The sequence below is a fragment of the Laccaria bicolor genome, genomic scaffold (genome assembly GCF_000143565.1).
Source record: "Laccaria bicolor S238N-H82 LACBIscaffold_46 genomic scaffold, whole genome shotgun sequence".
In the NCBI taxonomy this organism is placed as follows: Eukaryota; Fungi; Basidiomycota; class Agaricomycetes; order Agaricales; family Hydnangiaceae; genus Laccaria; species Laccaria bicolor.
This window is the reverse complement of record NW_001889917.1, coordinates 73,712-133,667: the sequence shown is the minus strand read 5'-3', so window position 1 is coordinate 133,667 and position 59,956 is coordinate 73,712. Positions and strand designations below refer to the sequence as shown.

The window sequence follows — 59,956 nt, the reverse complement described above, 5'->3', positions numbered from 1 at the left end:
CAGGGAGTGTTGGTCAGGTCATGTTTCTTGAGGTGGGATCGGGGCCTGGAAGGGGTGGTCGGGTCATATTCCGTTGCTTGTTGGGCATTGCATCTGTTGCTCCCTGCGCCGCAGGGTGAGGTGGCTGGCTCATGTTTCGCTGCAGTGGGCAGATCAATTGGCGCGCCAGTTTGCTGGTTCATAGTTGGCGCCAGTGCAGGTGGAGGAAGTGGTCGAGCCAAGTTGCACTGTTTGAGAGGCACAAACGTTGGCGCCTCCCCTGGTGCGGGGATAAGAACTGCAGCCGTCTTTGCAGCAACCCCAGCTGGCTGTTCAGATGGATGAATCATGTTCCGAACTCTGGGCATTGCTTGCGCCTCGGGGGGCGTGGCTTCCTGGCCAGTTGCCGATGTCCCAGTCAGGGCCTGCACTTGCATGGGAACAGGTGGTCGGGACATGTTGCGTTGTTTGGAAAGGATAGGAATGGTTTTTGCCTCAGGTGTCATACCTGCTTGAAGACCTGTTGGACCAGAAGCAGCTGTAGGGATGTTGGGTGCAGCTGATGGCGCAGCAGGTGGCGGAGGTCGACTCATGTTGCACGGCCTGGACTGCTGTGATGCCTGGTCTTCTTTTTGTGGGGGTCGTGGTGGATCATCAAAGATGACTGGATATTTAGACCCTACTTCTCCAGCATAACAATGTTATGAGTGAAAACTTGAAATAAGGAATAACTTTACCTTTGAATGTGCCATTGTTGTTCGCCATGTGTGCGAATTAGACTACAAGGGTGTGGGCGAGTTGTGAACAAGATTGAATATTGATAAAAGACGAGATCGATTGATGAACATGGTCACATGACGTGACATTTGTTGTACCTTTCCAAACATGTCACGACTTCAACTTCCAACTTCAACTGCCTCCAACTTCAACGGCCTCCTCCACTGTCATCAACCACAGCAATGTCGATTCCATTCAAATCCGCTGACCTCCTGGAAGCCATTGCGCACTTTGAGGACAAGCTCTGCTCTATGGTCCGGGAACGTGCGGGACAGCTCATTCCAACTAGAGATGTGGATGAGTGGTTGAACATCGTTGTGAGTAAAGTTTGCTTTTACCTTACAGTCAAAGCTGATATGTTGAAGGACGAGATCAATACTCTCCTCGCAGCTGAAGCCGCTGTTACACCCACGTTCGACCCCTTGCTTCCACTCGCCCAACAGTGCGACACAATGATCCAAGAAGCTACCCTCCATTCACCCACCCATTTCGCGGCGGATCCCTTCATTGCGGTAATAAAACATTTTCTCCCACCGTCAAAGACAAGCAAACTGGACCTCACGCCAAAGACTAACCCGACTAACCCTGGCCGCCAAATTGCCATGATGATGCCAGGACCTCACGACAAGAGACTGAATGACCTGGACAGGTTGAAGACTGCAGCCGTGACTGCTTTGGGGCACCACGCTCCTCCAGATATGCTGGTTGAGCCCACTGCACCCAAAGTCACGCAAAAAAGAAAGTTGGAAAGTGCCGAGTTGGAGACCGACAAGGAGGCACCCTCGATGAAGTCAAAAAAGGGGAAAGGCAAGGGGCGAGTCAAGGCGAAAAGTGCTGAGGTTGTGGAGAGCGACGAGGGTGGGGAGGCACCAGCGACAAAGGAAAAGGGGAAAGCCGTTGCATGGGTGGAGATTGATGAGGAGGCGCCTGCGGTGAAGAAGAAAAAGGAGGCAAAGAGGGCGCAAGTTGAAGAGGACGATGATGAATACGACGATGAAGAGGACGCGCCCAAAGGCAAAAAGAAGGTGCCTGAACTCTATGACCTCATCCCGGCGAAAGAAGGCCAGCTGAAGAAGAACTTAGTGCTCCATTTCCCCACTGATCCCACCGATCCCATCGTCTGGGATTCTGCAACACTCCAGCAAGCCATTGACGATGAGGAGTTTGAGCCGCTGAAAACAACTGATCGCTATGTGAAAGAAGCTCGGTGGTTGGAGAGGGATGAGAAGGAGGCTGGGGCGTCCCGAAAGAAAGGAGGGAAAGGTGGAAAACGGGGGCCGTTTTATTGGGGCCGACATGACCAACTCGATTTCAACGGGCCAGTTTTGTTTGAGTATGCCTATGACCCAGAGAGGAATCCAATCGATGAGAATGGCATCAGGAGGTACCTTGTCGTGGATGTGTTCGCCACGCCATGCACCAAGTGCACCGCTATGAAGAAGCCTTGCTTTTTTGCTGGTGGGGAGCCGATGCCTTTGGGAAGGAGTGCCATTGATGAACAAGATCTGAACAAGGCCTGCGCTCCTTGCAAGGAGTCTTGGCATAAATGCCCAGGCCATTCACGACTGAGGCAGCAGACCATCATCGACAATCCATTTTACAAGGATGGTCTGCTCTACAAGGAGGCCAAAAAGTCTACACCCAAACCCGCCGCACCCAAGGCCACGGCGCCCAAAAATGCCATGCCCAAACTTGTGGCACCCAAAGCCGCGGCGCCTACACCAGCGCCCAAACCAGCGGCGCCCAAACAAGCAGCGCCCAAACAAGCAGCGCCCAAACGAGAAGCACCCATGGCGGTCAAGGTTGCAGGGCCGTCGAAGCCCCAGGTAAAAGATATTGTGCCAAACTCCCCATGCCCAATGCTCTCTGAAATGTCTTTGTTAGATTCCACTCCAAAGGCCAAGCCAAAGGCCCAGCTCTCGATTGTGTCGCCCTCAGACTCTGCGCCCACTGAGATTGGTAAATCTCTTCAAATGAAGTCCAGCCATCCAACTGACCAATTCAATTGCCCAGCTCGTATGGAGGACCACATCGTCACACTTGAAAAACAGTGCAGGAGACTTGCGGCCCAGGTGGAGAAGACAAGGGAGAAGCTTGATGGTGTCATCGAAGAGCAGAAGGAAGACGTGGCCGAACTGCTCCTCAAGCTGAAGAAGATGGAGCAATCAGTTACCTCAACCAAGGATTGGACGACGCAAAAGGTGATCTTCACGATGGAAAGCCTTTTCCTCCTTGGAAATGGCATCCATGCGGCGCTCCTAGAGTTGGTGACGAAAATGACTGATCTTCCGGAGGAGATGGGTGCACTGGTATTGGTGGAAAGCGACGACTCAGTGGCGAAGGTGAAGGAGTTGTTGGAGTGCACCAAACCCAAGTGGGAGGAGATGATCCAAGTCCTCGAAGCTCGACTGCCCTGTGCCCAGGATTTTCAAAGGGGTCAGTTAACGTCGCCCCCAGGTCCACGTTCGCCCAGCGCAGCAGATGTGATTCACATGGCGCCCACTGTCACTGATGCAGCTCCACGTTCACCTGGCGCAGCATATGGGACTGACATGGCGCCCACCATCGCTCCATCAACTCCAGCGCCTGTTTCAAATGCACCCTCATGGCTACACTCGCCCATCGCAGTGAAACAGCAATCAGTGGTGGCCACTGCCACTGCTGGAGTTGCACCTGCTGCCCCTTCAAGTCCCATGGTGCCCAACACCAAAGGAGTAGAACTCGCACCGGTTGAGGTTGGCCCAGGTTCTCCACTTACTGCCATTGGATCTCGCCCCGCTTCCCCGCTAAGTGGAGATGAACGAAACATGTCTACTGGGCACAAAAGGAAGGCTGATGAAGAGGTCGATGCAGACATCACCAGGAAGAAACCAGCCAGCAATCGGAAGAAGGGCCCACTGAGTGCACCTCAGCGCAGACAAACTACACATGGTAAGGCTCCCGATAGCATCAATCTGGCGACAGCAGGCCAGTCGACCAAACCGGACACCATCATCAAGGAGGACTTGTAGATAAAATTTGCATGGCCATACATCTCTTGAAATACCCTACAGTAGCTAGGGTATAATAAATTTTTTGATGCAGTTATTCTTTGGCATGCATATGCTTTGGCGCTCTTTCAGTTCAACTGACACATTTTGGGGCACTGGAAAATTGAGGTTACTTGGGGCGCAAACAAATTGAGGTTCCTACGTGTTGGCGCTCTTATATGACAGGGTTTTGGAACAGCTTGAAACCCAAACCTTGTATTCACAGGTGTAAGTAACATGTAGCTAGGTTGACTCAGGCACCGGTGCGAAAACAGGTGTGGCACCTGAATCAAAGAAAGACTCAAAAGTGTGCAATGTTGAATCACTCCTTCCACAACTCTCCATGCTGTTGTCAATGACGCCCATGAAACTCTCTTTGACTTCAGTACAAGTCCAACCTCATATCCCAGGATCTTGGTTGTCTTCATTACCTGAGCCACATTTGTGTGGAAATTCCATTATCCATTCATTGAACCTGTTGGGCCCACCCATTTGAAACGAAGACTTTGTAGGGCCCATGCATTGAATTGAAGACAGTAAGTACTGCCAGATATGTCGCCCACCTGATGGCACAACAACGGCTTTGGCGCAAAGCTCGTCACCTATATTTGGTGGGCGAGCACCAGTTGGGCCCAGCCATCACTAATGGACAATTTGTCGATGGGCATGGGTCTGCAGTGAAGTCATTTCGAATGAGTGCGCCCATTAATGGCAGGTGCAAGCGCCCATTATTGGCAGGTGCGCACCTGTTCGGCCAGCCATCACTATGGAGGATATGTTGATAGGTGGGCCAAGTCTGCTGGCCCCACATGGTATGAGGTATTGTCAGGTTCGGTTAGTCCATTAGGTAAGGGCTAGGGTCACTGTCATATGTGCCCAATTGCAAAACTCGGATAAGCCAGACTTGCCAACAGACTTAGATCTGCCAACATTAAAATATGTTCTATTCAATAAAAATTACAAGTCACTCACCTATATTCCAGTATCATCTACATTGCATTTGGTAGGAAATAGATTTGCAAAACTGGGTTTGTGAGGCATCTTGGACAAAGCAATGAAAATGATGATGTCATCTTACCATATATGGACATGTGCCTGATTAAGTAGGTAGGTAGGGAGGTCAAGCCAGTAAGGGCTTTAAAAAAAAATTTGACCCCAGGTCTATTTTTTAATCCTAGGACCCCCTTGCAAATTACCCGATCTTCTCCAACGATCACTTCATCAGTCACATCTCATCTAGATCGGTGAGACCCCCTCATACGGGTGCCTCGCTGAAGAGGTGCTTTTGCAAAATTGAAGGCATGGAAGGCCCAGAGAAGAGCAGTTTGTACCCATCGCTGTCAGAAAAGAAGCCTTTGGACGACTCTGCTCGTCTTGCGCTCAGAGGGAACTCTGGGCCAGGATTGTCTGAGGCTGATCAAAGGCTGATCCGGTAGTTTTTGTTATTGAAAAAAGCGCCGCTGGACCAAAGTCTGTGAGCAATGCAGGCTCAAATGAATTGCCCGCATGGAAGGCTGAACAACAATATGGTGTGCTTTGCAGTTTAGTTCTCAAACATCTTCAATTTCACACTCACTAGTTTATTACCGACTTTACGATGATGATAGTGAAGCTGCCTCGAAAACGTCGTTTGACGAGGGTGACCCTTCTTTGGGTCGCCTTGACATATTCACCATCCCCCCACCGCACACTGTCGCTTCCTTGAAAGGTCGTCTTGTTCATGTAGAAGGGGTATCGGGTAACGCTGTTCAGTTGCTTGAAAACGAGGATGGAGAGGTTACATTGAATGATGGCGATGCCATCGCCCTTCTCACTGACAATTTTCCGGGCTCAGAAGAGGATCAGCCGATAGTATTTACCTATACAAGGAACTCTCCTGATAAAACAACGGCACCGGAGATTCTTCCCTTCTCGAAACACCTTACATGCACATACGATTGGGGTGAGTAAAAATTGTGATTGAGAACTACCGTATTGCCTCTCATGTTGTTTAGCTGGCGCGTCTGTGGACGCCGCGTGGCACTCAATGGTGGTTGGAGAGATCTTTCAAACAGACGGAGTTCAGCGGACTGAGAAATGCAAAAATCATGGTGACTCTGTCTACCCTTGGAATTTTTATCTGTATTGACCTTTCTGCGATAGTAGGTAACTCTTGCTATGTCGGAATAAATAGTTCTGGAAAGAAGGCTTGTACATTCCCATTGTAATCCTTTGGTTTGAGGGGGCACTTTCTTACATGACATTTTCTGCAGTTGTTCTTTCGGGTGAGTTCCTGCCTTGTCTATGGATTGATTCGCTAGTTAATGTAGCCCCTAGGTTTTGTGACCTTACCCTGACACTTCCTTGCAACCCGTGTTTCTTCTTTCAATATAAATTTCAGTCTTTTGAAATTAGCCTGAGTTAGATCAATTTATTTTTCCACAGGCTGATCTTGGAAAGAAATAAAATGGCGCCTGTGAGGTTGCTGTGAGGTTAAAGAGCAACAATGTGTTGCTTATAACTCGAGAAAAACCCCACTGGCCCTGAGAGCTCCTCTACATACCATACACCGCCATGTGATTACACATTCCTCGGAGCCTGGATCGTGGCACAAGGCAAGTCTCTCGTAGACAGACTTCGATATTATGTGAAGTCGTACTTTGGTTCACGATAATATGAAGGCGTGGAATGCAGCGAATACTGTGTAGCACAACCGCCCGCTCCGAAACGCTCCTCCCTTTTTGTTTCTCTTGTCGCGCTTTCACGTTTGCTATTACTACCACGGGCCAGTACTTTACCATCCCCCACATAATCCACATGGACTCCACTGGATTCCACTGGATTCCACTGGACTTCACTACATACTGGCAATATCCACAAATCTGGACTCCACTGGACTCCCAGCACAAAACTGGACTCCACTGGACTCCACTGGACTGCAAGCACAAAACTGGACTGGACTGGACTGCAAATCACAAAACTGGACTGGACTGGACTCCACTGGACTCTCCCAACACAAAACTGGACTGGACTGGACTGGACTGGACTGCCACAGACCTAAGTTAATCCAGAATTCCTGAACTTAGACTTCAAAACAAAAAATAAAATTGAAGTATATTCATTAATTAAATTAATTAAATTTACATAGATTCTATGTTACAGAGGGGGGAGGGAGGGGAAAGGGAAAGGGAGGGGAGAGGGAAAGGGAAAGGGAAAGGGAGGGGAAAGGGAAAGGGAAAGGGAGGGGAAAGGGAAAGGGAGGGGAAAGGGAAAGGGAGGGGAAAGGGAAAGGGAGGGGAAAGGGAAAGGGAGGGGAAAGGGAAAGGGAGGGGGAAGAGAGGAATGAATAGAGGGGGGAGGGAGCAAGGAAAGGGAGGGGGGAGAGAGGAGCAAGGAAAGGGGGAGGGGGGAAAGGGGGAGAGACTGAAGGGGGGAGAGTGTGAAGGGGGGAGAGAGTGGAGGGGAGTGGGAGTGGTGAAGAGAGGAGGTAGTGATGGGGGGAGAGAGTGGAGGGGAAGGGTGATGCTGCTGGGCCCTCGTCGCCGTTCAGCGCTGGCGGGCGCTCGTGGTTTTCCGTGGGCGTATCGTTTTTCGGGTGTGATGGGGGCGGCGTTTTCGTCGGCGCTCGTTCGTCGTCGTCGTCGCGTGTCGTTGTCGTCGTGTGTCGTCGTCCCGGCGTGTCGTCGTTGTCGTTGTCGCGTGTCGTTGTCCCGGCGTGTAGTCGTCGTCGTCGTCGTGTGTCGTCCACCTCGCGTGTCGTCGTCGTTTTTGTGGGCGGGGGTCGTTTTTCATGGGCGGTGGCTGGTTTTCGTGTGACGTGGCAGCAGGCGGTGGTGGGCGGTGGCCGTTTTCCGTGGGCGCTCGTTTGTGCACGTCGTGTGGTCGGCTTCGCGTGTTGTCGTCATCGTGCTTGCGTGTCGTCGTGCTCGCGTTTCGTCGTCGTCGTCGCGTTTTGTCGTCGTCGTCGCGTTTCGTCGTGCTCGCGTGTCGTCGTTGTGCTCACGTGTCGTCGTTGTCGCCGTCCTCATGTGTTGGTGTAGTCGTCCTCATGTGCCGTGCATGGGTGGTTGCTGGCGTCGTGCCTGTCATGGTGAGAACGGAGGAACGGGGTGGTGGGGCATACGTACCCCTTGCCCATGACGTTGCCACGTCATGGGCGTTGTCCCTCGTCCTTGGTCCATCGTTCCGCGCTGGGGGTGTCGTTGTCGTTAGCGTGGGCGTCGTGTGCGTCGTTAGCATGGGCGTGGGCGTGGGTGTCGTGTGCGTCGTTAGCGTGGGCGTGGGCGTGGGCGTCGTCGGCGGCGTTGAGATGTGAATGGTGGTGGTGGTAGAAGGGAAAGGGATGGTCACGGCAATGTGACCATCCCACAAACAGGCGACGTGACGATATGGCACGCCCTCAAGTAAGTCACGTGACCTCACCCCGCAGACTGAACAAAATCATGAATCCTTATTGCAGCTATCACTGACCCACACTATATGTAAATTATAATCTTTCCATTCATTGATCAATAAAATTGTAGGTATAGCTTATCTGTTGTATAGTCCATTTTCGCTTTTTTAGGTATATTCATATATAATAATAATAATATACTGGAATGACTGGAATCCACTGGACTCCACTGGACACCACTGGACTCTGACTGGACTCATAGTCCACTGGACTGGGACTGGACTCAGGAAAGTGGCTGGCAGTCCAGTGGGAGTCCAGTGGACTGGACTGGACTGGACTGGACTGGACTCCAGTGGACTGGGCATTCTGCCAGCCAATCTGGCCTGGTAAGAGGGCCACTGGAATCCACTGGAGTCCACTGGAGTCCACTGGAGTCCATATGGATTACGTGGGGGAGGGTAAAGACCTCCCACGGGCCCACAGCCTTCCGACGAGTAGCCATGTTTACATGGCTCTCCCTATTCTTCATTTTCATTGTTGCTTCTTCTCGAAGCGGCTAAGGTGGCGCGTGTGCAAAAGCTTTCCTCCAAAAGCACAGTAAATTCTTTAGCGTTTATCTGGTGATATCCGTCGTTGCGCTAGAGCGTCACATCATACAAACTAAGGTCCCTCTACAAGGTACTGCACGAACTCAGGGTGAGTCCGCACAAACACAGCATAAGGTATTATCCGAACACGAGCCGTTCCCGAGGCATCTTTGAGCGTCCTTTGGACAACCTTCTTCCCGTCTGGTCGAACAACCACCCTGCCAGGCATATACTCCCTAAATTCCTCCACAAATTTTTGATCAAGGCTGCCTCCGGTCAGTTTCTTGCACAACACCTCCGTAAACACCTCGTAAGGCAATGTCACGGTGTCCTTCCACAGCCCCACGTGGCGGATAACCGTCCAGACAGCCGCAGGGTCCTTCCAATGATCAGCAATGCAGTGCAAGAGCGTCCTTGAGGTTCTTGCGTCCGGCCAAGCACGCAACGGTATGGGGCTCTGCCCCAGTTTATCCACGTACGATTTGAGCACGCCCCGGCAGTACGTCTTGACCCCCGCCACACTTCCTCCCTCCGAATACGCGAACTCGAATAACGTGCGGATAACCCTGTCAAGCCTCGATAACGGCAACTTGCCCTGGTCCAGCATATGCGCCAATATAGCGAACGTATACTCCCCAGAGATCCTGTCCTGCTCAACCGGAGATCTGGCCTTCGTTCCGGCAACACTCATGAGCGCAATGAAGACCTCGACATCACCTTCTCTCATCCTGGGTGCGTCCTGCTGCATGACGTCGTAAAATATCCTCGCCGCGAGTACCAAGTACCTCTTCGCCACTAACTCCCTCATAAAGCTTGTATGCTTCTTTGGGAAAAATTCCCTGACAGTTTGCATATACCGCAACACCGAGAAGATTGGCCCCTTCCTCCTCGGTGGTGGCGTCCACCCCGGCTCGTTCCGGAACTCGTGTAAGCAGTACGAGTGCTTGTGGGCGTGGTCGGCGAGTGCTGAGAAGGCGATCGAGGCTGATCTGAAATGAATGGGGTAACCATATTTCATCATCGTGTTAAGTGACACCCTGGTGCCCTCCAGGTCACCGAGGCGCAACATGGCATGGAGCTTGGCGTGAAGAGGGAGACGGAGGCGTTGGATAGGTGATTGAGGTCGGTTTGATGGTTTGGGGAGTTGTAGCAGACGGAGGTTGCTCAGGACGGAGGCGACTTCAGATCTAGCTTCATTGGGTGACTTGGTGGCTAGGACCTCGCGAATTTTGCGAGCTGCATCTCGGGAAATGGCAGCGGGGGTGGTAAGCCTAAGGCTAGCCGCTAGGCGACTGCGAGCTTCGAGCAAGGTGCTGCTGCTCGGCTTGAGGAGGTCCATATCGCGCGGTAGAGCTGCGAGCACCTACTCAGTAGTGTTTTGGTTGATCGCTGGAATGAGAAAAATCACTCACGTGTCAAAAATAGTAACAAATAAAACTCAACGCTACGAGCACTTGCCCAGCGCCTTTGAAAACCAGGGACGATGCTTACCAGCGTAAAGTCACGATTCGAGGAGATAAACAGGGTTCTGGGGGAAGCTTTAATTTATACCATAAAGAAGTTGTCAAAATTCGTTCAAGATTTGTACGGCTTGGTTACAACACGTTATCTAATTACAAAGTGTCAAAGGCAATAGACAAGAACTCCAAGTTGATGAGACGCAAAGCCTCTACGTTTAGATTCAAACCAGAGTCCCACTTCGAATCGTTGAACAGCCTCCCTTAATGATCAATCAGAGGCGTACAGCGGAAAAGAAGTCAATACATCGGTTGTTGGGCCGTGCTCGAGAGCCTTGTTCAGAGTGACAGAATGGTGACCGCGCTGATCAAACCCCTTGCAGCAGCCACGGAAAGGACAGCAGCAATCCAGTTTTTGCAGTTGAATTCGCCGTCTGGCTTGACAAAACTTGGACAAAACCGACGTTCCATGCGATAGACTCTAGTTCACGTCGCTGGTGAAGCGATAAAGTACCAATGTTCATGATTGCAAGGTCGCTAGACTGTTGCTGTTGGTCAAAGGACCAGAGCTTCCTGCAAGATTCTCTAGCAGTTCCAAGCCTCTCAACGCTGGGGTGCCTATGCCATCTTGGCCCCTAAATCTTGACATCGTCTGTCATCGGATGCTCAAGTGCCTATCTCGAGATCCGACGCCTGGCGCACAATAGACGACAAGAAACATGGGCTTATTTCTATCGTCGTCCGGGAAAGCATCGGCTAGGTCAACGGGCGGATTTGTTTGTCCTTCACAGCACGGTCGATATGAAGTTTATCGAGTGGGAGCAGGTAAAGATATGGGAAAGCAGAGAATCCAGAGGGAATTTTGTGAGGCAGGTTGTTGACAGAGCCTTTAAAAAAATTCGCGATGAAAGGTGCGGTGTTCGTCACAATAAACTTGAATGAGGGAGAGCAGGTCAAATCTGACGAGAGGTTTCTTGGCTGCCATCCGTTTCCGGGACAATTAGTTCTGGTTGAATCCTGGACATTAAGGCGGCAGACCTTCCCTTTGTTGACTAACTTCTACCGAGCGCAGGCTGCGCAGTCTGAAAAGGGGTACCTTGTTGCCCTTAGGATAGCTGCGGATCCAAACGCGACCGATGTCAGCGTGGCATTCTGTAGATAAACATCCTGAACAAACTGTATCAATGCCGTGACTCATGTCAAGGTCACTGACTTGGAGAACAGTCAGATCGAACCCCAAGACAAAGCGCTCTTGCTATTTCGACAGTCCAATAAGAAGGAAAGATTGGTCCTGGTGCGCAGAGGCAGCTAGCTCAATCGGAAACTTGGCACATGGTCAAAGAAGGGTACTGAAAACTTCGCCGAGACGGTTTGAATTGGACACCGTGAATATTGAGTGATGTCATAGAACGTTTATCGGAATCGTGGCAGTCCAAGGAACTCTTGAATACACGCCCTTGGGCATTCAGAACAAGAAAAACGCGTTCCACACAGGAAGTTGCCCCAATACAGATGAGAATAATCGTCATAAGCCCGTTTAGACTCCCATGTTTATGATTGACATTGAGGAATGAGGAGGGGATGCTTGTGCGGGACGCGCGTTCATCCGGCAAGTAGCTCCCAGGTTTTCCAACTTTTCGGGAGGAACGGGAGGGACCCGGAGCTGGAAGACACAACAGAGAAAGCGATGGATTTGGAAACGCCGCATGGGGAAAGTTTTTTGTGCAAGAATTTTCTAAGGAGCCGACCGGTATAGACCAGAAGCGAAAACGAAAATATCTTCTTGCGAAATATTGCTCCGGATTTTCGTTTCTGGCTTTTCGCTGCCGAACCGATTCCGGCCACTTTCAAATTCAAGATTTTTATAATTATGGTATTTATTTGTATTTATTTAGATTACTGGTCTGTCAACATGTCACGCAGGACACTCTCTTCTGCAACAAGCGCCCACCACGACCATCGACGATTGGTCACGAAGACCCACCACCACGTTCGAGGAACGGCGACGACCGCCCAGCAATGTCCACAGGCGCCCAGCACCACCATCGACGAACAGCGATGACGGCCCGCCACGACCTCTGACGATTGACCATCAGGACCATCGACAAGCGCCCACGGACAGCCACGAAGGCCCACCACCACCATCGACGGATGACGATGAGCGCCCATGAACGTCTACGGGGCCCACCACCAGAATCGACAAACAGCCACGAGGGCCCATCACCACCATCGACAACCACCACCAAGATCGACGGATGGCTACGACCGCCCACAACCACCATCAATAAATGGCTACGACACGAATTGCCACGAGGGCCCATCACCACGATCGATGAATGGCCACGTTGTTGAAGGGGAGAGGTGGTCCTCGCTCCTTCCTTCCCACTTCTACATAGTTTGTATATAGTACCCATGTAAATGTTTTTTTCGTAGATAAGTACATATACTGCCATTTACCCGAGTACAGAAGGACTTGTGAAAAAGAAAAAACGTTCAATGTTCAAGCCTGTGACACCGAGAAAGGCAAGGTCACATATTACAAGTTTTCGGATTACAAACAAAAAATATTGTATTGTTTGTAATTGTTGCCCTGCTATCAAAAAGCTCATTTAATTACAAAATGCAGCCGGTGCTCCGGCTAGATAACGGACTGGCATCTGACGTTATGTTATGTATGCCAGATTTTCGTTTTCGCTTCTGGTACATACTCGGAGCCGACGAGGATTTCCACTTGATGGGGATAGTTTTCTAATGTTCGGAAGTGAGTGGGAGCAGGTGGGAGCAAATGGTATGTTTTAGAACACCTGGCCAGTGATGTAGCGCAGCAGTGATGCGCCAGTCATTGACTAATAAAGCTAGTCAAGTCCAGAACCAGTTGAGAGTTCTTTGAAAAGTCGAGAGTCGTGTCGTGATTTTGTTACCATTTACTAAATAGGGCAGGATACGTTAGATAAGCAACGAACCTGTAGAGTCCGAATTTCGTTTCAGAGCCGCCACTTCAAATGCTTGTCATCTAAGCAGGCATCCAAGTAGTGCTTTAAATTTCTCGGATAAGGCGGGACGTTGACGAAACGGGCCCTGCATCGGTTGTTTTAGCATCCTGTTTCGCCCGGTTTTCACACAAATTTCTCAGGAACGTCGTCGGCAAGTTGGACGCGTACTCGTATGGACGGTTGATAAGGTATTTTCCAATTGGATTCATATAGCCATGACCACTATCATAAGGATGAGCTTGCTTCTTCACCCCACTTAACACTCACCATGTCCTGTCCCAGATGTATACAGGGCTTCATCCTACCCGGTGAGCCTACCGGTACCTTCCAACCCGACTTCCACAACGCCTACCTCGCGCCAGCGCCGAATGGGAAGCCTTCAAAGCGCGCCGTATTTCTCTTCACGGATATCTTTGGGTTGCCGCTACAGAATCCCATGATAATGGCGGACACTATTGCGAAGGAGCTGGGGTGCGATGTTTGGGTGCCCGACTACTTCAAGGGTGCGTCACTCTTTTGCCGTTTCAGTGAGAATATTGTGTTAACAATGAGTAGGCAAGCCCCCCATGCCCCTTACCACAATGATTCCTGATCGTGCTGGGGTCAAAGCATCGCTGTGGGACTGGGTCAAGTTCGTCGGGGTCTTGCTTCGAAACCTTCCTGCGCTTATCAATTCACGGCCTGCCGTGGTCGACAAGCGTCTCGCTTCTGTGGGTTCTACATGTCCGACTCGCAATCTAATTTTTACCTTTGTCTCTAGTTATTCGCGCTTTTAAAAGAGAAGAAAACATATGAAAAAATAGGTGCTGTTGGGTAAGCGGAACTCAGTTTTGCTTCTTAATTACCCCATTTGAAAGATCATCACAGGTACTGCTTCGGTGGAACGACCGCCGCACGCTTGGGCAGCACCAAATATTTAAACAGCATCGTGATCGTCCATCCGGGGCCTATAAGCGACAGCGTCCTCAAGTCTATTTCAATACCTACGGCATGGGCCTGTGCAGAAGGTTCGTCGGTTATCAGTCGTTTAAAGAAGATAGCACCCACACTTTGGTAACAGAGGATACATTCTGGCCTGAATCGGAACGCAATAAAGCAGAAGCAGTGTTCGCAGCAAGGAAGGATACTGACAAATTCGTGGATTACGAGTTCAAGGTCTACAAAGGTGCGCAATCGCTGGCGTTGGTGATTTTGGGGCTATCTTAAACCTTGACTATAGGAACGGCTCATGGCTTTGCTTCCCGGCCTAATCTGGAGCTCCCAGAAATAAAGGCTGCTCATGAGCAGGCTTTGGAGCAGGCTATTGCCTGGTTCCAGAAGACGCTGACTGTATCGGAGCCTGTTAAAGAAACTACGGAGGGTTAACAGAAGTATCTTATAACCGGAATATAGTGGATGTGGCGGCTAGGGCTTGATTTATTTTCTCTAGAAACATTCTGGGGTGATAGAGTCTTTCAGTGCGACGCAAACCCATGTGATGAGATGTTGTCTGGTTGAATATCGAAAGGGAGAACCTAAGAACGCAGAATGGCCGCGATAAACGATTCTTCGCTATACGGAGAGCGGATTTCCTGTTTGAGACGCTCGAAATCTCTAGAAATGGTCCTCAAGTTATTCCCCCTGTCCAGTGCGAAACGTCTTATTCCTTATAAACATTGACGAGCAGCATCTGAATCGTAGAAAATAGTTAGGAGATGGCTATGTCAGAGGGATTATGGTACGCACCAAGTTTTCCATAAAAAACCCGCAAATGCCTCTCGATGGCTGCATGGTTGGAAACGATAGCTTGTCTAATCTAAAATTGCAAATGACATACTGAAGACTGCGAACGAAATCACGACCGCAGAAAAAGCAGCATTCCACAACCACATTACATCTCCGTCCTCTTCCCCCTTCATATTCATCATCTCTTCCCCCCTTCTCCCAACCTCTTCCTTCTTCCCACCCTCCTCGAGCTCAAGCTCAACCTCCCTCACATTCTCCGTCGTTCCTCCTCCTGCCGCTTAACCCGCCTCTCCTCACCCAACGTCGCCAGTTCCGAAATACTCACGACCTTAAAAGGCCACGTCAACCAGTTCCCTCCGCTTCTCATACTGGGGAGGTACATGTCTTCAAGGAGTTGGTCCGTCGCTTGGGCCCATCTAACAAAATTTCGTGTTAGTGGTCGTGGTTGCGTTTACGATTGCTTTTAAATGGGAATATTAATGGAAATGATAGCCGTAACCGCGGGTGTAAAAAAAAAAAAAAATCAAAAAAATCAAGCAAAAGACACATACCCAAAATGCGGCGCCGCACAAGAGACGGGAAGAAGAAAAGGGAACAGGAGGGAAGGACGTACAGATTTTCGGGGAAAGGAATCCCATGTCCTTTTTACGATTTTGGAGCCTAGCCAGGTGGTGTGTAAGAACCGTCTGTTTTCGTTTTTTTTGTTTATTTAGCGCACCGATCAAGGGGTAAGAAAGAAGGATGAAAAACGGAAAAGAAGGGGACGTACTCGACAGGCGTGCGAAGCTCTATCGCGGGTGCTAGGATGGAGGTTAACCTGATTATTTCAGTGTGAGTATCCGAGGCGTTTTGTTCAGAAGCGGTGGTAGAAGGGGAAGATGTTCCGCTCAAAGGAGGAGGAGGGAGATAAAGGGAAAGACTCCCGTCAGGAAAGAGAGGAAATTTTTTTTGTTTGGAGGCCAGAGAGAGAAGGGGGGGAAATTCCGTCCAGCGGAGAAAAAAGGGTTTCATTCAGAGATAGGTCCCGGGGAGAAGCGAAATTCAAAAAAGAAAAAAAAAAAAAAACAGACGCACCGACTCTGCCTAACAGCCTTCGGCAAAGGCTTTGGCACCGCCAAAAACATATCCGCTTTTTCGTATATGATCGTTGTGGATATTCCTTGGTTTGCTAGGTACGCTGATATGCTAGTCCACGATTTTGTTTAAGGAAAAAAAAAACAAAAAACCCGGGAAAAAGGACGTACTCCTGAGCACTCTTACCCCCTCCCACTACAAGCACCCTTCGAGGTTTGTTGGAACGCCCGACGCGAACGCTCTGGACGATTTCGTCGAACCGCTTGAAAGACTCTGAAGAATGTATGACGGGTCCTTTGAACCCTGCACGGGAGGCGGAGAGTGGGGAGAGCGGGGGTGGGATGTTGGGTGTGCTGTTGCCCTGCGCGGTGGTTTTCGTTTACATAGTCAACACGACGGAAGGGAACGTACCCCCGTACACAAAACAACCCTCCGAACACACATCTCCTCCTTCATTCCCGTGCGTAGATCATGCGTTTTTATCACCCACCCCCCACCCTCCCCACGTCCTCGTCGAATTTGATCTACGGAACACCAGAACCGAATCTTACCCTCCAGAAAGGTACGTGCGAACGATTGGAGGTAGGTGGATACGTCTGTGCCTGTTAGTCGTCCGCCTGTTGAGTGGGCGTTGGGAGGGAGGGGGAGGGGGTGGTGCGAGAATTGGAATTGGGCGTGGATGCTGTGGGCATTGCTCGTCAGGGAGGAAGAGTGAAAGAGGAAGAGATGAACCTGTTGAGCATCATACTAGGATACACCCTCTCTTCCAACCACACACCCCCAACACCGCCATCGCGCGTGAGGACTCGGACGTTTGAGAAGCCGTCGCGGATGAGGATGTGGGCTGTTATTAAGCCTACGGGGCCTGCGCCTATTATTGCTATTGGTTCCGAGTGTACCTTTTGCTGAGGAGGGTCGGGACGCGGAGGATATGAAAAAGATGCATGTTTGAGTGGACTCTGATTTTGAGTGGGTGTCATGGGATCATACTACACGTCGTAGTAGAATAATGCTTCCGGTGTAAATTTGTGAAGCCCATTGCACTTCCGAGTGTATCGGTGCATGAACGTCATTGAGATTACGCTCACGTGGCACAGTGACAAAAGGTATGTCCACCAAAACCACTTTATTGTCCCGTGCATTGACCTTTTCTTCTTTATAAAGGCTGGCCCAGATCAACCAAACCACAACCATGTCTCCCCCACCTACACTAACACTCAACACCACCTCCGCGCACCTCCTCTCCCTCCTCTTCAGCCTAACCTACGTAGGATCCCTCTACATCTCCAAACACTCTCGTCTCTCCTTTTCTTCCTCTGCCACCACCACCACCAACAAAGGGGACCGAGCAAGAGCAAGAGAAAAAGAACACTCCGAAAGATGGCGAGACGACCCCGACGTCATACGTGCCCGTCTCTTCGCCGTATGCCTTGCCACCACGCTCTGTTGTACAATTTTTGGGGGGGTTGTGTGGTGTGGACTTGGGTTCTCATGGGGGGTGCGTTCTCCCTTTCCCCACCTCTCTTCTTCCAAGCTAACTACGAACAAAGGAACTCCCAAGCGCCCTATCCCAAACCCTCCTCCTCCTCGGGTTCTCCCTACCCATTTCTTCAGGAGAAATCTTGCCGCACCTAATAACACCAACCCTCTTCCTCGGACCCCTCTTCTCAGGCTACCTAGGCGGTCAACTCCCCTTTCAAAGGAACTGGGTGTGGGAGAACCATGTTACCAGGAGGTTTTGTACGCTTGTTGGGGTTAGGAATTATGTCGTTGTAAGTGTCGCTTTTTTTCTTTGCTTTCCTTTCGTTCCTACTTTGCTTTTATTTCCCTTCGATTCCCTTCTTTTCTTTCCTTTGTTTTCTTTCGAATCCATTCATTGCCTTCCATCCCCTTCTTTCCTGCCGTTCTTTCCTTTCCATCCCCTTCCTTCGATCCCCTTCTTTCTTTCGTTTCTTTCCGTTCCCTTCGTCCCCTTTTGCTTCTTCTTTCCGAGAAACGCAGACGCTGATATAACCAAAGGCCCCAATAACAGAAGAAATCGTATTCAGAGCATGCATCTTATCAATCTACCACCTCTCCGGCGCGTCGACGCTCAAGATGATCTTTTTGGCGCCGTTGGCTTTTGGGTTGGGTGCGTTCTCTTCTTTCTTATCTTATGCTAACTCACCCTCTACCGAGCAGCACACGTCCACCACGCATGGGACACCTACAACCGCTACGGCCGCACGCCCTCCGCAGCCAAACGCGCCCTATTCACATCCCGTTCGTCTCCCTCCTCTCAATCCCTTCCCCCTCTCCCTTTTCCCCCTCTTTCTCCCCCCTCTTTTCTTTTTTTATCCCAAACGCTAACGAAAACGCACAGTATTCCAACTAACATACACCTCCCTCTTCGGCTTCCACACCTCCTTTCTCTTCCTCCGCACCGGGTCCATCCTTCCGCCCATCAGCGCTCATATATTTTGTAATGTGATGGGGGTGCCGGATTTGGGGTGGGAGTTGGGTGTGTTTAGGAATAGGAGGGGGGGTGAGTTTCTTTCGTTTCGCTTTTTTTGTGAATGAAGGGAATGACTTGCGTTTGTAGCTATTATATCGGCTTATGTGGCTGGTGTAGTTGGGTTTGTGTATGTTCTTCCGAGGTGGACGGCGGGGAGCGCTGAGGGGAGTTTGTATTGGCGTTCTTGGTAGGAGGAGGCATTTGAAAGTGCAGACTGGTGAGAAGGTCGATCTAGGAAATTGATTCGGACGGGGAGTATTTGAGCGCATACGGACGCGTGGGTTCTGGGAGGTGTGCGTGCGGATTGCAGGACGCGGACGGCTCGGTTTTACCATTTATACCCCTCATTGATATCATATCTGCAGGCTGCAGCGATAGATAGATGCACGGGATTTATATTATAGTATACACGGGACTGCAGTGACATTCCGAGTCATTGGACCATATAGAACGAATATTAATAAGAACCTTCAATGGGATCCCAATTGAAAAAAAAAACTTAGCTGATGCAATTTTCGACCACTCGGTCCCCGAATCGAACGGGGCTTGAACGTAAATGCCATGCACAACCCGGCAGCAGCGTTCGAAAACACCCGCGAGCTGGAGATTCAAATATGTTCCGCGATAACCACTACGCTACCGAGTCTTGCAAAGATAATGCGTGTATTGTGATCAAGTACGTACCGGCGCTAACGTAGGACCCTGGAAATTCATGTTGAATCCCTGATCCAAAAATCGGTAAATTTGGCGATTTTCCTCCGGACAGAATTACCGAAAATTCCTCCGGATGCGGGATCAGACATAGATTTTTCCTAAAATTTATCCGGACATTACCTCAGGCATAGTCTACGCTGGGTTAATTTTTTTCTATGAAGCAAGGCTCCTGGCGCCCCCACGACATTAGATTTCGACGTAATACACAGTATCTAAGCTTCCTCGTCGTCCGTTCCTATGTCAATATCATTACTGGCCTTTTTCTTCCCACTCAACGCTTTAACCGCCGACTTTACATCCCCTCGATGCGAGTTAAGAATTTTGAATATTTCATGGTCTTGCTGGGGTATCGCTATCATCCCGCCATCGTTTGTTACAGTTGGTGAGTGGGTAAGGGCGCAGAGAAACTGTGACGACGAGAGGAGGCCAAATCTCGAGGTATAGAGAGCTTGCCTTTGAGATTTTGCACGAAACTGAAGCCCGTGCATGTGCTCGAATATCTGTACCGGCAAATTTGAAATTGCGGTGATAGTAGATGTATCGCTTGCCCAAGCATGTGTGGTACCCTTTCCGGCATTCGATACACTTTTCCTGTACCGATCCATTCCAGCTCGTCCAGGGGTGCTGGATTATCAAGATCAATGATGGTCATGTCTTCGTTCTTACGTTGGGTAGGACGTTGGATACAAGTAGTACACATTTTCAGTTCAATATCTTGTGTTAATTATTGAACCAAGGCACCGCATGTGCACTCAAAAAGATTCACTTTTGTCAAATTTTTATCCGGACTTAGATCAGGCCCCCCTTAGCGTAGCCAATTCTTATCCGGACATATAGCTCAAGGATTTTCTAAAATTTCTTCAATTTTCCTCCGGATAGGCCTGAGGCCTATCCGGATTTTTTTCAAAATTTCCTCCAGATACGGATCAGGGATTTGACATGAATTTCCAGGGTCCTGCTAACGTTGCCAGCTCTGGATCGGGAATGAAAATCTCAATACCGCAATTTTGAATGAATTGGGCGAAGGTTGCCTTTGACCCTCCCATATTCACAGGGGTGGGAGTTGGGAAGGTTAACTAGGGGGTGGAGCTCGTTGGGTGAGTTCTTTCGTCATCAATGTGTCGGTTTTGGATTGCGCACATTTGGCGTTGTTTTTGGATTGCAAATTTGGCATCGGTTTTGTGGCGCTTTTGGACTTTGTCCCCTTTGAAAAAAAAACCGATTCTGACCTCCCCTTGTTTTTGTAGCTATTATATAGGCGTATGTGGCTGGTGTGCTGGGGTTTGTGTATGTCGTTCCGCGATGGACAGCGGGGAGTGCCACTGCTTGGAGTGCTGAGGGGAGTTTGTACTGGAACTAGCAGGAGGGCGGGTATGAGGGTTAGTGTGGGAGGAGAGTAAGTGTGGGAGAAGGCATCAGTTGAAAGTGCGAACAGGTGAGGGCGGGAGTGTGCGATTTGTGGTTGGTCTAGGTGTGCGTAGGACGTGGACGGCTCGGTTTTACCAGATATTCCTCATTTATACCCCTCATTGATATCATATCATATCTGTAGCGATAGATAGATAGATGCACGGGATTTATTATACACCGGACTCTGACAAAAAAAAAAAAGGCTTTTCAGTCTCGAAGCACTTGCATCAAAATTTCAATACCGCAATTTTGAAACAATTGAACAAAGGTTGGAAAATTGGAGAGAATTTTACGCGACCCTCTTTTTCTCAAGATTACAATGCCGTCAATTGCTCCCATCATGGATTGCCCTGGCTGACTTGAAAGGAGAAAATGGACATACACTAGGTCAGCATTTGATGCAAGGGTCAGAAAACGGAAATACACACGGGCTGGGAGGTGAAAATGGACACAGACCAGGTCAGCATTTGATGTGAGAGTCAGGAAACAGAAATACGCACTCCCTGAGAGTCGAAGAATGGACACAGACCAGGTCAGCGTTTGATGCAAGGGTCAGGAAACGAAAATACGCACGGGCTGAGAGGCGAAAACGGACATATACCAGGTCAGTGTTTGATGCAAGAATCAGGAAACGGAAATACGCACGTCCTGAAAGGCGAAAATGGAAACAGGTCAGCGTTTTATGCAGGGTCAGGAAATGGAAATACACACGTTCTGAAAGGTAAAAATGAACACAGACCAGGTCAGTATTTGATGCAAGGGTCAGGAACGGAAATACGCACGAACTGGGAGCCAAAAATGGACAGAGGTCAGTGTTTTATGCGAGGGTCAGGAAATGGAAATACGCACGAACTGAGAGCCAAAAATGGACACAGAGGTCAGCGTTTTGTGCAAGGGTCAGAAACGGAAATACGCACAATCTGAGCGGCATAAATGGACACAAACCAGGTCAGCGTTTGATGCGAGGGTCAGGAAATGGAAATACGCACAACCTGAGAGGCGAAAATGGACACAAACCAGTTCAGTGTTTGATGCAAGGGTCAGGAAATGGAAATACGCACTGTCTGAGAGTCGAAAATGGACACAGACCAGGTCAGTGTTTGATGCGAGAGTCAGGAAACGGAAATACGCACTATCTGGGAGTCGAAAATGGACACAGACCAGGTCAGCGTTTGTGCGAGGGTCAGGAAACGGAAATACGCACAGCCTGAGAGGCGAAAATGGACACAGACCAGGTCAGCGTTTGATGCATGGGTCAGGAAATGGAAATACACACGTTCTGAGAGGCGAAAATGGACACAGACCAGGTCAGTGTTTGATGCGAGGGTCAGGAAATGGAAATACGCACGAACTGAGAGGCGAAAATGGACACAGACCAGGTCAGTGTTTGATGCGAGAGTCAGGAAATGGAAATACCCACGAACTGAGAGGCGAAAATGGACACAGACCAGGTCAGCGTTTTGTGCAAGGGTCAGGAAATGGAAATACGCACGGCCTGAGAGGCGAAAATGGACACAGACCAGGTCAGCGTTTGATGCAGGGTCAGGAAATGGAAATACGCACGAGCTGAGAGGCGAAAATGGACACAGACCAGGTCAGCGTTTGATGCGAGGGTCAGGAAATGGAAATACGCACTCCTGAGAGGCGAAAATGGACACAGACCAGTTCAGCGTTTGATGCAGGGTCAGGAAATGGAAATACGCACGCTCTGAGAGTCGAAAATGGACACAGACCAGGTCAGGGTTTGATGCAGGGTCAGGAAACGGAAATACGCACGTCTGAGAGGTCGAAAATGGACACAGACCAGGTCAGTGTTTGATGCGAGGGTCAGGAAATGGAAATACGCACGTCCTGAGAGGCGAAAATGGACACAGACCAGGTCAGGGTTTGATGCATGGGTCAGGAAACGGAAATACGCACGTACTGAGCGGCGAAAATGGACACAAACCAGGTCAGGGTTTGATGCGAGGGTCAGGAAATGGAAATACGCACGTCCTGAGAGTCGAAAATGGACACAGACCAGGTCAGTGTTTGATGCGAGGGTCAGGAAATGGAAATACGCACGTCCTGAGAGTCGAAAATGGACACAGACCAGGTCAGTGTTTGATGCATGGGTCAGGAAACGGAAATACCCATATCCTGAGGGTCGAAAATGGACACAGACCAGGTCAGGGTTTGAGGCGAGGGTCAGGAAACGGAAATACGCACATACTGAGAGGCGAAAATGGCCACAGACCAGGTCAGTGTTTGATGCACGGTCAGGTAACGGAAATACGCACAACCTGAGAGGCGAAAATGGACACAGACCAGGTCAGCGTTTGATGCAAGGGTCAGGACATGGAAGTGCGCACAATCTGAGAGGCAAAAATGGGCACAGACCAGGTCAACGTTAAAGAATCACGCACCTTCAACCCCAGCCCATCCACCGAAGTAAGTTTGTCAACGATTAGCATGATGTCTGCACGTTCGCACGCCACTCACAGCGTGATACTCCTTCAAGTGGAAGTTCACAAGGACCCCCATTTCTGTATCGTGTGAAATGCCATTCTCATCCTCTCGTGTGTTTCTGCTCCCCCACTCCCATGCACTCGTATACTTCCTATCTGCCTTTGAAATCTGGAACCTCCCGTCGCATCCTCGGCTTCAAGAATGTCAGTCCTTCAAACGCAACATGATATTAGTCAGTCTGACCACTCGATAAGCAAATCCCGGTCGAGCTCCCCACCACCATCATCCAAAATATTCCAGGTCTTACACCGTGGGCATTGATACCTCCGCGTTTGATTCTTTTTTTCCTGCACGAGAATAGCACGCATGACCAGTTGCATGCCCGATTCAACTTTCGGCCAGTCCGGTTGTCCATTGATCGGGACGATTTGATTGCCATGGTCGATGCAAAGGTCATACCTGTCCTGTTCTATGTAGCGCCGCTGAATTCGGGCTTCCATCTTATCCCCATCAAAGAAATGCGCAATAGTTTTGGTAAATAACTGTATAGAATTTTGGTAGGCGAAACGACAGTGCATGAAATCAACCTTGACACTTACCTCATAAGACTTTGCACAATCCATAGACACTTCATACCTTTTCCCTGTCGCATCAATCAGGACAATGCCTGTTATTGCGCTTCGCCGAAGTTGCAATGTCGATGCAAGTGGAAGGAACATCTCTAAATTAGCTTCAATACGCTGCGCAGCGTTTTCAACGCGCATGATACCCAGCGTCTGGGGGATGGTGTTTTATGAACGCAGTAAACTAGACATCTCATTGCTGGAATCACTCACGTTATAGCGCATCAGGTAGTGATCGATATCTCGGCAGCATTCATTGATCCGTTGCGCAACACTTGCATATCGGAACGTGTTCTTGGCCTGCAAGCTCTTCAGCGTGGCCAACGTCGCATTCAATTTCCTAGGATTCGTTTTTACTATCAGCGAGATTGATTATTAGCCGGTGCAGCTCTACCAAGTTAAATCATCCCGAAGTCTGGTAATGCCCTGGTCGGTACCTGTGACCACATAGATATGATTGCCCAACCAGCGAAGTTTTTCTTCCAGTTTCCTGATGTCTTTCCGATTCTGAGTAATTTGCTGGGTTTTTACAGTGTTTTAATTTCCGGCGGTTGAAGACGTTCAAGAGAAATCAGAACTTACATCAGCGGCTTTTAAAATCTCTAATAAGCCATCAACGGCTGCCTTCAAGGGCGATCCAGCGAGTGGAATCGCCCCAAAAATCGGTGCCGCAAGTGTGAGCGCTGTTTTGACGCCCTCTTGCACTCGAAGGCGACAAGAATCGTCACTGGAGGGATCAGCAGTCGTTATGACCGGTCTTTGAGCAGCAGCAGCATAGTGTTGAGACCCAATCGTCAACATGGGAAATGAATTTGACAGAGCAGTGGCGATTGTCCAGCTCGAGTTTTCATCGATGGGCTTCCGCTTTCGAAGAACAGCCAATACCCTGCCCAACGTAGAGTTTGGCGACGAAGTCGATTTAGCAGCCATCTGGACAGTGGGCACTATCGGTGATAAGTAATTACAGGTTAAAAAGTGCGTTGAGGCCGAAGAATGGTCGAGGAATTTGGGAGGAAGGCACGAGGCGCCCACGCTTGGATCACTCGAAATCAACGTGAGAACGGTTCGTTGAGGTGTGTAGTGAATGACACTCGAAATGTGACTGGAAATCACCATTAGTATGAGCGCTCCACTTTCCAGCCTACGATGACACCCCTCAGCAGACGGACGACCTCAGCATCGATCCAGCCAGCCTCCCCCACTCTCACGCCGGCTATATCTTATTAGGGTAACCGTAGGGACAGATATTGTGTTCGTAGTAAAACACTTGTGCTATGTTAACAACCCCGGGCAAAAGGTATGTCCACCCAAGGGGGGAGCGGGATTTGAATCTGCCATATGGGGTCGGTTGGTTAGTCCGGCTGCCAGGCTGTTAAAAATTTTCTATTTTAAGTACCAATTTTGGGTAATTTACAGGCTGGGTGAGCTCAGATTGGACTGGTGCACTTTCTGAGGTGTTTTGCATGCTGTCCTCACTTACCAAGTGGGATATTTCCTAGGATGACCCTTTCAGAAGTATTAAGTGCTATTTACACTTAGAATTTCTAAGAAACCTGGTATACAATATGATTTGACAATATTTGAGACAGCAAAATCATTATCTGGCAACATTGTGAGGCAAAAGTCCCTTCATGCACAATTGGTCTTCAAACCTACTACAAGTGACACAAAGGAAGTAAGCAATGCACTGAGAACAAGCAGGAGAGCAAGAGAGAGAGAAAAGTGCAGAAAAGCAAGGAAGGCAAACAACAACGCAAAAGTTCTTCACTGCAGGAAGCACGTACACCTGCACCATCAGTATCTACAGCCCAGCTCCTTGTGAACCCTATCAGACTCCATGCATCAACCACAACATGCACCTTGGGTTTGAGGAAGGGCTAGCAAATGAAGGTGTGCAGTGTAGATAAGATGGTGGCTAACACGACACCCAAAAAATGCCCAAAACATGTGGTCTATTTATAGATTCTACCTATATATGGAAGGTTATTCACACACCTGGTTGGTTAGTCCAGCCATAGTGGTGTTATGAAAAAAATCAACATGATATATTAAATTAAAATTGTGCTCCCCCCTTGTGTCCACCAGCCTACTTATTGCCCTGTCCACAGTGCCTCCTCTTCGTCAAGTACATAGCCAGCTGGCCATCTAAAGGTCTAAACGCCCTCTAACCGGATCCACCAAGTTACAATGTCCCCACAACTCAGTTACTCGCCCTCAGCACATCAACAGCCCACCTCCTCAGGCTCTCCCTCCTCTTCAGTTTAACCTAGATAGGCTCTCTCTACATCTCTAAACATTCCTGCCTCTCTTTCTCCTCACCACCAGTACTCATTCAAACAAAGAGGAATGGCAGAACACCAACAATCAATGAGAAAGAGAAAAGGAACAACCCGAACGATGGAGGGACGAGTCGACCCAGACGTCATCCGCGCCCGTCTCCTAGCCGTCCTCTGCGCCACGACGGTCTGTTGTTCTGTTTTCGTGGGCGTTGTCTGGGCTGGTCATGGATTTCGACGGGCCGTGCGTTTTTCCCACCTCTTCCAAGTTGTTCCCTGCCACGAAGCTAACAAACGCCTCCACAAAGACACTCCTAAACGCCCTCTCACAAACCCTCCTCCTCCTCGGCTTCCCCCTACCCTCCTTCTCCCTAAACCTAAACCTGAAGCTAGAAGAGATCCTACCGCATTGAGTAACACCAACCCTCTTCCTCGGACCCCTCTTCTCAGGCGACCTAGGCGGTCAACTCCCGTTCCAGAGGAACTGGGTGTGGGAGAACCATGTTACGAGGAGGTTTTGTACGCTTGTTGGGGTTAGGAATTATGTTGTTGTGAGTGTCGCTTTCTTTTCTTTTGATTCTTTCGTTCTTTCTTTTCTTTCGTTCCTTTCCGTCGCTTTCGTTTCGTTCCTTTTTCTTTGCTTTCGTTTCGTTTCGTTCCTTCTTTCCTTTCCTTCTTTCGATTCCCTTCCTTTCCTTCCTCCCATTCCTTTCTTTCCTTTCCCTTTCGATTCCTTCCTTTCCTCCCCTTCCGTCCCCTTCCTTTCCTTCCCTTCCCCTTCCTTCTTTGCATTTCAACAAAAGCTAACAAAAAAAGGCCCCAATAACAGAAGAAATCGTATTCAGAGCATGCATCTTATCAGTCTACCACCTCTCCGGCGCCTCAACGCTCAAAATGATCTTTTTGGCGCCGTTGGCTTTTGGGTTGGGTGCGCCTCTTCTTTCTTCTCTTTCCTTTTCTTTCGTCCTAATAGACACACACTCGCAGCACACGTCCACCACGCATGGGACACCTACAACCGCTACGGCCGCACACCCTCCGCAGCTAAACGCGCCCTGTTCACTTCCCGTTCCTCTTCCTTTTTCCCATTCTTCCCTCTTTTCCCTTCTCTTTTGTCCCCTCTCCTTTCCCTTGCCCTTCCTGTTTCCCTCCATCCTCCCCTTTTCTCCCTCCCTCCTCTCCCTTGCCTTTCTTCCCCCTCTTCTTCCATTTCATCTTCCACCCTTCGTTGACAGCGCTAACGAAAACGCACAGTATTCCAACTAACATACACCTCCGTCTTCGGCTTCCACACCTCCTACCTCTTCCTCCGCATGTCGTCCATCCTTCCACCTATTTCTGCACATGTATTTTGTAATGTGATGGGGGTGCCGGATTTGGGGTGGGAGTTGGGGAGGTTTAGGGATAGGAGGGGGGGTGAGTTTCTTTGCTTTTTGGCTTTCAAAGTTTCTGTGGTGGTGTGAATGATGAGGCTTTTTTGGCGTCGTTTTTTGGACTTTCGTCACCTTTGAAAAAAAAAACTGGTTCTGACCTCCCCTTGTGCTTGTAGCTATTATATCAGCCTACGTGGCTGGTGTAGTTGGGTTTGTGTATGTTCTTCCGAGCTGGACGGCGGGGAGTGCTGAGGGGAGTTTGTATTGGCGTTAGGAGGGCGGGTATAAGGGTTGTGTCGGAGATGCGGATGGGTGAGCTCGAGGTCGATCTGGGAAAGTGACGCGACGGGGAGTTTTCGAGCGCATACGGACGCATAGGTTCTGGGAGGTGTGCGTGTGGATTGCAGGACGCGTCGGACGGCTCAATTTATCCAATTTATACCCCTCATCAATTGAATTATATCTGCAGGCTGCAGCGATAGATAGATGCACGGGATTTATATTATAGCATACACGGGACTACAGTGACATTCCGAGCCATTGGACCATATAAAACGAATAAAACAGTTACTTTTTCAAAAAAAAACTTAGCTAACTTGAATGCAATTTATCGATATCAACCACTTGGTCCCTGATTCGAACAGGGCTTGAACGTAAATGCCATCATAGCCCAGCAGCCGTGTGTGTGAGCGAGAGCACACACATACAGGTCCAGCAATATGATGGATATCAATTTCGCTCTGCGATAACCACTACGCCGCCGAGTCTTGCGAAGATAATGCGCGTATTGTGATCAAGTACATGCCGGCGCTAAATTGAAGTGGACAGCTGCACGTTTTTTACTCTGGATCGGGCATAAAAGTTTCCATACCGCCATTTTGGAAGAATCGGATTGAATGAAGGTCGCCTTGAACCCACCCCATTTTCACTCCATTCACAGTCGCAAGGTCACGGTCGTGCATCTCCGTTTCTTTTATTCTTTCTCATCAGTCTCTCTCCTCTTTTTCCAGTCATGAATCCCCTCAATGAGCCCGACGATTATACGCCTACCGTAGAGATAGCGAGGTGTTCAAGGGCATAGGTGGCTAACGTAGAGAATTAAGTCGGCGAGGTACCGTGGCGTATACTACTAGGCGTGAGCAGTGGCATGAGGAGGCGAACATCGAAACGGCGAGAAATTGAGGATTTCGGTGTTCGCGCCAGTCAGCAGAGGTGGTGGTGTTGGTGGTGGTGAAAATTAAGAGCTCTACAGATTATTTATAGCCGTGGATCACGAAGTCTTTTTTTTTTTTTCAGTGAACAGAGCTATCCTTGATAAGAAAGCAACAGTCCTATCTTCAGCGTACAAGTTCTTTTTGTAGAAGGACAAGGGATTTCACGTTCCTAGAATCGGCAATGTGAGCGTCAGTTAATTACATTTAGTCAGTCCAAGTGTCATTTTGTCGCAGACTTCCATGTAGAATATTTCATATCGTGGCGGTGGGCGAAGAACCTGGTAACACACCACTGCCCCGCATAGCCCTTGCTGTATCTTCACAAACTAGCAAAATTGAATACAAAAACTTGAGTCTGACTACATACAACCACCTGACCAGACCCTTCATCGAAGGCAGAAGTTCGTTCCATCCAATCATCCTCACCCAACTTTGTCGTAAGGGTATTTGGAGGACTGAGGAGAGTGTCGTCTGGCCATGAATAATCCAGCATGTGGAGGAGAGATGCCCTGCCAAACTCAATCATGTATGGTCCATACATGATTGCACTATTATAGGAAAAAACAAAATTGTGTTCCATTTCTACGCCCAATTCCATTAACCTGAGAACCTTGGGCTCTTGGTCAAGATGAGCATTGCCTGGAATAATGAGACCGTGAACGGCATCCATTGTGGTGAAAACAAGCCTCAACGTGTTCGTATCTGGGCAAAGATATGTGTGAGAGAGGCTATCTGGATCAAGTGACGGTATTATGGACTTCCAGGTAGGCGAGGGATACATGGGCCATCTAGGAAAGCCATCAGGAGGTATACTTGTAGTCGCTTCAAAAGGTGAAGTATCATATAGTCTGATATCGCCCATCGTCAGAACCAATAACCTATCTCCTGGGAGTAGTTGCACTTGATCCTGATTTATGTGATTAGCACGAAAAAAAGACAATGAACATGCTCACTGGTGTCCATGGGTAATACATGATCGTCCTCGGATACGTTAAGGATGTGTGATATGATTGATTGTGGATGCCGGCCATGGCCCAGTCAACTAACGCAACATAACAAGGTACATCCCACTGTCCAATTGTTGCAACTCCAAAGGCGATGAACTTCCCAAGCAAGGAAAAAGAGCATAAAAAACCGCAATTTTCGCGATGGAAACAGGACAGGAGCGTGGTGGAATAGGGAAAGGAGCATTCCCACAGGAGAGCACATGACCATTAGATTAGTCATCAGGTAGTGTACACGAGCATGTAGAGAGGGCAATCCATCATCATTCCACCAGGCATCTGCATCGTAGGAAGCACTAGAGCCCATTCCACCTGGTGATGAGTGCGTGATTCGTACTTTTACATGCGCATATCTCTCGTCTTAAAACGTCCGTCCTCATATCACCGTCTTAAATCCACCATCCCACGTCATACGTCACACCGTCCCACGTCATACGTCACACCGTCAACGCCACCACGTCCAACGTCCAGCGTCTAACGGCTTTTCATCTCCGAAATCAACTCGGCTGCAAACGTGTTTCCAACGTTTCACCAAGCTCATCGTGTACCCCGCACCCATAAAGCAAGCTGGCACCCAACAATACCTGGATAACTCAGCCAAGAGTCAACGGCAGATTCGTGGCTAGAGACAGAGCCGCTACCATTACACCCTCATCTAATACAACCTCGGGTACATCCACGCCATCTACTGAAAGTTCGCTCACGCTTTCGGACATACTAGAGCCTGCCTCTCCGTTCGAGGATCTCTTTGGATCAATGTCAAGTCCTCAACTAGGAGCCCCACAACAAACCGCACAGCTCAGCCCCGTTAAACCACCGCAGGACCTTCCACCCATTATGTCTGCCCCAGTCACCCTACGCAGCTTCAGCGGCGAAACAGACGACGATGTCCAGCCAGGCGAGTTTCTGAAGACCTTCCGCTGCTTCACAACGTCCGCCCGCATCACGGACGACGACCTCATCATCACATCCTTCGGAGACCACCTCAAGTACGGGTCCCCTGCAGACGACTGGTTCACAGAGCTAACCAGCACGAAGCAGACGTGGAAAGAGGTAGAAACAGTGTTTTTGCAATGCTTTCCGCCCGTCGAGAAGGCTAAAAGGACGGAAACCAAGTTAGAGAGGGAGTTGTGTGAATTAAGGTTGAAGACAGAGGATTTGGGGAAGAAGGAGAAATACGCAGGCGAAGAAGTCTACACCCACGTCATATTCGCAGAAAAGGCTCTCAGCCTTGCAAAACAAGCCAAGATCAGCACGGGGTCGAATTCGATCTGGAAGGTCAGAGACGAGCTACCCGACATTATACGCCAGAAGGTCAAGGAAACGTACCCAACCTGGACCGAATTTTGTGCAGCGATCAAAGGGGTAGAAATGGCTCATATACGAGATGGGGTGAAGAAGTACCAGAAGGAGAAGGAGGAGAAGGAGAAAACGGAGGCGGCTATAGCAAGCCTACAACGCTTACACCTGCAGGGACAACGTCGCCCCCCAGCCGCACCCACATCCTCAGTATCAAACGTCAGTCAAACCCAGCAGTCATCAACCTTGGGAGGTCAATGTAACAACACGCCACAATCCAATTCAACCAACACAAATGCATACATGGGCCCGTCAAGTGGCCAAGGCAACCTGCCCCACCCAGCTCCCTCGCCAATCACTGAAGCTGATCGAAGCGCGTTAATCTGCAGCTTGGCCCTCTACCCCATGCAACCCAACACCGAAGCAGGCATCGCAGCATGGCACGCCCAACTCAGGGAATGGAAGGCGAAGAATGGCGAAACTGCTGAGGTTACAGTAAACATGGGGTTTCCACTACAACCAGGGGGTGAGGCCCCTGGTTCAGGGGAGTGCTACAGATGCGGAAGGGGAGGACATCGCCGCATCGACATGCGCTGCACGACTGACCAAATCAACAACAAGGAGCGCACGTTCCGCACGATATGTGGCCGCATCCTTCGAGCTGCGCCTACCTCTTGAGTCAACTTCGTCAGCGATGCAGACGATGAATTCAGCTGGCTCAACTATCAAGCCTTCAAGCCCGCGCCGAGCCCGGGAAATGGGGAAGGGCCGCCTGCATAAGTGACGAGCGGGCGGCCCCGATTTCAGTGAGACTTACAGGAGTCGACCGCCCCAGCAGTCAGAACGGTTTCAATGATGTATATAACGCATGCGAGAATTCATCAGTCATTGATTTGTACGCTGTTGGGGATGAGGATAAGACATGGGATACACTACGACAAAAGGGGCCGCCATTCATGCATTGGTTGGTGTTGCACGGGCCCCAAGGCGAGAAAGTTAGGGTTAAGGCTCTTTTCGACGGGGGAGCCATGTGCACCTCCTTTTTCATGAAAGCTCAACACCGACTTTGTGGCCAAACTAAACCATCCAATCGACGCTTACGCATGGCGAATGGGGCTATCGTACAGTCGAAAGCTGTATGGAATGGAGTGCTGGAGTTAGAAGGAATCCAGGCGGAAGCGGAATTCGAAATCTTCGACAGCGGAGGCAGTTGGGAGTTTCTTTTTGGGAAACCGTTGCTACATCGCTTCAGGGCGGTCCATGACTTCGACACGGATACAGTGACCATCCGATCTGCACACGAGTCAATCACGCTGCACAATTTCGCTGGAGGAAATACCCCATCAGCACCAACAGGCGTTAGCCTCACATTAGATGTGGAACAGCAGGAAATCTCAGCAGGGGGCTCTTCGGGCGTGAATCCCCCTCCGAGGCAAGTCTCATACACAGACATTGTGACACCTTTAGTTCAGTATGACGAGTCGAATCCTTTCTTAGGTTTTGCAGGTGATACATTGGAAACAGCGGACGAGAGCGCCATGTGCACAGACGAAGAGCATGCATGGGATGAAGAGGAATTCACAGAGCCAGAAAGGAACAGCGAAACCCAGGGGAGACAGAGTGAGGAGCAGGGTATGAACCAGGGGGGAGGTAACACGCCCCCCTTGAGGGAAGTACTTAGCGAAAATCTCACTTGGGAAGATGTAAAAGAAACTGACGATACACATGCCGCAGCCTCTGAAGTCGTCGCCAACGCCGCACAAAAGCCCACAACTGCCGAAAGCATTCATGTACACCGGGTCGAACCACTGTTATTAGAGCATGAGGACCATAGTGGGGGGAATGAACAACCCCCCTCGAGGGGAGTACAAACCCAAACCACTGGTCTGCAAATGTCCAATCCAGCTGACACGCCCTGCCTCGTTTTGCCAGTTTCCAGCATTACAGATGCCACGTCAGAGGAAGCACTCTACACCCGTCACACAGAGCCTTTCCAGCCAATGCGTGTGGCCAGGATCTTAGACCTCGTGCAGATAGGTGATGATGTCACCATGGACCAACGTGAAGAGATCAGACAGCTTGTCGCAGAATTCACGGACTGTTTTGCACTATCCCTTAGCGAAGTCAACTTGATCCCAGACGCCGTGCACAAACTCAACATACCAGAAGACGCCACGTTCCGTACGAAGCTGCCTCAACGTTCATACAACCCAGACCAAAGGGCCTTTATGGAGGCAAGGTTGACGAGATGTTGAAAGCCGGCATCATACGCTCTATACATCCCGGAGACGTCAAGTGCAGTGCACCCTCGGTTTTGGCCCAAAAAGCCCATGAGAACACAGGTCTCTCTCTGGACGAGCTCAAGCACAAGGTGAATGACGAATGCGTGAAACACAACCTACCTGCAGCATTCGACCTCCCGCAACGCCCAGCCCCAACCGTGAATGCTGCTACGTTCACAAGACCCAAGAAATGGCGCCTATGCCAAGATTTTGGAGAAATCAACAAGGTCACGCCCATCGCCCCAGTTCCCCAGGGGGACATTCGCGCCAAACAGCTCAGGCTATCGGGACATCGATATATTCACATTTTCGACTTTGCAGCAGGCTTCTACGGCATAGCTATCCATCCTGATTCACAGCCGTACATCACATTTCATCTAGAAGGACGTGGGCATTTCGCTTATGAGCATATGCCGTTTGGCGTCACTGGCGGTCCATCTGAGTTTGGGCACACTGTAGGCCAGCGTATGCACGACCTCATTGCGGATGGTACCTGCGAAAATTTTGTGGACGATGGTGGGTCAGCGGCGGATTCCTTTGAGGAAGGTGTAGTGAAATTAAGGCGGATATTGGAACGTGTACGCAGGGAACGGTTGTCGCTGTCCCCAGGAAAACTCCAGCTATTCATGACTGAGGCAGTATTTGCGGGAGCACGTGTCGGACCAGGGGGTGTCAGCCCAGACTCAAGCAAGCTCACAGCGGTTGTTGACTGGAAAATACCTGAGGACGCCTCTCATCTGGAAGGCTTTCTCGGGTTAACTGCATATTTCAGAGACTTGGTCAAAGGGTACGCTACCCTCGAGAAGCCGCTGAGGGATCTATTACGTGCAGTCGACATTCCTAACGGCGCCAAAAAGTCAGCTTACCAGCGTATTATGAAGGCTTACAAATTGCAACCACACTGGAAGGCAGAACACACGACGACGTTTATAAATCTAAAAGCACGCTTGGTATCGGAGCCTGTGCTAACGGCCCCTCAATTCGATGGCACCCATTTCATTCTCACTACCGACGCATGCAAAGACGCTTTCGCAGGAGTACTATCGCAGAGAATCAAGACGACTCTACCTGGTGGAAAGGAAGTAACCCGCTTACACCCAATTGGTTTTGCGTCTAAGCGAACGTCAACGTCGGAGGAGAAGTACAAACCTTTCCTCCTCGAGTTCGCTGCATTGAAATATTCATTCGACAAATTCTCGGACATTGTATATGGGTACCCTGTGGAAGTTGAAACAGACTGTCAGGCTCTGCGCGACATCTTACTTAGTGACAAACTGAATGCAACTCATGCACGATGGAGAGATGGTGTGCTGGCACACAACATTGTCGACGTCCGACACATACCAGGCAAAGTCAACATCGCTGACAGTATTAGCAGGCAGTACGAAGGCACAGAAAAGGCTGCAGGTGATGGCAGTGAGTGGACGGTAACACCAGACTGGGAGGAGGTAACTGGCCTGGTACACGATCTCTATCAAGTGGCCGACCTTCCGGACTTGACGGTCCTGAAGGAGAGGTTCAAGGACGAACCCCTGTACCTCGACGTCATCGACGCAATCATCGGCCACTCGTCTCAGGACGCTACAGTGTGGGAGAAGAAACGTGCGCAACATCAGAAGACCCAGTACATGATAGACGAAGGGAAGTTGTGGTTTGTGGCAGGGGGAAGTGGTACACGTGCGCGAGCTAGGAGGGAATGTGTATCAAGGGCTGAGGCGGTCGCACTGGCGAAGATCGAACATGAGCAGGGCGGACACTGGCATCGTGACACCATGAAAATGGCGTTGTTGGATCAATACCACAGCCCCAAGCTGGACGAGTCCATTGTCAAAGCCATCCTGGACTGTGCACGGTGCAAGAACTTTGGAGGTACACACCTACACTCCCTTCTACAACCAATAACCCGGTGTCATCCCTTCGAGCTGCTGGTGGGCGATTATCTGTCAATGCCTGTAGGGAAAGGCGGCTACCACACTGCTGGAATCTACCTCGATACGTGTTCGCAGCATGTGTGGGGGTACAAGTTTAAAACTCACGGAACCGCCATAACAACCAACAAATCTCTTGACGACATTTTCCACAATTTCGCTCCCCCCGAGACGTTCATGGCAGATGGTGGCAAGCATTTCAAGAATCGGGAAGTTGCAGAGAACTGTGAGCGTTGGGGTACTAAATTACACACAGTGGCAGCATACTCTCCATGGGTCAACGGGCTCGTCAAAGGCACCAACAAACTTCTCCTTTATGTTCTAGCACGGTTATGCGCACCTGAGGTTGGCGAAGATGGATGGCAAACCACCACGTGGGACAAGCTACCGACAACGTGGCCGGACCACTTCGACAAGGCCATCCGCATCCTCAATTGGCGGATTCTGCCAGCTCTCAAGTTCAGCCCGAAGGAGGTCTTACTGGGATTAGTGGTGAACACGTTGAAAACACCACTGGAGGTCAGTTCATCCTTCTTACCGCCCGCTGACGTCGACACGCACATGACATATGCGGCACAACAACAACTCGACGGCTACGCCGAGGCAGTGCATCATGCTGTACAACGGAAGACCGCGTTCAATCGTAGGGTCAAGGCCTCCAAGGCAGGAGTTGTTGAATTCAAGACAGGGCAACTGGTACAAGTATACAACAATAAACTCGCCCTAACCCTTAGTACAGAGCGCAAGCTGGCCCCCATGTGGTCACCCCCTCGCCGCGTCGCAGAACGGCTCCTCAACTCATACAAGCTTGAAACATTGGAGGGCGCTCCTCTCGACGGCCTATTCCATGCAAGACGCCTCCGGAGTTTCACGCCAAGGGAGGGCACAACATTAGCAGCAGAGCAGAAGAATTTCGAAGATGCGCTTACTGCGGAAGAGCCCAGCAGAGCGGAAGTTCCAGCACAGGAGATCGAAGCCCAAGAGGTAGTAGACGGCGAGGACTCACAGGAAGCGGTGTTGCGAGATTCAGAGGACGACAGCGGAGGAGAGGCGGGTTTTTTCTATGACGAAGAAGAGGAGGAAGTACAGGAGGAGGACGCGATGGGAATTGGAGCCAGAGTGGCAGCGAGGAGGCGAGGACGCCTCCATAATGGAGGGGGGCAGATGGAATAGGGAAAGGAGCATTCCCACAGGAGAGCACATGACCATTAGATTAGTCATCAGGTAGTGTACACGAGCATGTAGAGAGGGCAATCCATCATCATTCCACCAGGCATCTGCATCGTAGGAAGCACTAGAGCCCATTCCAGTGGCTGTCAGGCTCGCCGCCTGAATTTGGCCATCGAGTTGGAGACTTACATGCCAGACCTGAGCGATTCGGGTTCGAGGTGAATCGGGTGCTGATGGTACAACTTACAAGTAACATCAAGTTTTATACTTCAGTAAAATACACAAGACGCACTGGTTCTTGCCATGACCATGGCAAGGTTGAATGACAACAGTGAGGATTTGTTATCAATATCAACCACCATCCTTACGCCATTTGAAAAGCCATGGAGATATTCCATTTGCTCCGGTATTAACAGTCTTTTCACCGGAGCTCGTGCATCCAAATCGTAATACCAGACAGAACCGGTGGCGGAAGCGGTCAGCAGCCAGCGTCCTCCAGTGATTAAAATGAGCGCGCCGACATAGAGATCATCGATAGGAAACCGACAAGTCAAAGGGGGGAACAGCTCGGTCCGTCTTTGTCGTATAATTCGTGCACTAGACCGCCGCAAAACAAGATATTCGAGCTCCCGTGAGGTGTAGAGCTCCATGGGATGCTCAAGGCGTAATGGGGAGCGCGAATGAGAGGCGTTGGACGCATAGAATAAGCCGAGCCAAATGGATTTCGCTTTCGTTGCATCAGAAAGGTGTTTGCATGTCTAAAGCCTTCGATAAGTGGAAGTTCTACCGTCTACGGCAGATCAGTCATGACTCACCTGTCTTACACGGAGGACGGTTTGCCAATCTAATAACTTCAACACCTCAGTTATAACTTCCAATGGCAACTCTAACAGAAAGAAGGAGATAGGTTCGCCGTTGGTCTGCATTCAAGTTTCAATCCTCGTTCGACCTTGGAGAGAAACTGCTGAGCTTCCATGTTTAGGGCCGGTCAAGGAAGCGGTGTGTAACGGTTGTGGTCGCCAGACATACGCCCTCTCAGGCCCCGGGAAGCTCATGCCATTTCTTGTCCGCAAAAAGTCGCCAAAACGGACCTCAAATCCGCTATCTTTTGGGGTCGACACGTGACACTCCCTAAAAAGGAAGGGTGTGAATTTAGGGGGTTTGACGACGCAAGACTGCAACAAGACTGTCAAAGACAATCGTTTACAGATGAAGCCTGCTTCCCCGTCTTTGTTACCAGTAATTAGATGATTTAGATCCTCGCCATCAGTGACAACTTCAAAAAACTCCTGCTCAGTTGCACCCTCAAATCCGCTATTTGTGGACAAACCTGCCATCCAAATCGCCTCAAATCCGCTATTCTAGGACAAAGATAGGCCGAATTTTGGGCCCTCAAATCCGCTATTTTTGGACAAGAAATGGCCTGAGCTTCCCGGGGCCTGCCCTCTCTTCGTGGTTGCCCTCGCGTTGTTTACAGCCCTCTGAAAGGAGATATCAAGCGCAAAACTTCAAATACTGTGCAGATCATGTCACCACTACATTAGCCACTATCAATCGAATGCTCAGAGAAAAAATCTGAAGTACATGGTCCCAATCTAAACCATCGCTCAGGTTCAAACCACCACCACCTTCCTAATTGTCTCCCGCCTTGCTTTTTATTGTGGAGTTACAGCCAACGCCTTTACTCTTCAAGTTTCTTCTATCTCTCTCCAATGATTCCGCCTCAGGCTTTGGAGCCACTGGCACTCCTCACGCTTACTAGTACGCCACGCTATCTCGCCAACTTCCACGCACGCTAATTCTCTACGTCAGCCACTCACACCCATGCAATTTTGATAGTATCTACGTCACCTTGCCGCCCCAACATCATCGCTCACTACTCGAACATTCACGCATTAGAGCCTCCTCCTTCCGATGTCCGCCTCCTCGTGCCGCTGCTCACGCCTGGTACGCCACGCTATCCCGCCAGCTTCCAGGCACACTAATTTTCTATGTCAGCCACCTACGCCCAATGATACGCAATTTAACAGAATTTACACCATCTCGCCAACTTAACAGCATCTCAAGCTCGAACACTAAAGCAGGTCATGCCCTCAACGCGTTGCAGCTTAGGCGAGTCACCCATTCCAGTTGCCGAGTCAGACATCGCCACGGTCACATCTCCTATTGCGTGGTGGCCATGAGCCTAAGTAGCCGCATCCCTTGCCTGGGTGTGTAATCGATCCAGGTGTTGGGGTGCTGGCGTGGCCCCTCCCGTCAGAGGGGCCGGAGTGACACACCATCTGCCAGGACTGCCACTGGATGAAGGTTGACTTTGTTTTAACATGGTGCATAAGTGGCTTTGTCTGTCTTGTGGCGGGATTGGCCTCGTCGATGTGCGGTGTATGCAAATATCAGTGAGTCGTCAATCTTTCTTCCTTCGGCCATCGCCTTACCATTTAACCTCCAGCGGTGTCTTTCTGACGACGATTTTTTCCCCAAGCGTGGCGTTTCTATCTGGGAGGGCACATGCGCTTATTGTAAGCTATCCTTATTATTACGCTTTGTCGGCCACCTTACAAGCATCCCTTGGGCCATCAGCTCGTACCTTCATAGACGCGTTTAGCGGGTACCCTTTCATTCACAGAACAACCACTCGCCGCACCACACATGTCCTAAAGCATCCCGGGTACTGGTGTTACCCAGGTGTAGAAAGTCGCTCCTTCACAGGGGCGTGGGCAGGCAGACAGTACTTGATGATTGTTGGGGGCCTTCTCGAAGGTCTCAGGCATCGTCTTACCGGACGTGGCACCGCTGACAACGGTGAAGCGGCGGTTGGCTGTTTCTGTTTTTGAGCTGGGTATTCAAGATGGAGACACTTCAACTCCGGTGAGCATGGCCTTCCCATTTTTTTTGTCACTTATGTTTTTCTTTTCAGCCGACGGCAAATTACCTCATGGCCTTGCTCGTTTTTTCCCAACTTCTATCTCGGGGTTTGGCAGTCACATGAGCGTCATTGTGATTTTTTCCTGACAAGTTTTTTTCAAGGTTCCACTCCAAGCACCTCCAACTTGCATTTTACCTTCGGCCAGCGTCGTATGTATTCTAGATGGATAACCTTCTCGTGGCACTGATCCTGAACTCTTAGTTTGCATCACTCTTCAAATTATAGTTAACCCTCCCACATGTGTCCATCGCCCATTTTCTCTTTTCCTTACCCCCCTTTTATTTAACGACCGTCACGCACCAACAAAGATTCTCTAAAAAAAAGTTACCTCGTCGCGATCTATCTCGCCTTGTCCATTAAGCTTTAAAACATATGCTATACTTCCATTCTTGAAAGCCTCTTCATGATCGATGGCGATGTAGCAGACAGAATATTAAGAAAGGCAACCCACGTCGTTGTCTCGTCCGTATGATACCCATATGTATTTGTCTTACAACGTCCGAGCGTCACTTTCATTTCGCCATTTAGTAAATTTTTGCAGCACCGCAGGGGTGATCTGCCGTTTTGTAGACTTCGCGGCTGCGATGAACCTTTCATGTGGGACCTAAGTGACAACAATGAGTAAGAATGATGTTTCTGGGGGTGTGCTGAGGACTTGCATATGGCGCGTTCATGTCATCTTGCATTGTGAGGATAGCGGCTTCCTGGCAGAGCGCTGTGATCTCCGCCCCGGAACATCCTTCAGTCTTGACGAGAAGAGTGGGTTATTTATCAAAAAATGCCCGAGGAACAAGACTCACAAGTTCAGCGATGGCTCTCACGTCTACTTCCGGCCCAACAGTCATTGATCTCATTCTTATCTTCAAAATTTCTTCTCTCGCTTCTCGATCAGGAGGACCGACGTATAGAATGCGATCAAGTCTTCCGGGGCGCATCAGCGCAGAGTCCTATAATCAAAATAAATATCAGGGTTTATTGACAACGCTGAGTTGTGGAGAATTTCACGATAGCTTCGGGGCGATTGGTCGCTGCGACGACGGTGACGCCCACAAGCTCTTGAACGCCGTCCATTTCGTTCAGTAAGCTAGTTAGCACGCCTTCATGCGAGGAACTTGTGTCGCTATCTGTGGAAGAGCGTGAAGTTGCGAGCGCGTCGACCTCATCCTTGATATTTTCATTAGCCCGGCGAAGCATACTGTCAAGAAGAAAGATTTACGAAGAAAATTATTGAAGGAGAAGCCGCGCGTGCTTTCCTGAATATCTCCCGGACGGCTCTTTCCGATTCACCCACAAATTTATTTAAAAGCTGTAAAATCATAATGAGCCTGGGGAAATTTGCACAAAATAAGACACACCTCGGGACCTTTGACGGCAACAAAGTTGACTCCGCTTTCGCAAGCACACGCGCGTGCCAAAATAGTTTTGCTGCACCCAGGAGGGCCGTACAGCAACACTCCCTTGGGCGGTTTCACACCGAGCCGTTGGAATGCTTCCGGATACAACAAAGGCCACTCAACAGCCTCACGCAGCTTTTGGATAACAGTAGACTGGCCTCCAATTTCGGAGTAGCGGACTGGTGGCGTCTCAACAAACAGAGACCGCATAGCGGACGGTCTCACGAAGGGCATTGCCGTGACCAGATCTTTGAGTTCCAGGGTGAGCGGGATGGACGAATTGGCTATATTCTGGCTTGGAGACGTGCTGAGCCAGCGTTTGATTGCTATCGTGCCTGCCTCTCGGACCATGGCGCCAAGATCTGCGCCGACGTAGCCATGCGCTCGAGATGCTAATGCTTGGAGGTCGGTTGGAGAAATACCATGTGGTGTTTTTGCAAGGAGAACGTTGAGTATGTGTAAACGTGCCTCGGCGTCGGGGATTCCTGTTGTACGTCGTCAATTTCAAGCCTGAAACAAGGTATCAATCGCAGCACACCAATCTCGATCTCGCGGTCAAACCTCCCTGGTCTCCGTAGGGCGGGGTCGATGGCATTTGGACGGTTCGTCGTGCCGATGACGACTACCCTCGCTTGATTATCAGCCCCTTCGTCTTCCATACCATCAAGAATCGTCAACAAAGTCGCCACAACTCGCTTTTCTACTTCCCCTCCCGCTCCTTCTTCCCTTCGCGGAACAAGCGCGTCCACTTCATCGAGCACGACGATGCAGGGACTCTTATCACGTGCTTGCTTGAAGACCTCTCGAAGCTTAGATTCAGTTTCCCCATGGTAGGCAGAGGAGAGCTCAGGGCCATTGATGACCAGAACTGCGGATTTGGTGGAGGATGCAATGGCGCGGGCCAGGTGAGTTTTCCCAGTCCCAGGCGGACCGTGAAGGAGTATCCCTCTCGGAGGCTTGAGCCCTGGTTGTCCATGAGAACGTTATGGGGGGCGAGAGTAATTGATCACAAACCGAAATATCGGAAGAGCTCAGGGCGGGTGAGAGGTATCTCTAAAAGATCTCGAATCTCTGCGATTTGTTTGTTCAAACCGCCAACAGACGAGTATGCCTCGTTTACAGGACTGTGTTCGAGAACCTCGATTTCTGGCTGAAATTGAGTCATATGAACGTTCATGGGTAAATTAGTTCAAAACTTGCCTTATGGGATAGCACTTCTTCAACAACAGGATCCTTTGTGATCACCACGGCAGTATCCCAAGTGACGCTCCACAACTGAGCAGGGGCGCTAATAGAAAGGCTATTGAGATCATGTGTGAGATCTCCTGTTCGTCCCTTGATATCAATGGGAAGCGTTCTGGGGTGCACGGACATCACAGAGAAGCGGCGCGTCTGACCCTCATACAAAACCTCTAACACCTGGTTGTTGTTAACATATTTTAAATCAACTTGATGGGGGTGAGGCATCTATAAGAGGCTAGAAAAGAATGAAAAGCTGACCTAAGAGTTCACGCAGGGCGAGGTCAAGCCAATCACGGTCCTTGTGCTCCCTTGAACTTGATTTGGTGACAGGAATTATGTTTTCTGCGAGATCTTCTTTCAATCGTATGGTACCAGCTTCTTGGGCTTGTCGAAGGGACGGTAAGCCTGGCGGTAATTTGTTTGACCCAACCCCGGAAAGTGGAAACACCCGGGCGGTATCGCCCACGGACAGGCCGGCCGTAAGCAGAAGGGATTTGGACACGAGAACCGCTGTATTCAAGCTGGGATAAATCCCCCGTTCTGTGTGATTTTGTGAGAGTTTCGCTTACTGTCCCGGGAGAGTTCTAGAGTGGGCCACACAACCCCCACGGCAAAGGCCTATATACAGAAAACCATCAAACATGAGGGAGTCGGCGGGGTGGAACGCAATGTCACGCAATTCAGTCTGACCTTATGGGGTGGATCTCTACTTGACAGGGCGACGACGTCACCAGCGCAGACTTTGGCGGCCTTGAGGACATCCGCATTGAAGATTAGCCGCCGAGCGGCACGCGGTACACCATCTAGACTTCCATTGAACCCCACTTTGAATTGTTTCGAGGGAAAATCGGACATTGCGACTCTGAACTTCTTTCAGAGAGTGAAGAATGCCGGAGAGTCAGCCTTACATCACTAAATGGTAAACTTCATGCGATATCTCGATGCCTGAGTCAATTTTCGTGCGCAGAGACTGGCAATGCTGAAAGTTTAAAACCCTGCAGAAAAGTCAGGACTGTAACCTTTCCTGTAATCAATCCGTTCCTCACCTCTTTTTCACGGCCTCGCGTTGTTGGTGCTCGTTACCCGAAATCAGAGATCAAAAAGAGTTGTAAATGTAATTGGGGCTCCGCTTGAAACAAACACAGTGGCGGCGTGCCAACTCAATTTTGTGTTTGGAAATGTGGAATATCCGTCACTTCCTCCTCCTCGTCGGCCTTTGTGTACCCACCCTAGCTGCCGTAGAAAGTTTCTTTGAGGAATTGTCGTTGAGGAACCTCAATGACGGCAAAGTAGCGTCAAGATTCTCCTTCACCACGCGCCTGGAGGGTGTGTCGCCAAGGGATCCCCGGACGTTAGGGTTTGACGATGAAGGTGCGTAATTTCAGTTGTTGCGTCAAACTTGAAGGTTCAAATTGAAGCGTGAAATGTAGCTCAGCACTATCGAGTATTTCCTCTTGCGCTGGGTCAGATCTTGAGAGAATACGGTGTGTCAGAGCTTCACCTAACATTGAACGCTGGAAGGTGGGACTATGATCGGTGGGGATACCCAGAAGAGAAAGGCGTTGGAACGGGGGCAGAGCTTTGGGCGTGGATGGGAGATGGTGCTCCAATGAGGTGGGCGCGAACGCGTCTCAGAGGGTATTACGCTAACCCCTCAGAACAGCATCGACGACCGATGGAAGGGCCTCCGAAACGCTCTAGCAGGTCTCTTCTGTGCCTCTCTTGGCTCTATGGACGAGCGAAGGACTACGTCACCGTCACAGGCATTTCCTCCTGAAGGTAGATTGCCAGAATTCGACCTGCCTCACCAGCTCCGACACGCGTCTTTACCATCCGAGCATGTTTGTACGGAGAATTTAACGCCATTCCTCAAACTCCTCCCTTGCAAGTCTTTGTCGGGCATCGCGAGCTTGTTAAATCCCCACCGTCTTTTTGACGCTGATTGGCACGGAATGGGCGTACATGTGCTGTGGCACGAAGAGGACGGGGTTGAGGTTCGACTTACTTTTCAATCCGTGATGGATCCACTACGCTACTCTTTGTCAACTTCTCGAGGTATGTATCCGCTACTTCTGCAGCGCAGTTCGTTATGGGGCTGATCCTGTGATTGAAGATTGGTCATTTCAATCCCTGTTTTCCCGTGTTATCAACAAAACATGCCCCGTTGCTGTGTCAAGTCGCGTTACCGTCGTGTTGCCGCAACAGGACGCAATTGAAATCAATCCCAATCCGTCAATAGAAGGCGAGGCTGCCTTTTTCGACGTAGCAACGGGCAAGTGAATCCCTCTTTCCGGATGTTGCCGCCTAACATTTCGGTGCTAGTCGCTAAACCTTTGAATGTTGCCATGCACTGGCAACAGAATTTCCAGCACCGTACGCCGCCTTCCACACTAATGGGTTATCCAATCTAATGACCATGCAGCTCTCGGAGAACCCATTCCGCTGACACCGCTCTCCGTTCAAAGGACGCTAAAGGGGTCGAGCCAAGATCGTGGACAGCTATCTTTGGTCATTATAAACCATGAACCCACTACAGTTTATGCTCGTTATCTGGAAACGATGCCTTGGCTCGTCCAATTCTACCTTCACACCCTCCAAGCACGGGCCAAGGGCATCACCTCAGGTAGGTCTGATCCTCGGTGTCGTGTCTCAGTTTTAACAAGATACCAGAAAACATCATATCCAACTTCACCTATGTTCCTGCCGTCCCCCATTCCCGTCCTACTACATTTGAGGCAATGCTAAGCCTCCCTCCACGCTCGACCGTCCATTTAACGATGGACGTAACGAAAGCTTTCCTCCGCTATACAGAGCATCAACCTGATGCCCAGCGTGGGTGGGACTTGCCTCCGGCAGTCATTACCCCGGTAGAACCTTCAAACAGCAGAATGTATACCACCGGTCTCCTCGTGGACCTCGCGACACCTGACTTCAGCATGCCCTACAACGTTATCATCTTTACTTGTTCCCTCATGGCGTTCATATTTGGCAGCGTCTTCAACCTCTTAACACGAAAGTTTGTCGTGGTACGCCTAGACTGAAGAAACTCAGTTGCCTGTATACCATCTTCGTGCGATAAGAAAAAAAGGGGGGAAGCTTCACGCCATTTACTAGGTTAGACGGCTAGCCGTAGCGATCGCGATGGAAGACATTTTCTTATCGTGAACGCCGCTAGAGAGGCACCTTCTCAGAAGATGACAATAATGCGCCAAGAATGCGCAACTTGAACTTATCCATGGGTATGTGGTCGTGATTTGCCGAACATCCGAGCCTTATCAGTAGAAGGGTATTCGCGGACTTGAAACTCGGGAAGATAGTCCCTCTAGCCCGCTGACCTATTATCCATGTTACGCAGCGAGTTTTCAGTTATCAAGTTAAACATGTTTTTCAACCACCATCAATTGAAGTCCTCGGACTTACGTAATTTGGATAAGAGCAGATAAACAAACGAGTTACATCCCCCCCTGCACTAAGCTTCATCACGAATCCCTGCGTTCCTGACGTAAAATACAGACGCCTTTATAATATAGAACCCTCTAATTGGTTCACAACTGCTTACAACCGCCAGGCGGTTGTGGAATGATTCACTCCTGCAACAAAGGTCGACCAACAAAATCTGATGCCTTTGAACACGATTCTCTAATATTGGCCTTATTCAATGGCAGTGGAACACAACTGGGTTTGGTCCCGTAGATAATAAAGATTGCCCTCGTGCGATCGGCAACTAGACAGTTATCCTCGGACCTTGGCTCTGTATGTGCATTTGATGTGCATAGCTCTGATCAATCGTTGCCTCTGAACTTGTAAGCACTTCACATCCAGAATTCTAGCTGTTAAGCGTTTATAGACCTCATACGTAGACCTGCAAAGCAGTTCATCACTACCCCAGCGGTAAACGTGCACTTGTATGTCACATGAATTTCACATTCCATCATCGGAACGGAAGAAAACGTTTGCGCATGTGGCTGGCGATCTCCAAGGATCTCAGGCAACGCTTTGTTTTTGCTAAAACGGAAGTGATTACAATTCTTTGATGGACTGGGTATGCAACTAAATTGCCGCGTGTAAGATGCCAATAGGACTTCTGAATTGCATAAACAGCGCAGCTTGAATTGTGGTGTAAAGCTGTAACCCTCCTCTTTCTCCCATAAGAACCCTCCGTGCATCGCCAACTCTTTCCAACGTTTCCCCCCCAACAATTACTCACACACTGCGAATTCATCTTGAAATTATGTGCCAACGGATAGCGTGCGTGTGTTTTTTGTTCTCAGGTAACTCGTTGTCTAAACCTTGACTCTATGAAGTCAAGGAACACGATGGAACAAATGCGGGGTTCGTCTCATGATCGCGTTCATGTCCTGGATCTATTAATGGTCATTAAACAGCACTTTCAACGGCAGTTTGTCAAAGCCATCGTCGATTGTAACTCCAGACAATGCATGAAGAGTTATGCGCACCCGCCATCCTGCCGTCAGCCCACTTGTTTCCAGGCGAGAGAACACGCACTCATACTTCTCTGTTTCTGTTTCTGACCAACTCTCATCACAGACCTTTGGTCCAGATATAGAGCGGGACGTCGACAACGTCGACGAGTACTGCTTTCCATGTCGCGCGGCCCAAGCTCGAGCGGAAGGCCGCCCTCTGACATGACACTGCCGAATCGCCACGACCCCGCATATCTGTACCCCCATACCCCCATTCATCTCATAGCTGTACTTCAATGTATTGTATTCGTCTCGTTATGTCCAATTTTTCATTCCGCTATGACGTGTGTCTGTGCCTTGTCACAACGGAAGGACATCTTCAGGGAAAAACCTGGTCTGGTGATGTTGGAAACAACAATCAAAGTGACCATGTGCTCGCTGGGAGTCGGCTTGAGTCGGCGGTCACACAGCTGCAGCCAGAGTTCGGCTTGGGCATCAATGACGTCGATGGATCCTTCACCCTATCACAGAGAGATGAAATCCTGGTTGATCGGTCTTGGGAATTACGCACTTCAAGAGATTTTACTTGGCTCCGATGGAAAGCGACATATCGACATCATACATCCGGGCGGGATCGCGGTATCAAGAATCAAGTCCAAACAAAATGTAGACCTAACCGACCCTTGAAAATAGTGTGCTCGCAGTCTAGCATTGACGTTTACAGCTTCCCGCGCTATTCATCGTGAAGGAGGGTCAAAAACTTAAAGTTCAGGATCAAAAACAAACCTGCGAATTTCATACATTATTGGTAGGAGAGGTTCCATGAATGGAAATTTTGCATGTCGATCAGGGTGTAGCAGAGTGTTATCCGTCCCATCTTTCGGAGCTCTCTGTCCGTAAGTCCGTCCATCCGTCATCGCAAGTTGTATAAAACCGCCAAGCTTCGTCAAGTGATGTAACGCTGAACATGCACGGGAGGAATCGAACACCTTGAGTTTCAGTGCGGCCGACGAGCGAACCGACAAGCCATCACAATGATAAGCCGTGGCAAAGACTCGAGGCCGACACGTTATGAGATAAGGGGTTGGTTCGGGCACGATGCAATTGCGGCGTGAGCGCTCAAAGCATTCGCAGAGCGCGCCAAAGGGCCTTGTGACCTGTGCAATATATCGTGAGTTAGATCACTTCCCAGCGAATCACTCTCATGTCGTCGAAGTGAGAGCCGAGAAAACCTATGGCGGTCCGGGAAGTGTAGTTATTCAGGGTCCTAAGGCGATCCTCGCTGAATGGCCGTGTGACCAATGCGATATATATCGTGGGTTGGTTTTTGATAAATCATCCCGTGTCGTCGAAGAAGAGGATCGGGACAAGCTGGTGGTGGTTCCGAGCGATGATGTAGCACCCTTCAAAGCAAAATTTAGTTCACGTTTGACCAAGGGCTCTTCACTCTCAGGATAGAATATGAGGACTGGCAAGAAATCAGTGTGACGAAAGTTCTCGGGAGAGGGAGACAAGTAAGTGCAGCAAATCAACTGATCAACAGCACCCACATGCTGTGGAGAAATACATTCTTATTCCAACAGCCTGCATTCCCTTCAAGCACATTTAGTGAACGATGTCCACTGGTGGGTCAGCTGGCCGGGTAGGAATTCTAATTCAGTGAAAGGGCGTGTTGCAGGTTTCTATTAATATGTTAGCCAAGGCCGCCGCGACGCCCAGGACGAAAACACTATTGTCTGTCTTCGGGGCAGAAGCAATCACAACAGGGGATAAAGACGAAGGCCCGGCCTGCGGAAGGTCAGGGCATGGCATCGAGAAGGGATCGATTGAAACCCAGCGGGCCCGGGCGATGCCCAACAAAATAAACTCGATCAAAGGATCCAGGTGACGGGCACAACGCCATGAAGGGCGCGAGCCCCGACAAGGCGGCGTATCACGCCACCGGGAGGGAGCAGCAATTTGACTATAACCACTCAGTTTGAGCACCCACTGCACACGATCTATTCCATTACGGTACGTCTCATAAAGAACATCTAATGGGCGTGGTTCTTTTGGTGTTCTGTGACGAGGATCAACCCGTGAGGAAGAAGAGCCAAAGCGGGACGTACTCAAGTGCACTATTGCGGGTGTTAGGACGTCAAAGCTTCGGAAATGGGCGAGTTACTCACTGTTGTAGTCAATGGTATATCCAATACCAAACAGCCCAACAATTAAAGCCACAAGCGGTGTTCCCGACGCGTTCTTTCCGGTAAAGAATCGCCCTTTGATTCCGCTAACACGAGGCGTGGCTTCACCTTTAGGAAGTTTTGAGTAGAACTCTACGAGGGGTCCAAGTGAGGCGCCCGAGCCGCTAGACTAAGTGAAAATTGTTGGTCATTGTGACAGGGGAGCTCAGAGAGACGTACGACGAGCTTAGGTGTAGCAATTTTGGGTGGGACGAGGCCTCCGAGCTGGCGGCGGATGAGAGAGGCGTGCATGGTGAGGGTGCTGGTCAACGTTCGGAGTGGGTCGGATTATGATGTGGCTGTTTGTGCGGCTTTGGTTCGTGACAATTTTGAAGGACTTGGAAATACAATACACGTAAACACACTCCTTTCGTGGTCACCAAGCAGCTTGCGCACCTCAACCCCTCCCCGGACACGTCACGTGACATTATCATATCTTATATTCCAAGATCAACGTTCGACTTCGCACATTTTCTACGTTTCTTTACATATTTGATATATATATTGAGGGGAGAAAATAAACAGAACACAGCCTATTTATTGGACATATGAAAAAAATGGCTTCACGGTTATCCTGATTTGGCTCGAACTTTCATAAATAATGGCAGCAAACTTACCAGAAACTAACCCACTTGGCATTGAAAAAATGACTGTCGGAACGCACCATAATCCAGGTTACGGACTTTTTGAGCCATAAAACCAAATGCAAAAAATAATCTTACTACGGGAGTCGAACCACACACCATGAGAAATTGCAGTTCCCACGATACAGAGCTCGACCACCTAGGCCATAAAGACATGTATACATATTTGAGCTGATGGCAATATAATGCCTAAGATCGTGAATGTAACTGTAGTATATTATCTCTCTAGATGACTATGTGTATACAAAAAAAAAGAAAATTCTGCCTAAATTACATTTTTATTTATTGGAATACCGTAATATTATGCCAACCATGATCATATCGTGGTCTGAGCGAGACGGAGTACAAAAAAGATGGTGTTCAAGGTTCGAAGTGGTAAGTCACGTGACATGTCCGGGGAGGGGTTGAGGTGCGCAAGCTTCACCAAGTCCAACGAATCTTTCGGGAAGGCCAATCTTTCTACGGCAACCAACAAATTTAGAGCGTTTATCCGTGCAGTAATCTGGCGCTATTTGTTAAATTGTCCCCTGCTTGCCGGAGTCTCTCCATTATCATCACCGCCAAAGCTAAGTCCTTCATTGAACATTCCTGCCCTACCTCATTTGCTACAGCTTCAATATGTATTCCATTTGAGCATTTTGAAACGTAGTCTGTCCCGAAGAGCAGGGTATCAACTTTCAAGACCCCCGTCCTCCGAAACCCCAGCGACATCACATCCGCCTCTTGAAGTTCAAGCTCCAAGCCCGTGAAACTTTAGCCAAAGACTCGCTGAGCCTCATGGAAGTGCTGCGGTGAAGCCGAATGCGCGCGAGATGTGCCACTTCGACCCGAAAACATTTTGAGAATTGGTCGCGGCCTTCACATCAAACATAGGTTCTTTTTGCAGATTCATAAATCGTGTAACCGTTGATTTTTCATGACACCCCATGTCAGGTGTGGGTGTCCCAAGGCCGGACCCATATCCATCCGTGTTTAATATGGCGTCGTACGGTGTGACGTGCGGCCATACATCTTTCGTCTTACATCCAACTCTGTTTCCAGTTATGGATTTCTCAGAGGCACCAGGCTGGGTTGCCGCGATGTTGTTTCCAGACATTCCACCGCTCAAGACACGTATCCGGGACGAATGATTGAGTTCTACTTCCTCCCCGCCTCTAGTACAACCCGCAGAACCCGTTCAAGTTCAGTTGTAAAATGGCCGTTGTGTATGGGGTGTATGTTTCCATTCCAAATCTCAATTGGTGACCATTTTCCCTCAAACCAGCTTCTAGTTACTGCCGACCTCTACTACTGTCGACCTCTGTTCAGTTATTTTGTTTAGATATCTCGAAGCGCTGAACCCTTGTGCGATTTCAGTTGAAATCTCAAGTCGTTTCAAGTGTCGTATGAGGGTGTTTCCAGGTCGATAGGTCCATCCTACTTCTCCAGGGCGTTGTTCATTATCAATTATTTAATTATAGGATTACGACCTTCGTGCAAGCTGGGCGCAGTCCTCCGAATCCAATTATAAATGCTGTAATCTCTCATCACTTGGCACAGCTATGTGTCTGGGCTCCCCCAATCAGCCCCTTGGGTGACCTGGTCCACCGGCGCCGACTCATTCTCACCCTGCTTCTGGTGATTACATTATTGACCTTCTGCCTCGCATTAACCTCCCATCTGCCTTTTTTCTTTACATCAGCAACCAACCTCACCCCTCAACCCTCGTCCCCATCGCCGCAGACCCTGCACCTCCCACATAGCGTGAATCCCCTTCCTCAATCGTATTGGTGGGTAAAATGCTCGGTGTCCTCCTATGACGCGTCATTGTTAGCCTCATCGCTCAGTTCCTGGCCTGGCGCTTAGTTTATTATACCTCATTCGGCCTCCACTGCGTTACTTTGCTTTGCGTTTACTTTTTTTTCGTCAAATTACCCACCGCATCTGGCAACAAAGACTTGAGGTATTGCGACACATTTGGACCATGGGCAAGTATATCGTGGCAGAACCGCTTGTTATGCAAGTCGTCCTCGCTATCCTTGGGAGGGCGTCTGTTTCACGGATCGTTAGGTCACACTCACCTTTAGCGCGCCATATTCTTTTTATCTAGAATTTTCTCTCCATTCGGACTGAGGAAACTAAATTGTCGTTCCAAACTTATCACCGGACTTTTCGGGCTCGTTGGCATCGCTCGGAACCCCTTCGCGGCCGTTGTGGACTGGATGGAAAGGCAAGAATTTTCATATACCCTTGTTGCTAAAATAGGTGACGTGCAAAGACCTGAACTTGAGTCGTATTCCTGATTTACAGACACAAAAAAAGTGCGCGACACATGAGGGGGGGGAACTGAGGAGGTAAGTGAATGGTGTTAGAATACGTATGATGTCAGTACTGTCTGTCAGCTTGCAAGAAATTGTTATCGACGTTGTATCCTCGCAAGACTCGGTAGCGTAGCGGTTATCGCGGAGCGTATCCAGCATTTTATGCTGCGCGAGAAACTCGCGCGGTCCTTCACAACGTTTATGTATATAAATATGTAATCGTTTGCATTGGTCCACCCAGGTACGTTCTAGCCCTGTTCGAATCGGGGACCGAGAATATTTTCACACTATCGGCGGACAAATTTCAACTTTTATCAAGCTACCGAATTGTGTATTACAAATTTTGGAATCCCATAATCACCGCCCTGAAAATTCATGCGTAGCCTGGCAGTGCATTTGAATGGTACATACACAGTACATAGATATACGGCCAATATTGTTGGGGTGCGTTCGCTACACTTGGAATGAATAGTACACAATGTAAATTTTTGTGGTTATTGGGGTAGGTCCCAAATATGTACTGCGACACGCCCGGCTGATCACTTCGAATGGCCATCATAATGGTTGAGCTAACAGGACCGTTGGGAAGCTCAAACGCTTAATCTCGTCACGGTGGTAGTTTCTCTTATCAATATGCTAATTACCGGCGGGAGAGATTATTAAACAATATTTAGCTGACCAGAAACGTGCTTGAAACGTGCCCACGCCGTCGAGCTGTCAACTTCAATTTAGCGGTACTTCAATACTTTTGCGCATTATCTTCGCAAGACTCGGTAGCGTAGTAGTTATCGCGGAGCGTGTCCCCAACGCGAAAGCGGTGGATGATCCAACTTGGATCCATGATGATCCAATTGGATCCATCCGGCATCATATATGCATCATATGTGATGGCTGGACCTCGACGCACAGCTCTGAGCCACTGGCTCAGACTGTGAGTGACACCCCTCTGCCCCAGTATGAGGGCAGTAATGGTGTTAGGATGCGTTCTAGCCCTGTTCAAATCAGGGACCGAGTTGGTCAGTTGGACCATTGGTTCTAATATAGTTTTGTAAAAATAACCCCAATTCAACCCCGATCTGCTGTTATGATGTTCAGTCCCACTGGCATTGAAGGTTCTCATTCGTTGTATATCGTCCAATCGATTTCAAACATAAAAGCCTGGATTGATTATTGCTGACTTTCAAAGAAAGTCGGTAAGCGCTTGTATCAAAGGCACAGCAAAATTCAAAGCCCAAGGGTTATGAGGAGCGAAACTCAGGACCAACAATCAAATATTGATACTGCGATGTGTGCGAAGACCTTCAAAGTTTAAGCTATCAACTTCTCTAGATCGAAATGGTTCAGTTGCTGTGAGATAATTTGTGTACAAGAGAATCAAAAACTTCAGTTCTCTGAAGGAGTATAGCACAAAGGCGTCAGGGATTTCAGAGCATTGAAAATCCGGAGAAGCAGGAAGGAACGAAAAGAAGGAACGCTTGTCCTGAATTCTGTTATATGTACCCGCGATCCAATCATGTTGCGCATCTATTTTTGGCGCCCGCGTTTTCAAGTTATCGAGTATGAACGAGCCTCCACCGAATGCAAACTGAATAGTATGCGGGGTATTAAGTACAATTACCCAATAGTGTTGGAATTCGTCCGCTACGCTCGGAATGGAATAGTATGCAATGTAGATTTTTGTGGTTATTATGGAAGGTCGTTAAAGGTCATCGCAGACCTTGTGGTGATTTTTGTTCAAAGAAGGGGGCAGCTTCCAAGCACTGCGACCAAGTGAAAAAAAGAAAACCGTGAATGGCTATCATCTTTTTTACCAACATGCTTACCGGCGGGAGAGATTATTTTGAAAAAGTATCAAGTTATAGTCGGCTCTAGATCGGTACCGGGTCCAGAGTAGTAACAACGTGCTTGAAACGTGCCCACGTCGAGCTGTCAACTTCAATTTAGCAGTACTTGATTACTTTGGCCGCGTTATCTTCGTAAGACTCGGTAGCGTAGTGGTTATCGCGGAGCGTATCCCCAACGCGAAAGCGTTGGATCCAGCGTGAAAGCGCTGGACCCGTCCAGCATCACATGATGCTGGAACTTGCAGTTTCAAGGTGGGCTCCGAGTCGCCTCGAGATTGTGAGGGACATCCCGCTGGTGGGTATATATAATGATATGTGTACCTAGACAACGATGGTGTTATGATGCGTTCTAGCCCTGTTCAAATCAGGGACCGAGTTGGACCATTGGTTCTAAGATATTTTTTGTAAAAATAACCCCGATCTGTATAGATCTGGTATTATGATGTTCAGTCCCACTGGCATTGAAGGTTCTTATTCGTTTTATATCGTCCAATTGATTTCAACCATTGGCCTACAAATAATTTTCAAAAGCCTTTTGACGGACCGAATATTGCTGACTTTCAAGGAGACTCGGTAAGCGCTTGTGTTAACGGCACTGCAAAATTTGAAGCCCAAGGTCGTAAGGGGCACCAAAAATCAAATACTGATACTGCGATGTGTGCGAAGACCTTCAAAGTTGAAGCTATAAACTTGGGAATCGAGTTGCTATGAGACGACTTGCATACAAGAGGATCAATTTAAAGGACTTACAGTGGAGTACAAAGGCGTCAATAGGGGATTTCAGAACCTTGGGAAATCTGGAGAAGGAGGAAGGAACGAAAAGCAGGAAAGTTTGTCCTGTAAGTATGTACCCAGATGTACCCGCGATCCAATACACAACAATCATGAAGTTGCGCATCTATTTTTGGCGCACGCGTTTTGACGCGTCATATCAAATATAAATGAGCCTCCATCGAATGCAACGTGTATATGCAGGGTATTAAGTGAGTCATACTAATCGTATCCAAGGTCAAACCCATATCTACTATCCACAGAAACCTCCAGAATAAACCTCCAATCAGACGGTGAGCGTCTTTTGAAACCATTGGACAGTCTGTTCAAAAGCCAGCTCGAACGCTTCTTTGATCTCTGGAAGATCCAAGTTAGGGCGCGCAGCAAATCCATGAGCAGTTCCTATGTTAAACCTATCAAGGCCGCTCAATTTCGACAAATAACGGAAAGTACACACACCTTTATAATCCTTGAACTCGTATTCAACGAAATTGTCGGTATCTTTCCTCGCAGCAAAAGCTGCTTCGGCTTGCAGCCTGGCGGACCTACCCCAGAACTGGTCCTCTGAGCAACATGAACAATAGACTGATGAGTACCACGGTAAGGAATAAATTTCAACGCGTACCCTCAGCACAAGCCCAGGCTGCGGGGACTTTAATCTTCTTTATGTCAGAAATGCTGGGCGGTCCTGGATGGCATATGACGACACTTTGTACGTGATCAGTTCCACCGAGTCGTGTCGCCGTCGTGCCTCCGAAGCAGTATCTATTCTGCAGCGTAAGCGACGAATACACTAGTCCCGACGTATCACTCACCCGACAGCACCAAGTTTCTCATACGATTTCTTTTCTTTCAACAGAGCAAAGAACTAAAAGAATATGTTGTAGTTAAGCATGAGTTCGATGATAACGTTGACGTACAGAATCAAGGCGTTTGTCAGCAACAGACGGTCGGTTGCTGATAAATGCTGGAAAGTTGGGGATACCAGTCCCAACGACGAACTTTATCCACTGCCATATCGACCACTTCTCTCCCGCTCGCTCAATCATCATCGTATCGAGCGGTATGAGCGGTTTGCCTGTCAAAAATGTTTGTTCCTTTGAATATATGTCCGGATGAAATGCCAGCACACCATTGAAATAATCGGGAACCCAAACATCACATTCCAACTTCGTCGCCAAGTTGTCCGCCATAATCTTACAGTTCTTCAAGGGCAGCCCAAACCCATCAGTGAGGAACACGATAGCGCGTTTCGATTCCACGTCTTTATTGGGGGATGGAGCGAAGTAGGCGCCTTGAAAGTCGGTGTTGATGCTCCCTGTGGGCTCACCAGGCAATATGTAGCCTTCTTTGCACTTGGGACAGATAGACATGGAAGTTGGGGCAGAAGAGCAAGTTATTTGACACGCTCTTTACCTGAGGTCGACCAGCGAACCAGGTCTAGATCAGGCACCAAGTCACGAGAAACGTCACGAGCGTGTTGTCACGCAGGAGGCAAGCACGCGGCACTGCCATTACACGGTCGTTCAGAACAAGTTGAGAACAAGTTCAGAATCGCTCTCACTGTCAGCTCCTATCTCTTCCTGGCATACACAAGCTCCTGGTGGCATTTCAAAGAACGACTGTCCGTAGCGGGTAGTTTGCAGTTGAAGGAATCTCCCACAGTCAAGAATCACATCGACCGTTGTGATTGCAAGTGGCAGGCTTTGACTTGGAGCGAGCTCAACCTTCAGAACGGTACCGATCTTCTTGGTAATACCTTCGCAAGAAGTCACTCAGCGTGTTTTTCCTTCCCTTCGTCAGGCGCATTCGATAACAACTTCTTTAACAGAAAAATTTCCAGCTATGTCTCCCTCGCCACTATCATTTCCACAGGAGGTGATCGACAAAATCGTTGATGACCTCGAGCCTGATGAGGACCTACCAAGTCTGTTGAATTGCTCCCTCACTAGCAGGTCATTTCTTGCAGCTAGTCGCAGAGTCCTCTTCAACCAGATGACCCTTGGCACGGATGGTGACGCCGAACGGGGGTCGAAAGATTGTCGTGGTTTGTATGCCATCGTCTCTGCCAACCCTTAGCTTGGATCGTGTATCAAGAGAATAATTATCGAAGAATCGCTATTTTCTACTCCAGATTCAAAAAAGGGTACCAGAGTTGGATGGGTATCACGCGAAGAAACACTCCCGTTGCTCCTGCCGCTCCTGGTGTCTCTTAAATTCTTAGCCATCAGAGCGTGGCTTGCAGACGAGCATCGCCACAAGCTAGACTGGTCCATCCTCCCCCCCAGACTCGCAGCTGCACTTTCTCAAACATTCATGCTTCCCAGCCTGGTCAAGATCGAATTTGTTGAGTTGGAGAACATCCCGTACGAGGTCGTTACCTCAAGATATCTCAAAGGGTTGTCCTTCTGGGGTACACTTTTGAAGGCCTCACGGTCGCGTCCTTGAGATCGCACAGCCTCGGGTCCGGAGCCAGCTAGAGTTCTTGGACATCACCAACTGTGCTCTTATTATTCCTCACCTGATCAGATCACTCGACTTATCTTGTCTGAAAATGTTACGTGTCGGGTTCACCTGTGCAGCCGATTGCTTTTATTGGTCAGAACTCGTGGACTGTGCATCACGGTCACTTGAAGAATTGGTCGTCATCCAGATGTATCCGGCTTATGAGTGATTTCGTGAGATACCCGATATTTCTTCTACATGTTTTCCTCTCTAACTTCACTACGATTAACTCAGGCATCCCCCATGAACTCCTAGACTTCCGCCCGTTCCCGAATCTTCGAGTATTTTCTCTCGACATAGCCTTCTATGCCTGTGAAACCTTCCCTAACCTCAATGTTCTACCAATCCTGATCACTCAATTGCGAAAAATTACCTCCGATAGCAATCTCGAGGAGTTCAGGTTGCTCGCGGATTACAGTCCGCCTCCTAACGATATACATGTTGTCGATGATGGCTGGCTCACCCGTTTTTGCCGCCTTCCATTTTGGCAAGAGTTGGATTTAATCTTAACGCATCCTCGCTTCTCGAAGTTAAGGAGGGTGGATGTTTCATTCAAAAGGACTGACGAAATGGAGTCGACGTCGTCGGAGTTTGAGCTGCAGATGTCTGATGAACCTGACCCACAGGTGGATGGTGATTCTGACCTCCAAGCGGATGCCGAACCTGAATGTGACCTTGAACCGGGGCTTCACGATTTACGAATGCAGATACCTGGGTTGGTTAACAAGAAAATTGTCTTCTTTGAGTTTATGGAGTACGTCGCCTAGAAATTTCAACTTCTGAACGCTTCTACTTAACGAAACTTTCCTAGCGAGTGATTTCAGCGGGCCATATATCGTTGATTCATAGATAGACTGCAGAGCTTGATTTTTCTTTCCTTGGGTCACCAAGTAGATCTTGGTTGCTACCTACTGAGCTTCCCGCCAATCCTACCTTAATCCTACCAGCTTTAAAGAGTTAATGAAGGCATCGTGCAAAAAAATTGGCCAATCTTCTACGCGAAAGGTTCCAGCGTGTTCCAAGTTTTTTTTTTGAGGACTTCGTGTTGAGGTCTGTGATAACTCTGGAGAGAAGAATATCGAACGAGTATATCTAGCTCTAGCGGTCATATCTATTATATTCCCGTCCTTGGATACTTCTGTCAACCCTCCGTAATTTCTTGAACAGGCTCCGATAGAATTAACGTCTTCTGGAACCACGCAATAGTCTGTTCCAAGGCCTGCTCATGAGCAGCCTTTATTTCTGGGAGCTCCAGGTTGGGCCGAGAAGCGAAGCCATGAGCCGTTCCTATAATCACCATTTGAGATAACCTCAGAACCACCAACGCCAACAATTGCACACCTTTGTAGACCTTGAACTCATAATCCACGAACGTATCTGTGTCTTTTCTTGCTGCGAACACTGCTTCCGCTTTGTTGCGTTTCATTTCAGGAAAGAACATATCATCTGTTACCGAAGTGTCAGTGCCATCATCATTGGACCGGCCTAATAACCCACGAACCTTCCGCACAGGCCCATGCCGTAGGTATCGAAATAGATTTGAGAACACTATCGCTGATAGGCGCCGGGTGGGCGATAACAATACTGTTTAGATAATTGTTGCTTCCCATGCGTGCGGCGGTCGCGCCACCGAAGCAATACCTGAGATGATCTTTTAAATGGGAAGAGGAGCAAATGTGAAGTTCCGCTTACCCAACAGCACCTATTTTCTCATATATTTTCTTCTCTTTCAAAAGCGCAAAGAACTAGATGCAAAGATGAAGATTAGACAGCTATCTTGTGACTTGGGATTGCAGAGTTCACAGAAGCGAGACGCTTGTCAACCACGGCAGGCCGTGAAGCAATAAGCGCAGGAAGGTTTCGAAATGCGATCCCTGCAAACTTGACCCAGTCCCACAACGTCATTTTGACCCCAGCACGATCAGGGGTCATCGAGGTTAGGGACATAGGGGGCCTGCCTACTCACTATCAACACAACATCCTCACTGGAAGGACAAAAAGGTGACGCACCCCTGAAGTAGTCCGGCACCCAAACATCGCACCCCAACTCCTTCGCCATAGTGTCCGCCATTATTTTGGGATTCTGTAGGAGCAACCCAAAAACATCCGTGAAGAGAAGTACAGCGCGCTTCGAAGGCTCCCCATTCGGCGCTGGCGCGAGGTAGGCATAGTGGAAATCGGGTTGGATGGTACCGGTAGGCTCACCGGGTAAAATGAAGCCCTGTATACATCTGGGACAGGACATGGTAAGTATTGAGTGGGGTGAGAAAGCAAGCTCATCCTTATTATATGAGTCGATTGGAAAATACCTTGTTCCTGAGAACTTCGTTTGACAACGTGGCGAAAGAGGATACCAAAACAACCAATGCAGAGCCCATTTCGCAGTTATCTGAGATAATTAGAGCACTGCCATGGGCGCCTGCCTAGACCCCAAACGGCATTTGAACGGTTTAACGAAATTCCTCAACACCGCTTCTTGATCTAGAACTTCCACATACGCTTCTTTCCCACGGTCCAGGCCGTGCAAAAGTCGAAGCAGTATGGAGGAGAACACAGACAGTAGCAATAGAAAAACCCATAAACATAATTCCCCAAGCACACATGCCTCACAAAGATACTCCCAACCCATCCCAACCCAGTACACCAAACCCACCCAACCGGAGGGAGGCGCGACGCGCCCCCAACGGACAGCTCGACAAACCCGACCACAGACCCCATCCGGCACGACCGCCTCCTTCCTGGAGAACGCGGTCGGAAGGGTAGGTAGAATGGCGCAATCAGTCACCCACACGTCCCCGGCGAAAATCAAGAGCGTACTAATAGGAAACAAGAAAAGGGCGCTGGACGCAGAACGCGCGACCACCCCAACCCCGCAGTCCTACAACGACGTAGACATGACCATGGGAGACCAGAACGACCCAAACCGGCGCGTCCCATGGGACGAAGACATCGAGTCATCCGGAGACGAAAATGACCAAAGGGGAATCGACCAAGAATCCATACAGGCCGACAGATTCAGCCACCTCGCAGATCGCTCGATGAGCAGGGACGAGAAGTTAGATCACCTATACAACTCCCTCTTAGACGCCGGGTTCTTCGTACAGGCATTGGAGAGTGGGGGAGAAATGGATATTGCAAGGACTGACCAAAAAATCACAGGATGCATGACGGGCCTATCAAACGCGCTCCTCAACCAGCCATACAGAGTCATCATGGAACAGCAAGCAGGCCTCGCGAAGGCAATCCACGAGATCAGCAAGAACATGACGACGACCATGGAGAACATGGCGACGATCATGGAGAATGTTCAGAACAACGGAGAAAAGATTGAACACATGAAGAATGAGACAGCCAACAGCCTAACAGCAACCTCAGACCGGCTCAAAGCCTTGGAATCCCTGGCCACCGACACTCAGTCACGAATCGCAAACCTGGAAAACCGAGGTGCTGACC

General features: G+C 49.4%; 15 protein-coding genes across 15 annotated transcripts in view; 9 read left to right on the top strand and 6 right to left on the bottom strand.

The window, feature by feature from the left end:
* Positions 1-7,812: 7,812 nt before the first annotated feature.
* LACBIDRAFT_332965 (uncharacterized protein) lies at positions 7,813-8,717 on the top strand (the record flags this gene model as incomplete). Its single annotated transcript, XM_001887571.1, has 3 exons — positions 7,813-7,988; positions 8,096-8,167; positions 8,420-8,717. 3 exons carry the CDS (start codon positions 7,813-7,815, stop codon positions 8,715-8,717), a joined length of 546 nt encoding a protein of 181 aa, XP_001887606.1.
* Positions 8,718-8,778: 61 nt separating this feature from the next.
* On the bottom strand, positions 8,779-10,093 carry LACBIDRAFT_295542 (uncharacterized protein). The gene has a single exon (XM_001887508.1). It carries the CDS (start codon positions 10,081-10,083, stop codon positions 8,818-8,820), a length of 1,266 nt encoding a protein of 421 aa, XP_001887543.1. The 5' UTR covers positions 10,084-10,093; the 3' UTR covers positions 8,779-8,817.
* A 3,369-nt stretch (positions 10,094-13,462) lies between these two features.
* Positions 13,463-14,559, top strand: LACBIDRAFT_332963 (dienelactone hydrolase endo-1,3,1,4-beta-D-glucanase; the record flags this gene model as incomplete). The annotated part of the gene is made up of 6 exons (XM_001887570.1): positions 13,463-13,697; positions 13,750-13,904; positions 13,955-14,007; positions 14,062-14,201; positions 14,255-14,359; positions 14,414-14,559. The coding sequence occupies 6 exons, from the start codon at positions 13,463-13,465 to the stop codon at positions 14,557-14,559; spliced, it is 834 nt and encodes a 277-aa protein (XP_001887605.1).
* Positions 14,560-15,166: 607 nt separating this feature from the next.
* LACBIDRAFT_310470 (uncharacterized protein) lies at positions 15,167-16,973 on the bottom strand (the record flags this gene model as incomplete). The annotated part of the gene is made up of 7 exons (XM_001887507.1): positions 15,167-15,335; positions 15,471-15,605; positions 15,689-15,838; positions 15,994-16,104; positions 16,164-16,354; positions 16,405-16,675; positions 16,726-16,973. 7 exons carry the CDS (start codon positions 16,971-16,973, stop codon positions 15,167-15,169), a joined length of 1,275 nt encoding a protein of 424 aa, XP_001887542.1.
* A 212-nt stretch (positions 16,974-17,185) lies between these two features.
* Positions 17,186-18,865, top strand: LACBIDRAFT_332961 (uncharacterized protein; the record flags this gene model as incomplete). Its single annotated transcript, XM_001887569.1, has 7 exons — positions 17,186-17,491; positions 17,544-17,765; positions 18,013-18,124; positions 18,175-18,255; positions 18,356-18,517; positions 18,575-18,614; positions 18,853-18,865. The coding sequence occupies 7 exons, from the start codon at positions 17,186-17,188 to the stop codon at positions 18,863-18,865; spliced, it is 936 nt and encodes a 311-aa protein (XP_001887604.1).
* Positions 18,866-22,941: 4,076 nt separating this feature from the next.
* LACBIDRAFT_332960 (uncharacterized protein) lies at positions 22,942-25,698 on the bottom strand (the record flags this gene model as incomplete). Its single annotated transcript, XM_001887506.1, has 9 exons — positions 22,942-22,965; positions 23,093-23,252; positions 23,303-23,601; positions 23,659-23,835; positions 23,896-23,982; positions 24,265-24,784; positions 25,163-25,188; positions 25,467-25,559; positions 25,678-25,698. The coding sequence occupies 9 exons, from the start codon at positions 25,696-25,698 to the stop codon at positions 22,942-22,944; spliced, it is 1,407 nt and encodes a 468-aa protein (XP_001887541.1).
* A 330-nt stretch (positions 25,699-26,028) lies between these two features.
* LACBIDRAFT_310467 (uncharacterized protein) lies at positions 26,029-27,421 on the top strand (the record flags this gene model as incomplete). The annotated part of the gene is made up of 4 exons (XM_001887568.1): positions 26,029-26,481; positions 26,775-26,886; positions 26,946-27,143; positions 27,213-27,421. 4 exons carry the CDS (start codon positions 26,029-26,031, stop codon positions 27,419-27,421), a joined length of 972 nt encoding a protein of 323 aa, XP_001887603.1.
* A 2,965-nt stretch (positions 27,422-30,386) lies between these two features.
* Positions 30,387-31,526, top strand: LACBIDRAFT_310466 (uncharacterized protein; the record flags this gene model as incomplete). Its single annotated transcript, XM_001887567.1, has 1 exon — positions 30,387-31,526. The coding sequence occupies one exon, from the start codon at positions 30,387-30,389 to the stop codon at positions 31,524-31,526; it is 1,140 nt and encodes a 379-aa protein (XP_001887602.1).
* A 7,075-nt stretch (positions 31,527-38,601) lies between these two features.
* LACBIDRAFT_310464 (uncharacterized protein) lies at positions 38,602-39,062 on the top strand (the record flags this gene model as incomplete). Its single annotated transcript, XM_001887566.1, has 2 exons — positions 38,602-38,624; positions 38,678-39,062. The coding sequence occupies 2 exons, from the start codon at positions 38,602-38,604 to the stop codon at positions 39,060-39,062; spliced, it is 408 nt and encodes a 135-aa protein (XP_001887601.1).
* Positions 39,063-45,922: 6,860 nt separating this feature from the next.
* LACBIDRAFT_310461 (uncharacterized protein) lies at positions 45,923-46,553 on the top strand. Its single transcript, XM_001887565.1, has 4 exons — positions 45,923-46,038; positions 46,095-46,122; positions 46,176-46,280; positions 46,339-46,553. Exons 1-4 carry the CDS (start codon positions 46,022-46,024, stop codon positions 46,438-46,440), a joined length of 252 nt encoding a protein of 83 aa, XP_001887600.1. The 5' UTR covers positions 45,923-46,021; the 3' UTR covers positions 46,441-46,553.
* Positions 46,554-48,191: 1,638 nt separating this feature from the next.
* LACBIDRAFT_295540 (uncharacterized protein) lies at positions 48,192-48,732 on the bottom strand. Its single transcript, XM_001887505.1, has 4 exons — positions 48,620-48,732; positions 48,383-48,569; positions 48,323-48,331; positions 48,192-48,273 (listed from the first exon to the last, which is right to left on the bottom strand). Exons 1-4 carry the CDS (start codon positions 48,689-48,691, stop codon positions 48,248-48,250), a joined length of 294 nt encoding a protein of 97 aa, XP_001887540.1. The 5' UTR covers positions 48,692-48,732; the 3' UTR covers positions 48,192-48,247.
* A 5,443-nt stretch (positions 48,733-54,175) lies between these two features.
* Positions 54,176-55,211, bottom strand: LACBIDRAFT_295539 (dienelactone hydrolase endo-1,3,1,4-beta-D-glucanase). Its single transcript, XM_001887504.1, has 6 exons — positions 55,131-55,211; positions 54,919-55,076; positions 54,814-54,866; positions 54,624-54,763; positions 54,458-54,562; positions 54,176-54,400 (listed from the first exon to the last, which is right to left on the bottom strand). Exons 1-6 carry the CDS (start codon positions 55,189-55,191, stop codon positions 54,285-54,287), a joined length of 633 nt encoding a protein of 210 aa, XP_001887539.1. The 5' UTR covers positions 55,192-55,211; the 3' UTR covers positions 54,176-54,284.
* A 152-nt stretch (positions 55,212-55,363) lies between these two features.
* Positions 55,364-57,270, top strand: LACBIDRAFT_332952 (uncharacterized protein; the record flags this gene model as incomplete). Its single annotated transcript, XM_001887564.1, has 4 exons — positions 55,364-55,750; positions 55,830-56,045; positions 56,133-56,411; positions 56,738-57,270. Coding segments are annotated over 4 exons (1,413 nt in total), but the record flags the coding sequence as incomplete, so codon positions are not given.
* Positions 57,271-57,644: 374 nt separating this feature from the next.
* LACBIDRAFT_310457 (dienelactone hydrolase endo-1,3,1,4-beta-D-glucanase) lies at positions 57,645-58,748 on the bottom strand (the record flags this gene model as incomplete). The annotated part of the gene is made up of 5 exons (XM_001887503.1): positions 57,645-57,949; positions 58,005-58,144; positions 58,196-58,248; positions 58,298-58,461; positions 58,514-58,748. The coding sequence occupies 5 exons, from the start codon at positions 58,746-58,748 to the stop codon at positions 57,645-57,647; spliced, it is 897 nt and encodes a 298-aa protein (XP_001887538.1).
* A 356-nt stretch (positions 58,749-59,104) lies between these two features.
* The window catches only part of LACBIDRAFT_332950 (uncharacterized protein), a gene marked incomplete at both ends in the record, with an annotated part of 2,564 nt that continues 1,712 nt past the window's right edge, over positions 59,105-59,956 (top strand). Inside the window, 2 exons of the mRNA XM_001887563.1 lie at positions 59,105-59,262; positions 59,340-59,947. Of these exons, the coding sequence (XP_001887598.1) occupies positions 59,105-59,262; positions 59,340-59,947 (766 nt within the window). The remainder of the gene's footprint in view (positions 59,263-59,339; positions 59,948-59,956) is intronic.

Excerpts from the sequence above, each read along its gene's own strand:
- LACBIDRAFT_310461 (XM_001887565.1), top strand. Across the intron at positions 46,123-46,175 it reads CACGATGGAACAAATGCGGG|CACTTTCAACGGCAGTTTGT; the intron begins GTTCGTCTCATG and ends GTCATTAAACAG. Across the intron at positions 46,281-46,338 it reads GTCAGCCCACTTGTTTCCAG|ACCTTTGGTCCAGATATAGA; the intron begins GCGAGAGAACAC and ends CTCTCATCACAG.
- LACBIDRAFT_295539 (XM_001887504.1), bottom strand. The coding sequence starts at position 55,191 with ATGGCGGACAACTTGGCGACGAAGTTGGAATGTGATGTTTGGGTTCCC. Across the intron at positions 55,077-55,130 it reads GGTTCCCGATTATTTCAATG|GCAAACCGCTCATACCGCTC; the intron begins GTGTGCTGGCAT and ends CATTTTTGACAG. Across the intron at positions 54,401-54,457 it reads CGAGTTCAAGGATTATAAAG|GAACTGCTCATGGATTTGCT; the intron begins GTGTGTGTACTT and ends GGTTTAACATAG.
- LACBIDRAFT_295542 (XM_001887508.1), bottom strand. The coding sequence starts at position 10,083 with ATGGACCTCCTCAAGCCGAGCAGCAGCACCTTGCTCGAAGCTCGCAGT.
- LACBIDRAFT_295540 (XM_001887505.1), bottom strand. The coding sequence starts at position 48,691 with ATGCACGCCTCTCTCATCCGCCGCCAGCTCGGAGGCCTCGTCCCACCC. Across the intron at positions 48,570-48,619 it reads TTGCTACACCTAAGCTCGTC|TCTAGCGGCTCGGGCGCCTC; the intron begins GTACGTCTCTCT and ends ATTTTCACTTAG.